Source organism: Microtus oregoni, unplaced genomic scaffold (genome assembly GCF_018167655.1).
Source record: "Microtus oregoni isolate MIOR12 unplaced genomic scaffold, Mior012 000016F_ref0000370, whole genome shotgun sequence".
Taxonomy (NCBI): Eukaryota; Metazoa; Chordata; class Mammalia; order Rodentia; family Cricetidae; genus Microtus; species Microtus oregoni.
In genome coordinates this window covers 25,830,155-25,902,243 of record NW_024543075.1, presented here as the reverse complement: position 1 = coordinate 25,902,243, position 72,089 = coordinate 25,830,155, and the positions used below count along the sequence as shown (strand labels likewise).

At 44.1% G+C, this 72,089-nt stretch overlaps 1 protein-coding gene across 1 annotated transcript; it reads right to left on the bottom strand.

Annotated features, from left to right (window-relative positions):
- Positions 1-30,858: 30,858 nt before the first annotated feature.
- On the bottom strand, positions 30,859-70,808 carry Gpr139 (G protein-coupled receptor 139). Its single transcript, XM_041666894.1, has 2 exons — positions 70,576-70,808; positions 30,859-32,503 (listed from the first exon to the last, which is right to left on the bottom strand). The coding sequence occupies exons 1-2, from the start codon at positions 70,676-70,678 to the stop codon at positions 31,569-31,571; spliced, it is 1,038 nt and encodes a 345-aa protein (XP_041522828.1). The 5' UTR covers positions 70,679-70,808; the 3' UTR covers positions 30,859-31,568.
- Between the last annotated feature and the right edge of the window lie 1,281 nt (positions 70,809-72,089).

Genomic DNA, 72,089 nt, shown 5'->3' with positions numbered 1-72,089 from the left:
GCACCTTCATTTTATGGGCCTCAGAGCTGGGATGATTCAGACTGCATGGTTGCAAAGCTCTTAGGCTCTCCAACCAAGAAGGATGGCAGCATTACCTACTGGGGCACCACCCTTTCCTGCCAAGTCTGCAGTGCGATTTTGAAATTATCCCTTGCCCAGAATCTCTAGATCTTGTTGTCCTGTCCTTCCGACCTTCTGCCAACAACTTAGCACTTTGAACTTAATTCCTTTTTGTGTCAACTACACAGAAATGCCTCGGTCCATGTTGTATGAGCTTTTCCTGGGGAGGCACGAGCAAATATTTTACTGCAGATATGGAGCCAATGGCAGATCAAAGCCACCACTTAAACCAATGAGATCACCTGCCTTGTCTATGCCAGGAGCTTGGCTGGCTTGATCTTGTGTATGTCTTGTGCAGGTAAGTACAGCTGCTGTGAATTCCTGATTGTGATGACCCTGTCATGCCTAGAAGACAGCATTTTACAGCATTCATTCTCATCCTTAATGATTACATTCTTCTTTCCTCTTTCCTGATATTTCCCAAACCTTGGAGGTCGTTGGGTTAATACAGATGTCCCATGTAGGTCTGAACACCCAGTCTCCTGTTCTTAGTACTTTGACCAATTACGTATCTTTACACTGACTGATTTCTAAAGCAAAAAGAAGCCTCTCTGTCCAAGAGCAGCCCAGGTCTGTGGGTAGAAGCATAAATATTTAGAAGGCAATTTGGCAACATAACAGTTTAGTAATATAACAAGAACAGATTTTATACTAGGACCTCCCTAGTCATGGGCTTGTGACTAAGATTACAGTACCAGGTATGAAACTGTACGCTGTGGAGCAGGACTCAAGTCCAATCAGAAAGTGGTTAGTTACTATATACTAGCTGTTCCTCTATTGCACCAGAAGATAGATCTAGCTGCATATCTTTGTCTTAAGATGTGAAAAGAGATGGGAAGGAAAGGAAATGCCCATGCCTAGCATGAAGACTAGCAAAGGAGGGGTGATGCCTGTTGAATGACTGATTAGGGTCAACTAGTGTATTAATTAGTCTTAGCTTACTCTGACAAATACTTGAGCTGTTTTCAACTGAAGGGAGGAAGGACTTACTTTCAGAGGTTTCAATTAATCAGGTCAAGGAGAATGTGGTTAGAGCAGAGAAGCTCACCCCATTTCAGCCATAATGCAATGTAAAGGGAATATAGGGAAATGCCAGTGTGAGATGCAGCCCCAATGGCACCCAGTGACCTCCAACTAGACTCCACCTTTTGCTTTCCACAACTTCTTAGTAATGCCATCATTTGATGAATCTGTCAAGTGATTAATTTATTGAGTAGGTCAGAGCCCCCAGATCCAATCACTTCCCAAATGCTCGTCAGCTGACTAGCTAGGATCCAGTTCCCAAGCCTGTAGGGGGCGTTCCAAATTCAAACCGTAGCATCTGGGAACAATTAGTGTTAGTGAGGGATGCTGCCCATCAAATAAAGAAAAGAAACAGCTGACCAGAGCACGCTTGGATGTCAGGTTGGTTTTCTGTAGTCATGATCCTGTTTCTAAATTTATTTATTTTGCTACTTCTTGGGGTCTTGATTATTAGTCAAGATTTCCCCATGGAACTTCCCCAGTTGTGAGTACAGATGCCTCCTCAGCTTTCATAGTGCCAGGATATGGCTGGCTGCCAGGTTCCCTGGACTTTACTCTAGCGATTTCCTAACTTAATATTTTTTTCTTTAGGATTTTGCTCACATTCCATTTTGTTGCCTTTTTCTTTGCTTCCATAAAGCCTCCTGGTTCATAGCTTATCCAGGGAAAAAATTTGTTGTATCGTCCCTGCTCCATCTTAGATGATGTCTTATCCAAGAGCCTTATATTAAGTTTTCCCTTAATCCTTTTATTGTTCCCTAGACACAGTGCTCTTGCTATTGAACTCACCTCACCATAGTGAAGGTTATTTGGTCTCATGACAATGTATTGCACTTGGTTAAGTGAATTGTACTGGTCTGCCCAGAATGGAGGATTTCAGCACTAAGCCGTGGACAGCTCCAGGCAACCGGGGATGACTGGGCACCTCCTGGCTGTTAAAAACACAGACTAGCCGGGCGGTGGTGGCGCACGCCTTTAATCCCAGCACTCGGGAGGCAGAGGCAGGCGGATCTCTGTGAGTTCGAGACCAGCCTGGTCTACAAGAGCTAGTGCCAGGACAGGCTCCAAAGCCACAGAGAAACCCTGTCTCAAAAAAAAACCAAAAAAAAAAAAAAAAAAAAAAAAAAAAAAAAAAAAAAAAAACACAGACTAGAAGGCCGGGGAGAAGGCCCAAAGGGAAAAAAGGTCATGCCTCTAGGTATTTCTGTGCTGACTGAGGAAAAAAACCCCACCCTGAATGTGGTGCTATCATCCTAATGGTTGGAAAAGGGGGAAGGTAAAGCAAGCTTAACACTGGCTTTCATTTCTCCTGCTTCTTGAATGTAGACACAGCGTGACAAGCTTCCCTTCTTTCCTGCCTCCATGTCTATCCCACCACGATGAACTCCATCCCTTGAATCATGAGTACTGATGACTGAGCCCAGACGTTCTGATCTGATAATGTAAATGAACCTGTCTTGGGTTTTAGAGCCCACCTCACTGGTCCCCAAGTAGCCATGGACCTGCCCCAGGTCACCCTATATGTGATCTCAGAGCTTAATTTGCAGATCGGGCTCTTTTCTTTTAAAACAGAGAACTCTGTTCCAATCACAGTGCTGTGTATCTGCCTCCCAGGACATCTTGGGAATTTTAGTCTCTTCTCTCCCTATTCTCAGCCTCAAGAATCCTTGAGATGGGAATTAATTGCAGAATTCCTGTTTGCCCCAGCCCCGTGTAGGATGCTTGCTCCATTTCTGGGGTGAGACCTGCTGTTGGAAGGGACACTCAGAGTCTGCCTGAGCCACAAGCCAGAGAGGCTCCTGGAGCTTCACAGCAGCAGGACTTCTGCCACCTGCAATGGTGACAGCCTCACTGTCACGTAGCACTGGACCACAGGTGTCTGGCACCAGTCCCCTTTCAGAAAGAAAATGCAATTAGGGCTGTGCACTCCTCAGGGTTCATCTCCATTGCTGCCTGGGGCATAGAATCAAAAGACAAGCACGTGCATGTGTCTGTATGTGTATGTGTGCATATCTTGGCTTAACCCCTGCAGGCTCCCAGGCTTCACAGGCAACAGCTAGGAAGAAGGAAATAAATAGCTGAGCCTGAATGATGGTTTCCTCTCTCACCATTTGCTATAGCTGAAGACTTGCTCTGAGTTAGTCCTGTGGGGAGTACTTCATGTGTTCAATGCCATCTAAAACCCAGAAGCCTGTGCAGATAGTGTCACCTTCCATCCACACAACAGATGAGGGCATAGCTTGGAGAGACCAAGTCCACCCAGTTGGTGAACACCTAAGACCCTGGTGGGTCAGGTTTCAGCTACTGCCACGTTTCCCTGCCTTCCCAGTCGTCTTGATATTGATTTTCTACTTTTAGAGTTGACAACTTCTCCTTTTAATTGACATTCATGAGTCGATCCATTCTAGCAAACAATGTATTTGACATTTCACTTTTTTTTTTTTTTGGTGTGGTGCGTGCTAGGCAAGCACTGAGCCATTTCCCTGTCCAACATCTTATTTTTTTGTGTGGTAACACTGCTTCGTAGCTCCTTCTGTCAGCATAGTGTTAGTCAGAGTATGCACATTTAGGCTGCAGTGACAGATGAGGCTGAAGTACCTCTTCCTATGAGTTATACTGTCTTCCATATGAAGAGCATCTGCTGAGAGTCCTTTATGTGTCCCGTATTCTCTTATTAGTTGGAGAAATAGTTGTGAAAATAGACTCAATCTCTACTTATGTTGGAATGAAAGGGCTTTTGCCTTCCTTTCTTCTGTTCCTCTTCCTTTCTCTCCTCCCCCCACTCAAGCCTCCCCTTCACTAGGTACAAAACAGACATTCACTAAGGCTCACCAGGTGCCAGAACTGGGGAATTTGGGGGTGATAAGACCACCATCACTCGTGCCCAAGAGTGGAGTAGTAACCCTGTTTTACTTCTGAAACTGGCAAGGAGGGCTCAGCCCTGAGGTTCTGAGAAGGCTTGGTCCTTTGAAGTTCCTAGTATCTGGTTCTCCTCCTATTGTCCCCTCCTCCCTTTCAGCTTATCACAGCTACTCATGGCACTAATGACAGATGGAGTGGCCTGATTCTCCAAGGAGCTTTAGGGATAGAGTGGGTGCGTGGCTCCCTGAGCACTGTCTACTGACTGACTTACTCAGGCGTGTCTGAGGGGCCAGAGATGACGGGCAAACTCCAGGTCCACCTTGTTGATGGGTGACTGGGTGCTGACAAGGTGTATCTGGGAAACGAGAGAAAGAAAGGCCCACAGATAAGGTTTGGTACTCATATATGCAATGCAAATCAATAAGATTTTCCTGCTGAGAATGAGTCTTTTTTGTTGTTGTTGTTTTAACAGAAACATTGAAGGGTTAGGAGTGGCTGGACCTGGTGTTAGATTCCTGCACAGTGTCCAGCTGTTTCTGGACACTGGAAAACTTTCTTTGCTGTAGCCACCCCTGTGTATCATATCTGACACACTACTATTTTTTGACTGTATATGTGTGGTTCCTAAAGTCTTGTTCTCTGTTTTTTCTTCAAGGATGACTGGCTTCATCATTCACCATAAAACAGGAGTGGTGGTGAGAGGCCATACTCTCACAATTTGGGAAGCTGAGGCAGAAGGATCTTCACAAGTTTGAGGCCAGTTTTCACTACAAATGGGTTTCAGGTCAACCTGGGCTACATATCAAGACTCTGCCTCAATGACTGACTAACTAACTAACTAACTAACTAACTAACTAACAGAATTTAATTTAATGGGAAAATAAAATATTTTAAAAATCACACATGAATGCTATGAATGAAAAGTCAATGATCAATGGCTATCAATGGAATATAAACATAAAAATAAGTCAGAGGAGATGAGCTCACAACATACATTCTCCCCAGTGCCTTTGTCTTTGGAGGGCCACAATCTGATTGGCAATGTGGAGAAATGGCCCATTATGGAAGTGTTGCAGTGGGCTAGCCCCTGACTGAGATTTTCCATGGGGAATGATGAGAAAGGTAGACAGCAGGTAGAATTGGGAAGAATTGTCACTTGGAGCATTGGTATTATATGATCCATGTTTGGGCACTGTAGAAAACCTGTCTCCATCCTTAGTGACAGTCATCCTTGTTGGGAAACTCTGGGGATTTTACTATTGCCTCCTGTTCAGAATTCTTTTCTGCCATTCTGGGGATTAAACCAGGATTGTGTGTGCATCAGGTAAGCCGTCTGCTCCTGAGCTGTGCATGCCCTTGCCCCAGCTGCCACCACTGAAGATTGTAGAATGCTCAGATGAACTGGCTTTATTTTTTAAAAAGCCTCAACACCACCTGAGAGGACCACATGGTATTTCATTGTTGAATGTCATGACGAGGCTTTGATGTACCCATACCTTGGCTGTCTTTATCTCTGCCCAGCTCTCTTGTGCATTGTCCACAATGGCATTTTCAAATCTTCCTTCTTGGGCCTCCTGATATTCACTGTGTTCTCAGAATATTGTCACAGAACTGAGCCTCATTTCCAACCCACCCTCTCCTCATCCCCCCTTTTTTCGTGCATTAGGAGTGGTGTTTGCTGGAGAAATCCATTCTTAGCGTCTTTTCTCCATAATTTATATCCAACTTTTCCAGCATTTTCAACTTCTCTCCTCCATGGACTTCTCAACTACAGCATAACCAAGCAGAATAACAGCTCTGTGAAAACCCCTACACCCACCTACATTTATTAAGACACATAAAGGTTCTTTCTCATAAACATGCAATTTATTGGGCAATAAATAAGACACTAAGGAATTATTTGGAAAAGTACTTTCTACGTTGTGTTTCTGAGGATAACTACCTATATTCTGATAAACATTTCAGTTGTTTAGAGTAAAGGTCAGAAAATTGTATCCATGACCCAAACCTGGCTACTGTTCATTGGTGTAAATAAATATTCATTGGAATATAAGTGTTCTTATTCATTTATGTGTGGTCTATGGCTCTGTTTGTGCTGCAGTGGTAGATTTGTGTAGTTGTGATAAAGACCACAAGGCTTGTAAAGTCAGAAATATTTGCCATGTAGCCCTCTGCAGTGAAGGGAGGAGCCACAGCTTTGAAAGTCTAGGTTCTAGATTGTATAGCAAATTTAGCTCATCCAGTTCTCAGGTTTTGCCTGTGCCAAAGGAGAGTACTAATCTGAGTACTGAGAACTTTGTGTATTTCTGGAAGATCAGGACAATGTGATGAAGATGGATTTTCATAATCATTCATCAACAGAGTTACCACAGCACAACCAAGTTGAATATCGTCTATGTGAAAGCTACACGTCATCCCAACTACAGGCCCAGAACAAGCCATGAAGCCTTCAGCACACAGCTCTCCCACATGCCCTTCAATGAGACTCATCTATCTATCCATGCATTTTCCTAGAATCACGAACCCTCACGTCACAATTTGGCCATCACAGACTGAGAATGCTATAGTTAGGGAGCATGAGACCAAACAATAGTTCAAGCTGTACATCAAGAGGGACTGGGAGATAGTAAAGGTCTTGTAGGGCCAGCATGGGGACCTGAATTTGACTCCCAGAGCCCATGTGCAAAAACTGGCCCTGTGGGAGACACTTGTAAGTTCAGGGCTGAGGCAGACATAGGTGGATCCCTGGAGCTCACTGGCCGGATAGTTTAACCTACTTAGTGAGCTGCCTGGCAGTGAGAGACCCTGTCTCAACAACCAAGGTAGATGGCTCTTCAGGAACAACATCTGAGGTCGACCTAGGTCTTCTATATGCTCACGCACGCATGCGCACTCACAGCTGCACTACATATGTGAGAACACACACACACACACACACACACACACACACACACACACACGAACATTGCTGTTTGGGAGTTTTGGTTGTGTCTCCAGTGCTGGTTGGAAGCGTCTTGTGAGAAAAAGGACCTGGAAGGAGTTTTTCTTCCTAAACCTCACAGGGCAAGGTTGTCCATTAATTACTCATGATGAACAGAGTCAACTGGATACCACCCTCAATGGTGAGTTACCCGAGTATCATCTGAGGAGCCAAAGCTAACATATCAGAAAAGCAGACTGCCAGGATCCTGGAGACAAATGGGTTGAAAAATTTGTTTCATGGAAACCTTGAAAATAACTTTATTAAACCGTTATCCCCACCTTCAATCCCAGGCAACCCCTGGTCTACTTTCTATCTCTACAAACTTGCCTTTACTCGTGTATTTACGGCATTTGGCATAAATAGATCCTCACGCTAGTGAGGTTCACTGCCTCTGTTGTATTCTATTGGTTAGCATGGAGAATTACAAATGCTACCTATTCTCAAAAATATATGGACATTAAAATGTCAGTCTCATAATAAAAGAGAATACAACCACAATCACTTAAGCCTGGGAAAGATATGAGGGAAGGGGATGGAGACAGGATGATTAGTTGTTACAAAGATGCTGTTGGCTAGGAGGTATAACTTCTGTCATCCGATAGCTCTGAGGTATAACCTTCATCTACAACCATTAATTGACTATTCAAAATATTGAATATAAAGGATCCCCAATCAAATAAATGATGAACTCCTGAACAGCTGGGGATGCCAATCCCCCATGTCTGATCATTACTCATTGTATTCATGTGCTGGAGTACCAAACTGTGTCCCTAAGTATATACTATTGCTGAGTGTTAAAAAAACAGTATTAAACATAGAGCTAGGTCTGATGATGCAGGTTTGTAATCCCATGACCTGCTTAGACTGCACCAAGTTCAAGGAAAGCTTGGACAACTTGGTGAGAACTTGTCTCAAAAAAAAAATTAAAAAGAGGGCAGGGACTGTTGCTTAGTGGTAGAGAACTAGTCCAGCATATGGCAGACTCTGAGTTCAACCACCAGCACTAAAAAGAGGATAATCACTCTCTAACCAGATCTAGATTCTATCTGTCCTCAAAGGGAGGGGATTATATAAACATGATTCATTAAGTTATTTTAGGATATAGCTGCTGCATTATTATAAGAAGTAGGAAGTGCACAGAAAGTCATAAGAATAACAATGGACACACTAACCTTATGATAGTTTTGCATTTTGCCTTGTTTGTACAAGCGATGAAACCTATCAGAAGGAGTTGCAGCCTTCGCATGTCTGTCCCTGTGCTATCTTCTCCTGCTTGTCTCAAAAGCCAGTGCTATCAAAGGCTTAGTCGTTAGTGTCTCCATTGATGCTGCAGGCACGGAAACTTCAGATAAATGGAATTATTTCACATATACTGTCAACTTCCAGCATTTCCTTTCCTTGACATCTATTTTAATTTGCTATTCTGTTGTTGTAATAAAATACTCCAACCCAGAACACCCTAGGGGAGGAAAGAGTTTATTTGGCTTTTACCTCAAGGTAACAAGTTCATCAAGGAGGGAAGTCAGGGCAGGAACTCAAGGCAGGAACCTGGAGCAGAAAGCATAGAGGAACAGTGTTTACTGACTGAACACACTTTCTGGCTCCTTTATTATATAACCGAGGCTCTCCTGCCTAGGGCTGGAGCTGTCCACAGTACGCCAGAACCTCCCATATCAGTTATCAATCAAGACAATTTCTGACAGACATGGCCAAGGACATCTGATCTGGGACATCCCTCAGTTATGATTTCCTTAGGTGACTCTTAAGCTGTGTCAGCTTGACAGCTGAAACTGACTAGGGCCAGGTCCACCTTGGTGATATATGTGGTGTGAGTTCATTTGCAGTGTGACATACTATTGCATCTGTTTGCCATCCTTTTGTAGTTAGACAAACAGGTTGCTCCCATTTTCTTTTGTTTCAGCAGCAGTGTAGTGAACACTGAACCCATCTCTTTGAACACATGTGTAAAATTCCCCCCAAAGTATATACCTGGATAAAGAATCATATGGTTACAAAGCAATGCACTACCAACTTTTAAATATTCCTACCCACCCCCATTCATGACTTTTATTTTACCCTGACAGAATCCCTGGAGAAGTATTCAAAGGGAAGGAGGATTAATGTCATCTCACTGTTTCAAGAATTTCCATCCATCATGCCAAGAAGGTATGGGACAACTCAGTCCACTGTTTCAGGGTCACGTGGTAGAGGCTACCCCATCATGGTGGCCCAGGATGCCAACAGCAAGATACAAGCAAGGGTCTGGGTATAACGCTGAAAGTCTGTCGTAATATGTCCCTGCCACATGGGATCCAGCTAAAGTTTTCAGGACCTCACTAAGAGCCAAACCACAGTCACAAGTTTCATATATTCCCCACCCAGTGTATGCTCAGGGTGCCCAACCTAAAAAGAAAAGCATTTTCCCTTCTCTCCTTGGATACCCACATGGCTTTAGTCCCTTGACTTTAGCTTATTCTTGGTGGATTTTGTTAGTAATAGCCAAAGAAATGTCCTCTGAAATTATCAGTCTTGAGACACCTGGCAAAGAGAACTTTGGGTAAGAGATCAGAGATAGAAAGGATGTTACTGGTAAATGGGAAATATGCAAAAATGTTCTTAAAATATATGACACTCCCCGGAGTCCTGAACAGAGACGTAGGCGAACACACAAAGGGAAGACGTCAAACATTTTTGACAGTATAACCAATGGGACATCTTAATTGTAGCTTCTACTGATTCCACAGGAAGATGAGGCAGGAGCATATGTGATCATCATATACTTTAGTTACTTCTGTATTGTGGATTGTTAAGGCATGAGTTAGCTCTTTCTTTAATTTTTTTTTCCAATTTTATGAACCAGAAAGAAAACATCTTCTTCCAAAGAACTGTTGCTCACCCCTGGCCCCAGCAGAAGCTTGGGCCTCATGACATCTCCTTCTCTTTCCAAACCTCTCCAATTCCCTCTGTGTTTACAGGCACAGCTCATTGGATGCCAAGCCCAGTGAGTGATGTGCTGGAAAATCCCTGGACAACCACAGGTATGGTAGGCGTTGTCTTAGTTAAGGTCAGCTGCTGCAGTCATTGTCCTTCCAGCTGGATCCCTCCTCACATCTTTTGCTTGTAAGAGACAGACTCCTAAGCTGTCACTGTAACAGAATCCTTGCCACCAATGAAAATAACATTAATATTCTTATTAGAACTTAGGTGCACACCTGTCCTTCCAACGTCTATACCTGCATCCATCCACACATACATGTGTCTGTCTCCCCACATGTTCATCCATGCACACATATATGCGTCTATCTACCCACATGTTCATCCATGCACACATATATGCGTCTATCTACCCCCATGTTCATCCATGCACACATATATGCGTCTATCTACCCCCATGTTCATCCATGCACACATATATGCATCTATCTACCCACATGTTCATCCATCCACGCATACATGTGTCTGTCTCCCCACATGTTCATCCATGCACACATATATGTGTCTGTCTCCCCACATGTTCATCCATGCACACATATATGTGTCTGTCTCACCACATGTTCATCCATGCACACATATATGCGTCTATCTACCCCCATGTTCATCCATGCACACATATATGCGTCTATCTACCCCCATGTTCATCCATGCACACATATATGCGTCTATCTACCCCATGTTCATCCATCCACACATACATGTGTCTGTCTCACCACATGTTCATCCATGCACACATACATGCGTCTATCTACCCACATGTTCATCCATGCACACAGGCATCCATTATTTGTCTGCTTATCCAAAACTGTTTAATGACCATGACTACTGAGTATTAGGGTAATGGTCTGCAGAAAATGGTTTTAAAAAGCTTTTCAGTGACATACATTTATTCCAGGATCCAATAGCTCTGTTTTCAGACCCTTTCATAATTTATCTAGAAGAAACTACCTCCATGTTTTATAAATTATAAGCTTTCTGTTCATAACAAAGTGGATGCGTGGTCATAGCAAACTATGTTTACAATTTTGTGAAAACTAAGACCATATTTCATTCTTGTGTTAGCATTTGGGGTCACCTTTTAAGACACCCCCACCAATGTGCAACACAGACACAAGAACACACCCTTGCACTTCCCTTTAAAACAAGGTAGGATAACATAATCCTTTCTATTTGATCCACCTAAAAATATCAGACAGATTTCTGCCACGAACACATACAAGTTTATCTGATCATTTCTAAACAGCTGCGTAATGCTTTCGTTGATGAAGAAACATGCTGTCTTCTTTAAGGCATTTTTTACTGATGGGCCCCGAGGCTGACCTTCAAGCATCACTGTTACTAAATAAGGCTTCAAAGCTTTTGTTCAAATATCTTTGCATGGTTTACCAACAATTTGACAGAAAATTATTAGTTCTTATAAGAGAAAGTACTGAGTCAGATGGAGGGCTGTGCATCTGAAATTGTAATAGTTATTGTTAGCCTCTTCTCAAAAAGGGCTACAAGTATTTGAATGGGCACAGTGCCTGTGGACACCCTGGTATGTGGATGCCTGGAAAGACAGGATACCAATGCTCTTTTATTGTGTATCTTCTGGAATAGTGCTAAATTTTTTATACATTGATTATCATCATTTTTCTGTACCCGTATCTCAAACATCTGTCATCTCTTTATAATGAAATATTGATAACCCCCTTTTCCAGCTATTTGGAAACACACAGTATATTATTATTGACTACATCACCCTGCTGCACAGTGTGCTGCCAGTTACAGTTATCTAGCTGTAGTTTTGTACCCACTTGTCACCTTTTGTCTGTCTCCTCCCTTCTCCAGTCCCTGTTAACCACCATCCTCTCTTGTGTGAGACTGACTTTTCATATTCTATTTCTCTGCAAGACTGCACAGCATCCTCATTCCTGCACAGCATCCTCCTTCCTGTACAGCATCCTCCTTCCTGCACAGCATTCTCCTTCCTGTGGATGGCTTATTTCACCCAACCCAATGCCCTTCAAGTTCATTCTTGTCACAAATGGTAGAATTCCATTTTTATGCTTACCAGTATTTCATTTCACACACACACACACACACACACACACACACACACACACACACACAGAGGCACAGTTCACATTTGCTTCATCCATTGATGTCCACTTACTTGGCTTTGTGTCTTGGCATTTGTCAACAAGGTCGTAGTGAACATGGGAGTAAAGATGTCTTTGGGATAATTTTTTTCATTGCCTTTAGGAATTGTACTCTTCGCATAGGTACTTTTTATTTTATGAATGATATTTTACAAATATCTTTTAGATATTTAAGGAGTTTTATCTTTCTGATTCATAATCACTTTTGTATACTGAGGATGTTAACTCTTATCACTTAATATATAAGTACATGGTCTTCTGCACAAATAGATTGATGCTTTCCATCATGAGTTTAATTTTTCACATAATTATATCTGTCTGTCTTTTCACTCCTTTTCCTCCTTCTAGTTTTTGGTGTTATATTAAGAAAAGATAACCACACACAGGATTATAAAAAATAACCTCTCCATTTTGGGGGCATTTCTTTTTACATCACCTTATTATGAGCCTATAATCTGTTTTAGGTTTATACTAAACTTGCATGTGCATGGATCTCTCTCGAGTCAATCCTCTTACATCTTAGATGAGAGCAGAGATTCCGAGATCATATTCAAGAAGCTTATGGCAATATCTTGCATATCACCATAGAACCTTCATCTGGTGATGGATGGAGATAGAGACAGAGACCCACACTGGAGCACTGGTCTAAGCTCCCAAGGTCCCAATAAGGAGCAGAAGGAGGGAGAAGATGAGCAAGGAAGTCGGGACCACGAGGGGCGCACCCACCCACTGAGACAAGGGGGCTGATCTAGTGGGAGCTCACCAAGGCCAGCTGGACTGTGACTGAAAAAGCATGGGATAAAACCGGACTCTCTGAACATGGCGAACAATGAGGGCTGATGAGAAGCCAAGGACAATGGCACGGGGTTTTGACCCTACTTCATGTTCTGGCTTTGTGGGAGCCTAGCCAGTTTGGTTGTTCACCTTCCTAGACATGGGCGGAGGGGGGCGGACCTTGGACTTTCCACAGGGCAGGGAACCCTGACTGCTCTATGGACTGGAGAGGGAGGGGGAGAGGAGTTTGGGGGAGGGGGAGAAGCGTGGGAGGAGGGGGAGAAGGTGGGAGGAGGGGGAGGGAAATGGGAGGCTGGGAGGAGGCGGATACTTTTTTTTCCTTTTCTCAATAAAAAAAAAAAGAAAAAAAAGAAGCTTATGGCAAGGCTACAGTTACCTCTTGTGGCTGTGCTCACCTCTTTCTCATCAATGCTCCTTCCAGCCCAGTGATTTTCCTAGTTCATGTCACAAACCTCCTTCTAATCTCTAGACATGTTTATCTCTAAAATCTCTAAACCTAATGCATCAGTTTTTATACAAAAACAAACAAACAACACTAACCTTAGGTCTTCTCCCAAATTTTTCCTCTTCTTCCTCCTTGAGTTTGTGAGACAGAGTGCCATTATAGAATCTAGATTGGTCTCTCTAACCCTCAGTCCTACTGTCTGAACCCCTCAAATGCTGGGATTACACATATCACCTTACCTGTCTATAAAACCGGGTACAAGGTTAGTCCAACATCAGATAGAATTTCACTTTGTAAACTCAATGACACTCATATGAGGGAGGGTGGAGGTACGGTGTGCAAAGGCCAGAGCTTTTTGGAAGACTGAAGTAAGTGAAATAAGATGTCATGCTGGTAACAAAGAAAGGCTGAATGTTGTCAACAATGACTAGCAACAATTTTGCAAGAAATTCATGAAGTAAATTGTTCATCAATAACTCTCAAAGTAATTGGAGTTTTTATGTGTTGTGAATACAATACATCTTTATGAACTTAGCAAGCTTACTGTTGAGTCATTCATTTAAAAACACTGTTGGCTTCCTACCTCATCATTGTTTCCTAAGTTAGGTAATTATCTGAACAGTCTCTGAAAAGCAAAAGGTGTTTAACATCTACAATAAAGGTAAAATGTTAAATCCATTAGTGTGAGAAACATTGCTATTTTAACCAAGGGAATTATTAGTAGCTCAATCAACAATGTCAACTGTATTGGGATGTTAGGAGAAAGCAAAAGTTTCCCATTTATTGTCCTTAATGGAGACATTTCTTTTTTTTTTTAATTTATTTATTTATTAAGGATTTCTGCCTCGTCCCCACAACCGCTTCCCATTTCCCTCCCCCTCCCCCGATCGAGTCCCCCCCCCCCCTCATCTGCTCGAAGAGCAATCAGGGTTCCCTGACCTGTGGGAAGCCCACGGACTGCCCACCTCTATCCAGGTCTCGTAAGGTGAGCATTCAAACTGCCTAGGCTCCCACAAAGCCAGTACGTGCAGTAGGATCAAAAACCCACTGCAATTGTTCTTGAATTCTCAGTATTCCTCATTGTCCGCTATGTTCAGCTAGTCCGGATTTATCCCATGCTTTTTCAGACCTAGGACAGCTGGCCTTGGTGAGATCCCAATAGAACATCCCCATTGTCTTAGTGTGGGGGTCATTTCTGTCACCGAGATGAATTCTCCATGAATTAAGGGGAACTTAAAATCTTTCACCGGCAGAGCTTAAGTTTGAAAACTAGCAAAGGAGATGAAATTGAGACTAACAAAAATCGCCACAAAGTCCATTAAGTCATTCTGTGGAATGGTATATAGCAAATAGCATACACATCCCCTGACATTACAGAAAGTGTACAGCCATAGAGTAGCTGAAGTAGTAGGTGCGTGTTTCTAGGTCAAGTCACGTGAAAAATCTATGCCTTTTGGCATTAGTACTCTCTCATGGATTGTGATGCTCTCACTGAGAGATGCATGGGAATCAGGATGAATCCATCCATTGTAGTGGCAATCTGTCTCTCTCTCTCTCTCTCTCTCTCTCTCTCTCTCTCTCTCTCTCTCTCTCTCTCTGTGTGTGTGTGTGTGTGTTAGGTTTACTGAAATTCTACTGACCCAAATGTCATAAGAACATGACCTTTAGAATATATAAGAAACATAAGCAGACTAGTGAGTGTTTTTAGTAAAACACAGTTATTACTGAAAGAATAATGAATGATGGATCCAACAAATGTGCATTGTGTAAAAGAGCCAATACACAGCAATTACTGATTTTTCATGACTTCTTTTGAGTCTATTACTTGTTCAGGTATATCTCTGAGAATTTTGGTATTTGAAAGAGTGGGGTGCTAGCAAATTAATTAGCTAATAACCCCTCCCAAAAAGCAAAAAACAAAACAAGCCTAAACAAACATACAAAAGCACTCTGGAAAATTTAATTTAATTAAAAGTATCTAAATGAATCTGAAATTATCTCCCCCTGATTACATCCTGTCTGCCTTCTTATTTCACTCCAGAGAGTCAGAATAAATAGCAATGAAATTGTCAGGTTGGGAAAAGCGTCAGTGCTTGGGGTTTATGTGGGAATATACAAATTCTTTGAGGAATGACTGTTTATTTTCAGAAAAAGACATTGAAGGAAATGATGAAGTAGCAGGGACTGCTATTATCCAAGGGGAGGGGAAAATAGACTAGGTGTTGCGTTGAGAGCACCTTGCTAAGCAGGATTTAAATGCTCATCCCACTTTTGTCTTCCCACCGAGTAACACTGGGGTGTTGCTTTAGCCAGGAGTGAGAAGGAGAGATCCTCTCTGAAAGTTTTGAGAGAAAAGTGACATTTACCCTAAACCCATCTGTAAAACTTGTAACTGCAGTTTGCAACAGCTCTAAAAAGATACAAATACTTGGGTAACCTCCATTTTGACCTCACTGCCATCTTGGGTAAGAGTACCCATGTGTACTAGTATTCTTTGACTTATTGAAATATTCCTTTTAATCTTCTTAAACTTACTAGCATTGGTAAGCTATAACTAATTGGGTAAAGTATATGCCTAAATTTAACTTAAATGTCTAGTTTAAATATAACTAACAGGTAATGGTACCCAATTCTCAAGTGCCTTTACAGATCTAAGAGTATGGCATTTAACAGAAGAGCTTCTAACACAGAGACGTGCCAGCTCCTGCAGCTTCCTATAGTTCCTCCAAGAAGATGCATGGTTTCAAAAGACCTTCCACTTTAAGGCTTGCCTTTAGACATGGCAAAGTCACCCACAGAGCAAAAAATGTCCTTCCACCTCATCATCTTCATGGACGTTACACCGGGGATCAATCTTCTCATCCTGCCAAGAGAGGTAGACTAAATCTGTCCCTCCACAGAAAAATCTTTGGGCCTCTTGTACTTAGCAACTAATGACAAGTACTGCTTCTAAGCACTGCAAGGATTACAGAGAGACTTGGGATTTCCTGTATAGCTAAAAATTCTGTTTCATTTCTCCTCATTTATCCTTCCTAGATCTGTCTAATGGCATTTGATGACTTAAGGTACAGGTAGCTCATTACTTCATTTGCTAAGATTCCTGCTAAAAATACAGACAGGTGTACCTCTTTCACAGGCTTCATCGTCATTAACAGGTTTTAGGTGTATTTTCAGAGATCCAGAATACCCAATTCCCTTTAATTGTCTTCTAAAATGTTCCTGTTCCAGTTGTCTTACAGATACCTACAGGTTCTTAAAAGGTTCTGCTGTTTTATCAAGAAATCTGGTCTGGTAAAAACTAACAGTCTCCAAAATCTATTTTAACCCTACCCATTTGCGAGCATATTTTACAGGTCACTGCTGCTGTCTAGGCCAAGACCAACTTACTAAGGACCCTCCAGACAACGCCAACACCTTCACCAGTTCCTGGAACTTTACAATTGGTACCACATCTCCTGGCTCAAGGACACCTACCAACTAAAATCTGGTTTTAAAATGGCATATCTGTTCTCATGCCTCATGTATTTACCTGAGCCTCACCTGTACAATCAGGGCACTTCTCTGTCCCATTCTTTCTGGCAGTCAATGACTTCCCATGGGTAGCCCCATTCATAGAGCCAATAATAGAGATATATTTTTTTCTCCTAGCCACCTGCCTTCTCATCTCCCTCAAGGAACAGCTGCCTGAGGACTCCAGCATGGTAGTAAACTGGATGCCTCTCTAGCCACACCTCTTGCTGAACATGAGCCCACTAACTCCCTGCTCTCCCTTCTCCCATGTCACCGTATGCCCGCAGAAAGTAGCCAGATTTGAGTTGACACCCCTTTATCCAAGGAGTCTAAAATGCTTGGTTGAGGGGCTTCACCTCAGCTTACTGGCACCCCTTCACCCAAAGAGTCTAACATGTTTGGCTGGGGCCTTCACCCCAGCTCCCTGGCATCTATATATACCAGGATTCTAAAAATGTTTAGTTAAAAGCATCACCTCAGCCCCTAATATCCTTATCCAAAAAAGCCTGGAATGTTTGGCTGGGGCTTCACCCCAGCTCCTGGCATAAGCTACCTCCTCTGGGAGTTGCCTCAGTCCAAATTCCACCTCCAAGAAAGCCTGCCAAATGGTGACCCCTCCCCAGGAAGGATCAAGAAGTTCACCAAACGGTCACCCCTCTCCAGGGAAGGCCCACCAGAGAGTGAACACATGGTCTCCCAATTTTCTGTGGTATTCCCAGTTCTCTATCCCCTCTCTATGTTTTCCCAGGGGGTACCCGGGAGTGTTGGCATTCTTTAAACCTAAGCATCTTCTAATTTGGTATGATTTGGTCTGATTAGGATTATTGTGTTGGCAGAGAGATTTGTCGGTCAAGGAAAAATACTTAACACCATCCATCCCAACGATGCTATTAAGACAAGGGAGATGAAAGAGTGTTTCTTCTTCGACCCACAGAGCATCCAGTGGTTCCCAAGAGAGGCTGGTCAATTTTGAAGTGCAAGAACCAAGAGAGGCAGAGATGTCTTAGCCATCCTGGGAATATTTAAAGCCTCAGTCAGATAATCTCTTCACTCCTGAGTAGATAAAAGCCTTGCAGCTGAGTGTGGCTACACACAGAGCCTATTTGTGAGGAATAAGTGATGCCCCATGAGTTGGAACCCCATGCTGGAATCATTTTAACTTTCAGGTCTCACTTCTGAGCCCTGCTGGCCTTGGCTGGAGGTACACTCACTGAACATTTCCTCCCCATTGAGACTGGATAGGATATTAGAACAAAACAAGACTCCTTTGGTCTGAGATCGTGGCAGACAAACAAGAGTGAGCTTTCAGGAGGCTGTACCCACTTAGTTATCTGAGAGGAGAGAATCTCAATTTAGAAAACACCTCCATCTTCTGTAGCCAGGCATGGCCTTCAGGGAGGGACTTGGACACCAGCCCAGTCACAAAACCTTTGACCTACAATTTGTCCTTCCTACAAGATGTACTGAGGTAAAGGTGGCTAACCAATGACTGCTCCAATTTGAGACCCACTGCCACGAGTGGGAGCCCACGCCTGACAATGCCTTGAGGGTCAAGAAGCAGGGGCTAGACAGTCCAGAGACAGAACCAGACATGACTAACAAAAAAGTCAGTGTGATTTCTAATGATATGATGAACAGCAAATGGAAGTGTAAGCCAAATAAGGCCCCCATCCCCAAATAAAAAGCAGAGTGACCTCTCTAGGTAGGCTTATCTCCTTAGTGGATTCCAGGGAGACCAGCCTGCCTGAATGTCAATTGTAAACTCTACCTATACCATCTTCTCAGGAATGCTCATGTCAGGCTAACCAAATCAGGACAAAGAAGACTGGATCCCCTGCTGTCTCTCAGGTCTATTTCCACTTTCCTTGTCTGATGACCACATTTCCTTGTGACTGCTGATTCTATGATGACCTCACTGTTTGGGGAAGACCATGCCCTTTTCTCTCACAGCTGTGGCCTGTCCCTTGACATAGAAGAGCATTGTACCCCAGATAATCAGTTACACTAAGAGGCACATACACATAGCATCTGGGAGCCATTTCCTGGTAGCCTCCTGGAAATCAGATATTTATAAGACTAACTTGTAATAATGTAAAGCCCTCATCTCCTGCTGGGGGATATTTGTGTTCCATCTCAGAGCCTTAGAGACGCACTTGACATAGTGTGACATGGACAGGCAACCTGTATCAACACTCACTTACCAATAGGACTACTTACATTTATGTCGTCACTGGAACTCAGTGATAACAAGCCCAATGAGAGAGGCCAGCAGCCTTCATCTAATGGTGACTACTTCACACTGATGCTTAAGCTTCTACTCTAGGGATGAGCAGTGGATGAGAGCTGCTTGAAAGAGCTAGTTTGGAACTGCATCTACATCATGACATTGGATAGAGCCTGCAGTGATGGATGGCTTGCCTTCTTCCTTCCAAACCCTTGATGCTCTGTCTTTTTAAAGACTGTCACCAGATGATAGCAGTGAATGATATACTTTCTCTGCTTTGGAAGAGATGGAGATCCAGGACACAGTATCGCTAAATCCTTTATCTTGGAAGTGGCCTCATTAACTCCAAGTGGACCCAGGTGCTGAGACAAGGCTCTGCACATTCAGTATTCTATTAGAGGGAAATAAATATGATGCATTTTAAACATGTCCGTTAGTAGTTTCTAGCGATTTCCAACATCTTAAATATAATCCAGCTATTCCCATTTGGAGTCAGTAGTGTTGTTATTCCCATCTTATAGATAACAGAGCAGGAACTAAGGGGCTAGAAAGGCTCATTTGACATTCCTTAATTACATGGTGGAGGAGCCAGGATTCAAACCTGAATCTTCATGGCTCTTTCACAGGTGTCTTATGCTTGCATGAGTTTCAGGGTTCCATGTGTTTGGCTTGGGCCCTGAATTTGTTCACTCCTAAAAGTCATATTTGGTGTTAGTCAAAGTCATTTCAAATTGATTTGTTTCAGAGCTTTTAGGAACTTCTGTGAGAGCTTGGAGAGGTGAGGAAACCAAGGTCAAGGAATCTCTGTTCCCAAAGAGAACATTTTTTTAGAAATGTCCTTACAGACAAACAATGCTTTGAGGAGAGAGCACTGGGATATTTTCTTCTTTAAGCATCTTTGCAGTATAGGCACCTGACTGCTTCTCTGGGTTGTGAAATTTCTGGACCCATATTTTGTTAGAGTCTCTAGGCCAGGAGGCACGAGTATGAGGTGACCAGGTTCTCCTGCAATTGGTTCTATATTAGCACATTGCAGGAACTACTTGTCATACTCACAGAGTTATTTAGAAGTCAATTTATCTCCATCCTGCTCTTTCTCTACAACCTCAGTGGAGAAGAAAGGCCACCTATCACTCCACATTCAATTTCAACACTGAAGTCCAGGACCAATCTCGGCAAAAATACCACTTTCCAGGGTTGGGGTGTGGGAATCAGAAAAATAAGTAAAAAGGGTGAAGACATGAATAAAATAATAAAACAGAAAAATAGGATAGCATCAGAAGGCAGTTACAGTGAATACTGAAATCGCCCTTACAACTACATTTATACTCCAATACAAAAGAGGGAAGAAGGCAACAAAAGACTTCTTTAACATGATACAAAGGAGAACTGAACAATTAATTGCTTTAACACTTTGAGAAATCAAGCCATTAACAATCTGTTGTTTAGGCAGTGAAGCCACCCTAGCCACACATCCTGAAGGCAGCCACTCCCCAGGTAAACTCCTACTACAAAAGAAGGAGCAAAAGTACGCTTGCACATCCTGATGATTTGTCAGGGTGAAGTAGATCTACCTGTTTGAGCCATCTTAATGTCAAAAGAACCAAGTAGCCACACCCTGAGTCAGGGTGTGTAGCCCTGATTATTGTCATCAAATTTGAGCAACCTTCAAACTCTCTGACCCACAGACAATGTGGAAATAGGCCCACATTTTTGGGCCTCCACACATGAAATGTGACTCCCTGTGCCACTCCTGATTGATCTGTACAATTTAGAGAAGGGATGCCATGTATGGGGGGGTCAACCCTCTTCACTCTCTGTTTCTCAGGATAGCTTGTCCACCAGAGGGAAGAGTTCATACCACATTCTATCTTCCCTTCAGGAAACTAACTGTGACATGCTTCAAGTCAGGCTTCACAAAGATAGTCTGAAGTCTCATCTCCGAATGTCTTCAGTTGGCGTCAGTCTGGGAGGCAGAAAGTCTGCTTGCAGTAATCAAAATAATTGTTTTCTATGAAAGCCCAGTCTGTCTGGGTGTTGTCTCCAATATCTGGGTTAGTTAGATGGTATTCCACTGACCTTAGGTTCAACCAATGTCCTCTAATCCATCTTTCCAGAAACAGAGCCTGCCCTCAGCCCCTATCAATCCATCCTAAACCTATTTCAAAGCTTGTTCTAGATCCAGAATGGGTGGCAGAGAGCTATCAGCTGTGTGATCTGCACTTGAGTTTCATCTGTGAGATGTACACGTATGGTGAAATCTCAGTCAAACACGGAGTATGAGTTCGTGAGGAAACACATGGCAGACTGTTGGGGAGAGTTGCTATAAGCTCTCATGGTTGGCAAAATGTCTCTAAGTAGGCAAGAGTGCCTCAGTCTTGGCTGGGTATCGGAAAACTTGGGCAAGATCTTGAAGACTCTGATGCCTTGGGTTCTTTTAGAAAGTTTGGATTGATCACATGTGGGCTTGGTATCTGGAAGTATGTTTTTAACAGCACCAGGTGAATCTAAAGTGCAGCTGAGGCTTGGGACTCATTAAATATAAACTATGTAAAATCTCCCTGTAATAGATTTCCTAAAGGGTGATTCTTGCTTCCTAGTAGGTGTAGAAGTAGGCAAAGAAGCATGGAGTTGGCTTTCTGACCCTGAACTGCATTGTTAAAGAGCTCCCATACAGCTTCTTATTAGCCATGGCTAGGTGAGGGGAAAGTTTCAACAGTTTCATCAGGCCTTTACCTCCCAACTTTTGTTTCTTAACTAAAGATATCAGATATCTGGTTTAGACAATGGTATATGCTGGGAATTGTCAGCAGCCTTTGTGCATCTGTTCTAATGATCTCTGTATATGCTGGATAATGAAAACTTTCCTTTTACACCATGGCTATAACATTTTGCCTGCAGAAATCATTCTGTTTACAGTAAAAACATTTGAAGAGTTTTAAAGAACACTGATCTCTGTAGCTTGTTCTGGAATTGGGATCTACAAAGCTTCTCAAGGATGAGGGACCATTGGTTTAAAATGTGCTAGTGCAAGGCCATGCAAGGCCACTCAAGGCCACTGCAGCTTTAGTGCATGGAGGAATCACATGGGGTGCTATTAAAATCCAGATGTTTTATCACTTGGTGTTGGGTCTGTGGTTATAGTCCGTCCGTTCTTTCTTTCTTTCTTTCTTTCTTTCTTTCTTTCTTTCTTTGTTTCTTTCTTTCTTTCCTTCTTTCATTATTTCTTTCTTTTTTTTTTTTTGGTTTCTCAAGACTGGGTTTCTCTGTAGCTTTGGAGTCTGTCCTACTAGCTTTTGTAGACCAGGCTGGCCTCGAACTCACAGAAATCTGCCTGCCTCTGCCTCCAAAGCACTGGGATTAAAGGTGTGTGCCACCAGCGCCTGGCTAGTTCTACACTTCTTAAAAGGTTACAGGTAATGCAGATGTTGCTGACAGGTACAAAGTCTCAGTGGAAACGAATTATATATATATATATATATATATATATATATATATATATATATATATAAAATTACATCTTAAATCTTCTTACAAAATTAAATCATGATTGGATCTGGGTAGACAGCTCAGTTTAAACAGCTGGATAGAACTTCAAACTCCAGGAGCCATGTAAAAAGCTGGGTACAGGGGCATGCATTTGTGAACCCAATGCAGGGAGCTGGGGCCAGCAGTATCACTGAGACTCACTGACCAGTCAGCCTAGTAAAGTCAGTCAAGACCCAATGTGAGATTCCCTTTCTCAAAAAATGACAGGAGCAATTGACCTCAGATCTTGATATACTCAGGTACACACACACACACACACACACACACACACACACAGAGAGAGAGAGAGAGAGAGAGAGAGAGAGAGAGAGAGAGAGAGAGAGGTGATGATGATGATGATAATGCTATGGGGAGAGGGAGGACAACTTTCTATTTTCATATCTAGAATTTCCCAGACACTTGCTCTGTCATGGGCATTTTCAGAACCTCGGACAGGGACACATCTGCTAGTCTTAAAGGAGAAAGGCCAACTGGTAGAACTCTGTGTGGAAGCCTTTGTAAAATGATGACATCAAAAATATTATTTCTGAGAATGATTCAGGGAAAATGTAAAAGTCTATACTTGATTTTGTTTTCCTCATTTCTTATTGTTATCTTATTTGCAGTGCTGAAATTTGGTTCTACCAGATTACATCAAACACACAAATTGGGTCGTGAAGAGAAAGCACAGGGTATTATGCCTGGATGATTTTTGGCTCCTCATTAATGGAATCTGAGGATGACTGTAGTCTAAATATCAAGTTTGGATGAGGAAAAGGCTAATGGGACCAAACTGCTAATTTAGGCCCAGGAACACCGGATGTCAATGACAACATGTCAAGGTGGTCTGCTGAAGGGGCTCTTGGAAGTAGGCAGGCCTGGATTTAAATACCAACTCATGAGTTACTCATTGTTATTTTGGGTAAATTTAATTTAATTTCCATGAGAATCTCTTTTTTTTTTCCACTTGGAAAATAGAGATGAGTTTGTTTCCCTTCAAGATTCATGAGGACAGAGGTGAGATGATCACATCCATCCCTTGCTTTAGATACCCAGTGGTTTCCCTTCAGGATCTTGACCAGGGCACAAAGCTCTGCATGCTTTGACTCCTGCCACCTTGCCCTGCCTTATTTCATAACATCCCTTTGCTATGTCATGATGCATCAGCAGTTCCAGTCTTCTGGCCTCCCACTAGTGCTCAAGGTCATTTCCATTTCAAGGCCTTTCCCTTTGCTGGTCCCTATGCCCTGGCTGCTTTCTCTTTTGTCTGGGCTCCAGATCTTTGGCCACCTACTCAAACAGAGCTTTCTTGAATGAGTTATCATCGCACATTGTTGCTTACTTCTGTTTTTCTCAGCACTCATCGCTGTCTGCTTTAATCTAACTTGCTTTCTCCAGTTCCATCTCTCTCCATGGAGGATGCCGGCCATTAGAGGCTTATATGTCTTGTTCACTAACAAATTACTGACTAGAATAGATTTTGGCACATGATACATCTTAATAAGTATCAGTCAAATGAATAAATGACTAAAGGAATGCCCAGGGCCCAGTGGCTTAACAATGAATGACTGCATTCTATCCTTAGACATATTTAAGTTGATAGTCTGGTCACTGGAAATTATGAGGACTTATATGAGAAATTTATGATCATGAAAGTTTAAAGCAAGCTTTGAAAGGCATATGATATGTTTTTTTGTAAAATGTGTAGAAAGATTACTGGAATTGTGTTTACTAACATGAAGGTTTTATGCTCTTGAGTAAGGGGAGATTTCTTAGGTTATTTTTTTTAATCTTTGGATGATATAATCTCAGAGAGCCTCACTGCCCCTTGAAAAACTCAATGACAGTAAAAAATAAAACTCCAGACTTTGTTGTTTATTCTGCAGTTGTTTCCAGTCTCACTCTCTTCTTGATCTATTCATTACTTGCTGCATGCGGGGTCTGGTCACTGTAAATGAACCAGTTGCCCTCCCTCCCTCATCAACTTCTGTTTGAGTGTTAGGAGTGGAAAACATCTATAGAAACATCAGAAGGAAAGGAAGGATTCTGGGGGACCATTACTCTAACTTTGTCTCTGGCATCCGACGTCTGACAACAGTATGGAAGAGCCCCTTTCTGGAAAGCCCCTCTTCCAAGATGCCAGCTCACAAGCAGCTGCAATTTCATTCTTTTGTTTAATGTCAGAGCAGAGGGGGAGGGGTTTTCCATGTGTCCCAACAGTGCTTTCTGGTTCTTGCTCAGGCCATTGTTAAGAGTCTCCTGAGTAAAGCCTTTATGTTGACACCTGAGTGTGACTTGGCTCTCTGTGCTGCAGAGAAGCAGACTCTGAGAGCAGCCACTGAAGCTCATTTGTGGCATCGATAGACATCCTCACGCAGGTTTCTTCTTTGGATTTCATACAAACACTTCCTGCTGCAGTTTTAGCCCAGTTCCTCTGGTTACATCTCACTTGGAAAGAAATACTGTGTCACTGTTATTCTGTAGCTAACAGAGCTCATGTGCAGGGTAGCACCCTGTGCAGAGAGTTCAGGGCAAGGTCTCCCCCTCCCTGTTGCCTTATTTGCTCTCTTTAAATCAGGAAACTCTTTTCCTTCCTTTCAGGGCATCATGGTAACACATTCTCTCACCAAACCCAGGGTTTTCAGTGTCTATTCATACCCCATAGACGCAAGCCTCTCATTCCTCCTGTTGTGTCTGGCAAGTATTTGGATTAATTGCACACCCTCCAAAGAGGCTGAGCCATCATTTAGCAGAATGTATTAATAAAAGGCTCATTATCTAACGGTTCAGCCTCCATCGGCTCTCTCTCATCCTGCCTCTCTGAGGTGCTGAGAAAATTAATGAGGATACTGCGGCATGGCTAACAGATTCTGTGACCCCTGTGACAATTTTGTTCCTGCTGTTCTGCACCTCTCCTCAGCTTTTATGTCACCTTCAGCCTCTAAGTTGATGCAAAGATGGATTGTGACAATAGTTGGTGGGCGGCTGTCAGAACTGATGGTGGGTTGTGTGGGAAAATGCATCGAGAGTTTGAGAGCTGATACAATCAACTTAAAGAAAAGTTCTACTTTACAGAGAAATGTCAAGCTGTGTATTTTAATTATGATGCAGTTATAATATATCTTGTGCTTGGGTGACCTGGGCTCGATGAGCTTTAGAACCAGACAATACTCTCCTCTCTACAAAAGGGGCATGAAAATAATGTGACTTTTTGGAGGATGACTCAGATGGTCCAGTGAGATACAGTCAAAAGGGTAACATACTGAGTGACCTGGGCTTCATCCTGAATGTATCCATTCACCTCTTTGGGTTAAGCATCCTTACCTGTAAAGTGTTTTACTAGGGAAGCTGTAAAAATTCTGGTACTGATAAGCACCCTGTGAGGTACTTACTGGAAAGGTGATCAGCACCCGTTGTGAAGAGGAAATCGAGACTCAGGGAGATTGAGAACATTGCCCAAGGTCACATAGCCCACAGTGCTCCACTCCAAACTATATGTGTCTCACCACAAGACCATCTCCATGCCTTGCAGACAAATGGAAAATATTAAAATTTGTAGCCCTTTCCTGATAAGGACAATCCTTCAGGTTATAGTTTTGAAGGAGCTTCTGAAGGGCACACATCTGGACTGTAGTACCGCTGGGACAAGAATCCACGACTGCCTGACATAGAAGTCTGAGCACTTTGCCAGGTGCTAATTCTATTTTGTATTTAATTGTTTCTATTGAGCTATGCATTTTTCTCTGTTCCCCTCCCTTTCTCCCCTCTCTTCTTCTACTCTCTCCTGTGGCCCCCACACTCCCAATTTACTCAGGAAATCTTGTCTTTTTCTGCTTCCTATTTAGATCCATGTATTTCTTCCTTAGGGTCCTCTTTGTTGTCTAGGTTCTCTGGGGTTGTGAATTGTAGGATGGTTTTTCTTTGCTTTATGTCTAAAAGCCACTTATGAGTGAGTACACATTATATTTGTCTTTTTGGGTCTGGGTTACTTCACTCAATTTGTTTTTTTCTAGTTCCATCTATTTGCCTGCAAATTTCAAGATGTTATTATTATTTTTTTTTTACCGCTGTGTAGTACTCCATTGTGTAAAAGTACTACATTTTCTTTATCCATTCTTCAGTTGAGGGGCATATAGGTTGTTTCCAGATTCTGGCTATTATGAATAATGCTGCTACGAACATAGTTGAGCACATGCTTCTGTAAAGCAAAAGACATGGTCAACAAGAGAAAACAGCAGCCTACAGAATGGGAAAAGATCTTCACCAACCCCACATCAGACAGAGGTCTGATCTCCAAAATAAACAAAGAACTCAAGAAAGTGGTCATCAAAAGAACAAATAATCCAAGAAAAAAAATGGGGTACAGACCTAAACAGAAAACTCTCAACAGACGAATCTCAAATGACTGAAAGACACTTAAGGAAATGTTCAACATCCTTAGCTATCAGAGAAATGCAAATCAAAACAACTCTGAGATTCCATGTAAGAATGGCCAGGATAAAAAAAAAAACAATGATGACAACTTCTGCTGGAGAAATTGAGTAAAAAGAACACTCCTGCATTGCTGGTGAAAGTGCATACTGGTACAGCCCCTTTGGATATTAGTATGGCGATTTCTCAGAAAATTAGGAAACAATCTACCTCAACCCAGCAATACTACTTTTGGGTATATACCCAAAGGATGCTCAATCGTGCCACAAGGACATGTGCCATGTGCTAATTCTATTTATGATTACAGCCCTTACTGCCACAAAGACTCACAGAGGATGCAATCACAATAGAACCCAGATTTACATCCAGTAATGAGTAATTTAGGATTACAGCAAACTGAACTTTGTGGTCTAACCTTTTGAAATCTACATGGCCAACAAAGAAGCAGGTGGGATTCTGGTGTTTTTTCTTTTTTGCTTCTTTTTTTTTTTTTGGTCATTTTTTTTTGGATGTGTGGGTTTTTTGTTTTTTTTTTGTTTTGTTTTTGTTTATTTGTGAGGCTAACCTTTAATGACTGAGTCATCTTTCCATCCCAGGATTCTATTTTTGTGCTAACATTTAATACACCATGTAAGTAAAATGCTAATTTAAAAATATTTCAAAGCTTTCATCAGTATTTTGATATTTAGGGAACATTATACTAATGAGATAACTCAGCTCCATATAGACAAACATCATATAAAATTAATTATGTGTAGAAACAATAACATCAACAAACCCCAAAACAAACAAATTGAGCCCATAGAAATAGAGAATGGAATGATGGTTACCAAAGGTTGGGAAAGTGGGAGCCGAGCAGCGGGAAGTTGTTGGTCAAAGGGAACAAAGATTAGTTTAGACAGAAGAATCTTCCATAGAAGGAGTTCTCTAACCAAAATAATGTATTACAAACTTCAAAATGGACACAAAAGTTTCAAATGTATCAACAGAAATATGTAAGTGAGGCAGAGTACTAATTTCCTGGTTTAATCATTGCACATTTAATACATATATCAAAACATCACATTGCACCCCATAAATGTATATCATTATGATTTATCAATTAAAAATAACATGAATAAATACCAGCATTCTGCAGTTGATCAAACATATATGCAAATAGCAAACACCAAGTGCGCACCATATTAGAATTTATTAGAATACAAACTAGTCCAAACACAATATATTATCTAGTTAAGAAAATAAGAGCATTTACTATTTTACGACGGTAGCCTCCCGTTCCATTTTTGAGCAGTAGTAGTCAACATTAGAGTCCTTAATGCACTTTCAAAGGGCTCCCCAAGTCGGACAAGTAGGCACCAGCTGTGCAAAAATAACCCTTTTCTATTGCAAGGTTTTTGGAACATGGGTGTTCATGCCTTCACATGGCTTATTCTTTATGGGTTGTCTGCTGTACCTCTTGTTTCCTTCCCCAAGCCTCCAGTTGCTAAGAAAAAGACTTGGCGTGTACGTGTATGGCACTGTCACCATGTTCAAGGACACAAATCATACAGCAATGGAGGTGATAGTGAACAGTCTTTGAAAGAAGCACCACAAAAACCCAGGCTAAGGGGCTTGCCCTTAGCAGCAGCTGTTTATGTGACAGGCTTCAATAGTCAAGGCTTCATTTCCAAACCTGGCCAGAATGAAAAGGCTTATAATTTTTTAAGTTAAAAAGAACTTCACCATTGTCCATTATTATTATTATCAATAATAAAATGAATTTCCCCTCTGTGATCATAAATAAACTCAAACTTTAGGTGATATATATATATATATCTTTTGGGTTAGGTTGATTGTATATATTTATATTTATTTATATCAGCCTAACCCAAAGGGTATCCATGTGCATTTTAAACAGAAGATGCAGCAACTCTCTGGAGTGCCTTCATGGATTAGCTTAAAAGAGAAATTGAAAATGTAGTCAGAAAAGAGAGATGCTGCCATCCTACCTGGTAGAACCTCTACTGTTAAGAAAAGTAGTAAATGAGTGTCTGGGGAAAGCATTCCCAGGTGAAACACAGCTTTTAAGCAATTAATTGTTTTCAGTACAATTAAAACCACAGAGCAGACAGTGTTGAGAGTCAGACTAACTCTCCACCTTGTGTACGTCCTCAAAAAGGAATCGCTTGACTTTTAAATATATTGCACTTCGAATTGCTTATGTATAGCTCAAACTAACATTTCCAGAGCTATGCACTTTAAAAATAAATAAACACACGTATATAATACATATTCAGCATAGGTAGCCTTTGGTCAGTGTTTACTTATGGGGGTGCTGTGGAATTGGGTCATACACACAGCTAATGAACATACATTCAGTTGTACATGCTCGGGGGGAAAAGGAAGAAATGCAATTCAAGAGATGTGGGGGATTTTGCTCACATGTCACTGACTGAGCAAATGCTCTGGGGGGCAAGCGAGAAGGAAGCTAGGACTCTGCTGCTCCCTCACGTGGATAACTTCTGCAAACTCTTCAGGGGTCGTGGCTTGTTGCATCCAGGTCCCGATGTTCTCAGACACACCCCGATGATGCAACACGTTCCCTAAACACCAGCTGACTATTGTCATCAACCACAGTATCAGTAACCTGTCCCAACACTGGAGAAAAATGTAGCTTCTTAGGTGTTCAAAGGTCCTCCTTCCCAAGGGACTATGCACAGGAACCACGGCCCCATAAGGTCATTCTCTTTTGCATTGACTTTCGAGTCTAACCATAGGGTCTGGTGAGACTCTCCCATAAGCCGTTTTAAAGGGATAAAAACTAACACCATCAGGAACAATACAATCCCGAACCACACTGAGTTAGTACTGAAGGGCCTTGGCCAAAGTTTAGCACTTGTGTTGGCCCAGGGACCTTTTCATCCCATTCCATTGCTGAGGAACCCCTTAAGATGACAGAGACATGCCTTCCAACTCAGGGAGAAAATGCAATAAAAATCAAACCTATGGAACCAAGTGGTCCAGGTAACTATGTTTAATTTGGTCACCAAAATGTCATGCAGTTTCAAAATCATTTTGGAAGATTTCTTCCAAACCAGGAATGGGTTTAAATACTGGGAATCTGGAAAAGGGACACAAATAAAATGCAAAACAATAGGGACTCTAGCATGAATATTCCCTTTAAAGGGCACCACAGGCCCAGTTTAATATACTCATGTCTATATGTGTGCACTCTATGTCTGCACATAGACAGGGTAATTCTCAGGGCAACCCCTATCCACTGCATCCTAGATTTGTTCTTTCAAATCTAGGCAAAGGGAGGATAATAAGTTTTTTTTAATCACCTATGAAATGCATCTGAGTTTGATAACAGGCACCACCTGACTGAGTCACTTACAACAAAGGACAGACCAATAGTTGGCACAGTCACCCCTCCATGAAAGTTGTGTCTGTATTTAGGGTCTTCTACGGCCATGCCAGCTTGGGCTGTGGTGGGATCTAGGCAGCCCTTCTCAACAGAAGAGCTACAGTTTCTGACCCCTGGACTAGTATCTCCAGTTAAGGAGTCACTTCATGGAAAGCATTTGGCGAGGGCTTGAGCAAGCAAGGATGCAGGGCTAAGAACTTGACACACAGAAGGTGTCGCCGGGAAGTGTGTGCAGCGCTCTAGCAAGAAGTGATGTTGGATGCAAATATCACATACAGCTCACACAGGGATGAGTTGAAACAGAGGCAAGAGTGGGCTTGATTTTTTTGTTTTTCTGGGCTCAAGAATTCCTCCTTCCCCCTACACACCAGGCAGGGTCTTTGTTTTAGAGGAGACATAAAAAAGATCTACACATTATGGCAAATAGAAAACCACACCTTAGACGCCAGGTCTAAGAGACATAGTCATGTTTGTTTGGAACCTCCCCATAGACATTCCAGGGACAGTTTGGATGATATTTTACACTTCTCTCTCCCCACGCTGTCATTCTGCAGCCAGAGTTGCTAGGGTCACTGGGAGAACACAACCCTTTCTAGGACAAAGGGTATCTTGGAAAAAAAATCCCAAATCAGTCAATCCTGTTGGCTGCTGGAAATAGTATAGGGAATCAATGGGTAACCTCAACTCTTGGAAGAAGAGTATGGTTCAGCTACACACTGTGGTGGCTTGGTGGACCACAATTCGAGTGGTTGGTTCCTAGTAGCTGTAGATGGTACCAGCACTAACTACTCTACTGTGGTCTTTATTGGTCACGGTATTATGGCATTTATAACATTTATAACTGCCAATGGCATCTTTAAGCCAGCAGGCACCGTGACTACCTTTGTGAATTTGTGAAAATATAAGTGCACAAAGAAAAACAAGATGTATTCTCTCCTTTCTTCTCTTTCCTCTTCTCATCCTGCCAGTCTGAGAGCTGCTCAGTCTGTGGAGAGAGGAAATCAGGTTAGCACTCTTAAGGAGAGCTGTTCAAGCCAGAGCATGGGACAACCTCTCATCTGGAAACAGATTACACAAAAGGCACAAGTGCCAGCCCTATAGGGTCACGGGGACACTTTTATAGGCTTTCCATGTTTGTCGTACTGGTACACCAGCATCTTGATGCAGTGTGAGTTTGCTGGAGAGATCCAGGGACTACTTGTTATGGAAAAGTTATGGTTGGTGTAGAACTGCACAGGCTGCTTCTGGCACTTGAACAAGGCCTTGAGTGTAGCCGCTGCCATGGTGCGGAACCGCTTGCTGATAAAGCAGTAGAGGAAGAAGTTGATGGCTGTGTTCAGAAGGGCCAGCATGTTGGCAACATCCAGCATGATGTGAACCAGCCAAGGGTTCTGGATGGGCGATCCATAGAGGTGGTAGAGAATCATGATGATGCGGGGGGCCCAGAGGGTGGCAAAGATGGAAGTGATGGTGAACAAGATGGCAGTGGTCTTCCCTGTGGAATAGCCACGGAGGCGGAAGTTGCTCTTCCTCCTGAGCTTGTAGACAATGATTGAGTTCAAGATGAAGAAGATGGAGCAGGGCACCAGGTACACAGTGAAGCAGTGGATCCAGACAAGAACATGATGCATGGAGGTGCTGGTGTAGTCTTCAGTCCAGATGTTAGGCCACCAGTAGTAGGGGATGCTGGTCAGGAAGCAGGTGATGTAAACACTCACAATGACTTTTCGGGTCCTGGCTGGGTAGGAAACGGTGTGGTATTTGAGTGGGTGACAGACAGCGATATATCTGTCAACAGTTAAGGGGACTGTAATCCAAATGGAGGTGTGGATGGAGGAGAACTCCAGCACTTCTATAATCTTGTCAGGGATCTGGGGCATCTGCACGCTCAGAATGAAGTCTTCTAACAGGAAATCCACGAAGACGATGAAAAAGAGTACCAAGATGTCGGCAGCAGCAAGTGCCAGCAGATAGTTGTAGGAGGACTTCTGTCTTCTGGCCACTAGTTGAGAGAGGATGATGACTGTCAAGATATTCGCTGTGGAGATAAGAGAATCAAGGTCAAACCTAAGGCAGAGTTGACTGTTGGCTACTGGCGAGGGCCTGGGCTTGAGGTTTCTAGGGTGCTCCAATACATGCCAAAGGATCAAATGGGTGCTTCTGTGGGACACTCAGCATCACAAATCATACCTCAGATGGACATCTGGATACAATTTGAATATATACTCATGTACCTCCTGCAGCTGTGAGAGGTGATGTGGTTATCACCCAACTATAGGTGTGAAACTGGATCCCTGAGTGCTCAGGACACTCGGTGTTGCATCCCTGAATTCTCATTGTTTGTCTGACTGACTTGTGGAAATTTGGGTGTGATGGTTAATATTGATCACCAACTTGGCAGGATCTAGGATCGCCCAGGAGACAAGCCTACAGACGTATCTGTGAAGGAGAACTTGACTGAATTTATTGAGATGGGAAGGCCCACCCTAAAAGTGGTGGCACTGTTCCTTTGACTAGAATCCTGGACCAAATACAAAGGAAAAAGCTAGCTAAGCATAAGCGTTCATCTCTCTCTACTTTCCAACTGTGGACACAATGTGACCAGCAGTCTCTTGCTTCCGCTGCCATGACTTTCCCTCCATGACAGGTTGGACCCTCAAAGTGTGGGCCAAAAGCAAACCCTTCCTCCCTCCAGTTGTCTTTTTTTTTTTCAGGCAATTTATTACAGCAACAAGACAAGTGAGTGATTCAATGGGGCTAGGAAGCCTTTGCCTCCAAGGTGCCTGAGCTGCACACCTTCCTTGTTGTGGGGTTGGGAACAGAACCCAAGATTTTTGCATATTGACAAATGCCCTGCCACTTGGCTACATCTTCAGCAGCATGACTCTTAAGAACTTTCATTACACTTATATTCTAGGACCTTCTTTTCAGTGCTTTTAAGGGATGACCTGCATATCAATTTTAAACTGATTTTTGGAGCAAGTGATCAACATACATTGTGCGTACTTAAAAACAATAACAAAAAAGGAAATTTCTCTTCTTCTTCTGTTCTCTAATCATCCCATTTTTTTCCCTTAGGATCACCATAGCCAATACATAATTGATATACATATATGCCCAATTTATCACACATATAATATTTATACAATAGCAAAGTATTCTTGTTCCTAGGGTTAGATGGGTGTTTAAAACACACACACACACACACACACACACACACACACACACACACACACTCACAATCCCCAATCAGTTTTATAAATATGGATCTCCCAGAATAAGATGCATTTAGAAAGGCATTATGGAATAATTCAAAAGCAATAAGTTACCCTGTAGATGATATCTGAAAGTTGTTTAGATAAAACTGATTCTCATTCATTTTTACAATTCAAACTTTTTTGCATTCATATTCTACAATCCTGACACTGTCAATCTTGCTTTGCAAATGAGGGTCTCTGAGAGCTTATGTCCTTTGTCTGAGGTGTAAGAACAGAGCCAGAATCTGATCTTCTCCCTTTCCTCCCTCTCCTCCTCCCTTCCCCCTTTCTACCCCTCCCCTACCTGTTACCTTTCTTCCTCCCACTTCTTATACCTCAGGAGTCATTTCAAACATTACCTGAGACTGATATGGTGGTGTGTGCCTATAACCCAACCCTAGTACGAGGGAGGCTAAAGCAAGGGTACTGACAAGAGCTCAGGGCTATCCAGGACTGCACGGCAATACCCTGCACCCAAACATGAGGCAAACCATATAACAGTTCATATATAGAACCTTTTTTTTATTGTTGTTGTTTTTTGAGGCAGGGTTTCTTTGTGTAACAGCCCCAGCTCTGTAAACCAGGCTGGTTTTGAACTCACAGAAATCCTCCTGTCTTTACCTTCCATGTGCTGGGATTAAAGGCATGTGCCACCACTGCCTGGCCTAGAACCCTCTTACAACAAGTGCACACACAGAGCATGGTGAACTTGTTATAAAATTAAAGGAATTTGAACATTTTCATATATTTGGTTCATTCCTTTATAAGGGAGGAATGATGATGTAGGTAGAGGTGAAGCCTGTCTTGAAATAGCTCCAGTGCCATTGTTTTCTCTCCAGGGGAACTGGAGTCTGTGCCCAGGGTGATGTTCGTCTGCTGTTTCTCTTCCACACTAACATTATTCTAGCCTATCCCATTCTCTCTTTTTGGTAGTCAGCAGTATGTTTTTGAGACTTAGCCATGTTAATACTTGGACTTCTAGTTTATTCATGTGAACAACTATATAGAATTATATCAACTTAGTACAATGTGGTGGTTTAAAAGAAAATGGCCCCCAAAGGGAGTGGCACTATTAGGAGGTATGACTTGTAGGAGCAGGTATGGCCTTGTTGGAGGAAGTGTGTCACTGTGGGGGAAGGCTTTGAGGTGTCTTTTGCTCAAGTTTCACTCAGTGTGACACTCAGTCCACTTCCTGTTGCCTTCTAATGAAGATGCAGCCAGTATTATGCTCCCTGCCATGATGATAATGAAATGAACCTCTGAACTGTAAATTGCCACCTCAATTAAATGCTTTCTTTATAAGAGTTGCCGTGATCATGGTGCCTCTTCACAGCAATCGAAATCCTAATTAAGACATACAATTACATATTACATATAGTTTTGTATTTCTATCTCCCCACAGAACTTTTGAATTTATTCCAGGATTGTTCTATTATGAGCATGATAGTTCATGTCTCAGGATGACTCTCACTGAAAAGCACGTCCATGTGAGAGCTTTCTGGGTAGTGCATACAGAAGTACATTTATGTTTTAGAATGTGTAGTTGTGGTCATACTTCTGCTTGCAGCAATCAGACACCTGACAAGAAGTAACTTAACTGAAAATGGTTCATTTTAGTTCACAGTTTAAGGCACAGCAGTGAGAGCATGAGGTGGCAGATCACATCGTGTCCGCAGTCAGGAAGCAGAGAGGCAACAGATGTATGGCTGGCTATCAGGCATTAAGGCCTGCCCCCAAGGGACTCGCTCCCTTCAGTAAGGCTCTGTCTCCTACAGATGCCACAACTTTCCATGCCGCAGACTGACTGGGGATCAAATGTTGAAACACACGAGCCAGGAGTGTGCATCTTCTATATTAGATATTGAGAACTAATTGGAAAGTGGTTTTACTAATCCAAACTCCCAACGGCTGAATGTGCAAAGTCTAGCTCAGCTGTTCCACATCCTATCAGGAGCTTGGAGGGCCGACCAGCATCCTGGTCAAGTCTGTGCCATTCTAGCTCTTACCTGAAGCACTCAGAAATAACGGAGTGCTGGTTATATTAGCCAGGCTTCAAACCTCAGTCCTGCAAATTTTCATTTAATGATACTTATTCCAAAGGGGTGGGGACCCCCTGGGTACCCGATAGAGACCAATGGTGAGTGTGTACTCCGTGAAGACCCTACCTCAGAAAATACCGCCTTTAAGATAAACAGTTTGTATTTATAGATTGGGTATCCCAAAAGTTTGTGCACCCAGTGACATTTTTAAGAACCCATGAGTTGTGTGCAGGGAGGAGATGGTAAGTGAAACAGATGTTATCTATTTGCTTTAATCTATCTTAGCATTTACAAGGAGAGAAAAACATTCACCAAACTTTAGAAGAAGCTGCATAACTTCAGGTTATAGTGTGTGATAGGAAAGAGTGGCTGGGAGCAGAGACCAGAAAACACATTTCTAGGGGGTGGGGCTGTACAAGCTGAGATCAAGGGACAAACAAAGACGTAAATGTTGCTGTAGAATATTATCTTAAAAAATGTGTTACATTTGCTTATGCTATGGAACATTTGTTTAATGATGCAAAAATGTGTTGTATTCTTTTATGTTACATTTGTTCAACTCCATGAAGTTGTGTTACTTTGCCTGTCTAAGACATCAGATTGGTCAAATTAAGAGCCGAATGGCCAATATCAAGGCTGGAGAAAGGATAGGATGGGATGGCATGCAGAGAGAATAACTAGGAGAAATCAGGGAGGAAAGACCAAGGAGCAAGAAAAGGAGGAGGACATCAGGGACCAGCAACCCAGTTAGACAGCAAGACACGGAGAAAGAAATAAAGAAAGGTATACAGAAATAGAGAAGGATAAAAGCCCAGAGACAAATGGTAGATGGGATAATAAGTTAAAAAAAAAGCTGGCTAGAAATAAGCCAATCTGAGGTTAGGCATCTATAAGAAAGAATAAGCCTCCATGCGTGATTTATTAGGGAGATAGGTTGTGGGTACCCCAAAAGAGCTAAGAGCAAAAGAACCAAAGAGTGAAAAACAACCAATAACAGGCAAACGGGGAAAACATGTGGGAGGAGAAGACATTTCAATAAAGGAAACAACATGTGCAAAGGCCCAGCGGCGGGAATACATGAAGTCCTGGGTTTATCAAGGCAAAGGACGCTTATATTGATTTGTGCTTGCTCTGTAAGTATTTTGCATTTAGCAGCTCTCTTTTATTAAACAGCTTTCTTGTGTTCTCTTGAAAAGCATTTCAAAATGTTTTATTCATTCGGAAATCCTCTCACCAAGTATTTAGCATCTATATTTGCAGGCAATGACCCGTGTATGGGCTGAAGGTGGGCACAAATTGGTGCTGCAGATGTCAGGGTCTCTGCTCAGAGTGTGGAAATAGTCTGCAAATGGCTACATGCTGAAGAGACAAATGAGAACGCACACCGTGGGCTCAGGGAAACTGGCAAGCAGACGTCGAGTGGAAGGCAAAGTTTGGAAAGGACACCTGGGCCAAAGGGCTGCCTTGTGGTCCGTGCTTGCCCCGACTTAATCTCATACAATTCGAGTTCCCTAGGAATCAGACCATAGGTTCTGATGACATTGGGGGCACAATAGCCAAGTCTGCGGGGGGCTGGAGTGGGACTTCCCTGGGGTTCCATCCTTGCTCTGTTACTGGTTCATAGATTTGGGGGCAAGTTTACTCAATCACTTTGTGCTTTAGTTTCCTTCTTTATAAAATGAGACTAATGAGAACATTCACTTCATGAGGCTGATCGCAGATGGAAGAATAATTAAACTAGACTGTGTCACAAAAAGAACAGTACCCAACATTCGGCAAATGCTTGGTGACTGTGAGATGGGTTTTTTTTTTTTTTTTGTTCATTCACTAGTTTGCTCAAAGCTAGACGTTGCATGGAGTGCTGAAGACATGGGGATTAACAAAATGGACCGGTTTATTTCTATCATGGGGACAACAGAGTCTAAGAAGACTAAATAAGCTAATGGACAAATGAATGCACAGCAACGCACAAGAGAATCCCAGCTCATGACACCATGTAGAGTAAAGGCAAGGGATGGGAAGTGACATTGGAGCTCAGTCAAGTGAGAACAGAGAGTCCACCATGATGGAGAAGGGATTCTAGGCAGCGAGCATGGCATGTTCAAAGGTTTGGGAATGAAGCAGGTATGTTCAAAGAACAAAATGAGAATAGCCTGTCATTGTATTGATGAGGAAACTGAGGCTGGACATTTGGATTAGTTCTCCAAAGAAACCAAGCAAGTGAAGAAACCAGGAAGGCGTTCTAGCTCTTTGTGACTTTGCCCCACACTAAACTCTTCATTTTCTCCCTCTGTCCTTCCTTCTGGCCTCCTTCCATTGGTGTGTGGTTTGGTACATGTGGTAGATGCATGTAAGTGTTTGGGTGCATGCCCGTGTAAAGCGTGAGAGAGCTAGAGCAGCTTATTTTGAATCTTCTGCTGTCTGTTCTTCCCTATTGCCTTGAGGTAGGAACTGAACTACACGCTGTCCATTTCAGCTATGCTGACTGGATGGGGAGCTCTGGGGACCCATCTGTCTCCTCCCCAGAGTGCTATGGTTATAGGCACTGCAGCTATATGTGACCATTTATTTTTATGTGTGTGCTAGGGGTATGAACTCTCATGCTGCAGAGTAAAAGCTCTTACGCATTGAGCCATCTACTTGGCCCCTACTTTGCTGAGTTTTGGCCATAGGCCAGTCATTCAAATTTACAAAATTTATCTTGTAAATTCAAATTTACAAAAGTTATCTTGTCACTTCTCACAATGTCTCTTTACTCATTGAGCAGTGCCCACATTTTCTCTATTCTTGTGGCCTCCATAAGTATCAGGAGGCAGGGATAGATAAATTCCAGCGTCTCCCTAGGAAATGTTCTGTAGAATGACTTTGCCCCTGCCTCTTCCTCCCCAGATGAACCCAGTCTCAAGCAAGGTGCTAAAAATTCTCCAAACTGAAATACTGCAAAAATATTCGAGCCTCACCTTAATGAATGCTTTAAGTCAAGCAAGCCATCAAAGTCAACAAAATTGCCAGGTATTCATACTTGACATTTCCTAAAGTTTCTAGTAATTGCCTCTCTTGAGAAACTAATCCTTGACACTGAGTTTCTCGTTTCTTTTGTGTGAGCAGAGAGAGCAGCCCAATCCCAGGCTAATATCAGAGACACTTAGGAGACCTTGAGGTGAACTTGGGGGAACTGACGGGAACTGCGTATTGATTTTCTAGAAAGGCAATGGGAAGGTAGGGACATCAACTCTTATGACTTGATGTTGCTTTAACTTCCCGAATGAAACAAGTCCATCATTTCTACTGTCACGCATTTTCCCACAGAGGGAAAGTGGAGCCGGTGTGCCTTTGCCAGGGGTGAACAAGAGAGACCCCGATCACCACTGCCTGAAACTGCGCTTCACAGATTTTCTCTAAGACCAACTGGCTTGGGGTTCTGTTTGATCTTGGTGCCATTGGATGGCTCTAGGTCTCAGGGAACCGAAGGTCCCTGCTTTGGGATTGAAGAGCATCTCTGATACTCCTTGGAGGATTCTTTCCCTCCATGTGCAGCTTACAGTCCTCTGACCTGAGAAGATTTGGAGAGTGGAAGGGAGAACAGGGCCATGCTGGTTGTCAGGCCATCCCACCTACTGGTCTACTGGCTGTGGAGAAAGGACCAAGGTCTTCCAGAGATGTTTTTGGTGTCTGCAATGACCACCATGCCCCTGTAGGTTCCTTGGAAGACAGCGGGATGGGGAGACAGAACACTGGAGTTCTGAGTTTATTTCTTGTAGTTTGCTGGTTTTTCCAATTTATATCTTTAACAATTAATTTTTCAGTGACTTAATTATCCTAGCGTATAATAACAACTAACACTTATTCTTTCAACATTTACTATGCACTGGGCATTTCATAATATCTCTATTAATCTTAACAAACCTGTGAGGGCAATAGTATTATTTGAGAGCTTTGAGACTCAGAGAGGTTAAGTCCCTTGTTGATGACACACAGCTAAAGGGTGGGGAGCCAGATGTCACTAGACATTTGGTATCCGAGCTTATATGTCTAATTAATACATTATAGACAGGTAGGGTGGAGAAGATGGCTGAGTTGGTAAAAGAACTAGCTGTACAAGCGTAGAGTTCAGGTTCCCAGCACCCTTGTAAAAAGCCAGCTGTGCCTGCATGTGTCTTTAATTACAGCATGATGGGTGATGGGGGAGACAGGAGGACTGCTGGAGCTAGCTGGCCATAAGCTAGCTAAAGGAAGGCAAGTCTCAAGTGAGTATGGAACAGCACAAGGGGAGGTCCTGAAGGACAGCCACTATCTTCTTCAGTCTCCACGAGTTCCTATGCCTGTGTACTTTTACACAGTGTGCACATATAACGCAGACATGCACACTGAAAAAGAAACTAGATAAAGTCTATCATCACCTCACCATCGCAATAATATGGCAGCTAGTCTCTCCAATGGCCCCCAATAAACCAAATCCCCTGGTGTCTATGTCCATATAGACGCCTTGGCTTGAGCTTGTCCTGTGATATTGACCTCAGATGATGTTCGGAAGACTTTGCGTGGCTGTTGACACTATGTCATAAAGGAGCTTTTGAACACCTGTTTGGGGACCATGGGTCCTTCTGGAAGCCCAGTTTTTATTTTATCCATGTCACTTGGAGAAGCCATGTGCAAGGACTCTTAACATCAGTGGTCACCTATGGAACAAGCCTCCATCTTTGGTGCTCAGGTCTATAGAGCTCCAGGCAATTGCATCTAGACCTGTTCCATGGAGCTTTATCTGCCCACAGCCCGTGACAGGTAGCCATAAATCTCAGCTTTGAGCTTCCATGCCATGGAGGTTTTTAATTCTGCAATAGATAGGCAGAGCAGGTGTTTGCTAGTGTCTCCAGGATGTTTACACATAAGATAATAACATAATTAGTAATAACGATTAGTGCCACAAGATGGGAGGATACAGCAACACCACTGCTCAACTTGAACATTTTCAGTTAGAGATAGGTCCTAGAGTTCATTTTTCTCCAGGTCTATAAGACATATGACTCATCCTTCTGTTGTTGGATGCTGTTTATTACCATTATTGCTTGGGGCGAGGGAGGATCAGCATGGTGCTTCCTTAAATATTTCGTGTGTTTATGCAAGGTGAATCCCACTAAACATAGATGTTGGTTTAAAGAATAATACCCCATCCTCTTGTCTCCTTTTCCTTCCCTCCTACAGGCAGCTAAGAGACTTTGTAAGGAGAAGATATCAAGCCGCAGCTATATAAAGACTAGGTTAGATACCGAGAAGAACTTTTTGGAAGCCACAGTGATTATGTGAAGGCCGGGGCACTGTAGACACTGCTGTCCCATCCACGTAGCTCTCAAAAATTAGGGGGAAAATTTATAGAGAGAATTGCTCTTCTGGGCTAATTAAATTCCTGGCCTAACCTTTCACAAATCCCGTTGCTCTCCATCCTAAATTACATTCTTGTGAATTTCCAGAGACGCAGCACCCCCCTCTTTCTGCCACCACTTAAACACACCCCCAGTTGTCTATCTCTTGTGTGAGGAGTGTCAGCTTTTGTTCCAGGCTGGCCTCTGACATTTGGGCCTGCTCTGGTGGTGTGATTGCCTGCTCCTCAGGATTCCCAAGATTGGGTTCTTAGGAAGAGCAATCATGCAGCTTCCTGGGTGGGAAGCTGATATTGACCTTGCTCAGAGCTGGTGAGGTGAGCAGTTGGAAGTCAATGCTGGGTATTCTACCCTTCTCCTCACTGATACTGATATTCTCTATCTTTTTGTGGGGGTGTATGGGGTATTGGGGAGAAAAGAAAATGTAAGATGCTTGTGAGACTTTGTTTTCAGGGTCTGGGGAAGGTGTTTGGAGGTTTCCAGTATTCTGCTCTGGACTCCGATAGGGGTCTTTACAAGAGAAGTAGAACAAGAACTCCCAAGAGTAGTTGTCCCATCTTTTATCTCTAGTCCCAAATGTGGCCAGTGGCCATCTTTGTTTCTCATGATTCCACTTCTTCCCAGTCAAGAACTCTGGGAAGCAGAGCTTTTTTCTGTGTTGGTTATGAGGAACATACAATTAACTGGGGATCAGGAAAGAAACAGTTGGGAATGAAACCTCCCCCCAAGGGCTAGACAACTTTGGGGAACAGCTTTCCATTCTCCAGGAAAGACTCTGAGAGGTAAAGTGACCTTGTTCTCTCTCTGCAGGCAGTACCTCACCCAAAATACCAGGACCCATAAGAATCTTAGAGGATCAGGGAGTAGACTGCCTACAATTAAACCCCAACAGAAAGGTTTCTGTAATGCTGAGTGTCCTAACCCTGGAGCTTTAGTCTCAACTGTGAAATGGGTATCCTAGCTGTGAGACCCCTCTTAGCTTGTTGTGAGGTTGCATGAAACAATGTATGCATGACATTTGGCATATTTCCTGACACAGAGTAAACACTGAAGCAAGTAGCTATTGGTGCCTGCTAAAACCCAGCCAGTTGGTATCAGTTAACAGTCACAGAGCACATACAAGAGTCCAGACGTGTGCTGGATGCAGAGATAAGTAGGTGAGTTAAAGTGCTCAAGGGAGGAAGAAGGGAAGAGTTGGAGCATCCCTTGGGAACCTTCCTTAGGGAAGATTCTGTTTCCCTGGACCATTGCTTCTAATCTCAGCCACCAATTGTAGCTGATGCAACCTCTGTCCTCTTTTGCTTATGCTCTTGGTAGAGAACATTGATGATTATCTATAGAATTAAGCCCTTAAGAGCTATCACTGGGTAGCGACTCACTTAACTATTGTGTCCTATGATACAATATTTTTTCTTTAAAAAAAATGTTCCTGGAGGGAAGTAATAGCTAAGGAAGCTGTCAGAAGTTGATGCTGTTAGAGGAGGGAGATGCAGCTCCTGAAAGACACCTTGACCCCTACACATACAGGCAGCACTAAGTGGATTTGGCAGGTTTAAAAAGAGAGGGAACATATGAGGTTGGGAGGGTAAAGCGATTGTATGGAGATGGGGGAACTGGAGGGGAGAGGAATAGGCAATGGATTTGATCAAAACACATATGCAAGTATGAAATTATCCATAAAATGCAAAAACAGTTCTTATCTTAGAAGCTCTTAATTTTATTTTTATAGTTTCTTCTATTTATTATGTTCTTTTCTATTATTTTCTTTGTGGATATGATACACTTACATACCAGTAACATTTTAACTCTTAGATGGATTATTTCCCCAACCCATGTTTCTACTTCCTTTGCTTCTATTTTTATACATGGGAAGTTTCATCTGAAATCTTTTGGTAGTGGCTACCTGGCCACCATGCTGAAAGTATTCTTTCAGCTACAGCTAAGCTCAGTGGGAGGGACAAAGATGTATTTGTGATGTCTGCCAAGGCAGAAGAGATGCTATAGATTTGGCGGGTGGATCTTGAGTGTGGGATCCATACTGTAACCTCCCTGGCTTGCCCCTAGAAATGAAGCGGTGGTTTCTTGTGTAGAGTAGACTGACAAGTCTCCCTCTGTGGATGAATAGGCAGCAAGAGCAAAGATGGCTGCTGTCCCGGGAAAGGTTGACTCAGGGCATTGGAGCAGTGAGTCAGCATCCATGCTGCAGACAGGAGTCCGTCCTGCCAATCAATTGACCTTCTCTTGACAGCAGAATTGGTTTTGACTTTTTGACTAGGGCCAACTTCCTTGGGTAACCATGGAAACTTTAGATTTAGATCACAAAGCCATGTTCAAGGCAGCCAACAGACCCAAAAGATTCCAAATGATTCTTCTGTGTGTGCTAATGTCTATTGAGGACCTACTGTGTGTTGATGGCTTTGTATAGATAAGATGGTTTTATGAAATTTATTGATGAATGTTCTTACCTAGGAAGTTATAAACATAGTTAATTTTTTTGTAAATTTATTAAAACTTTATTATAAAGAAATTGCAGAAAAAACTCAACACTGCAGTGAAATTAAACAGTCTAGGGGTCTCATAGGAACATTATTTTTTCACTTAGAGCAGTGGTAAATGTTTGCTTATGAAGTAAGTCCAGCTTATTTGAGAAGAGACTTGATACATGGGAAACTGTAGGAAAATGACAATACAGGTAGAATTCAGGCCCTGGTCTCCGTGGACAAAGGAGAAGCCTGATATTCAGAGAGAAGATGCCACCTGGTCAAGACAGCACAGCTGGAAAAATGAAGAAGCATCTTGCAAGCACTTGCTGGTGCCATCCTGGGTCAAGTTCTGAACGGAGTGATGGATGCAGCTGTGCCTTCTCATCTCTGGGAGTCTGTCAAAAAGACAGATGGGGCAGGGCCTTACAGGCACCAGTCTTGGGCAGGCAGGTGGCTATGCAGTAATCACCAAGTGGAGAGTTACCAGAATGGCTAGGACATTCACAATGAGAGACAATGTGCACACGTTTGGACTTTGGCGTATCTGGTTGATCTCCTAAATCCTCAGTTGTTAAAACTCAACATTTTTGTCAATTATTTGAGATTTGATGAAAAAGATTTAAAACATAAAATATATGCATCTCTTTGCCTTCATCTTCTCTTTTAACTATTCTCTCTATCCTCCCATCCAACTTTGAGATTTTTTTTTTTTAATTTCTACCATCAAGTCTAGTTAGTGTTGCCTAGTTAGTTGTGGAAGTAGGGCCTGACTTTATGTAATCAATCTGCCAGAGATTATATTATTAGAGAAAACTGACTTTCCCTCACCCAGCTGTTTTGAAATGCCAACAGCTCCTTAGTTACTAGAGGTATCTCTATGCTGGGACTTCGTCTGGCTTGAGCTTGCTGAGGTCTTGCCTGTGCTGTCACAATCTCTGTGAGTGCCTGCCCTACTGCATCCAGAAAACAGTTTCCTCCAAGTTTTCCACCACCTTTGACTCTTACAAATCTCTCTGTCCTCTCTTCTGTTGAGATTCCTGAGCCCTGTGTGCTTGTGTGTGTGTGCATGCATGTGTGTGTGTGTCTGTCTGTCTATGTGTGTGTGTGTGTGTGTGTGTGTGTGTGTGTATGTCTGTGTCTCTGTATGTGATGCTTCATTTAGAGCTGAGTACTCTTTGGAGTACTTTTGATCTCTTAATCTCTGAGCATTAGAGCAGCTGAGGGTCTGAGTTAGTTGCTGTCTACTGCAAGGGGAAGATTCTCTAATGAGGGTTGAGAGGTGCTCTGATCTGTGGTATCATAGTTCACATGGAGGGAGGATATGGGTTTCATTGGCCCATGCAGAAAAATAGTCAACACCATGGGCCAAAGAGACCACGAGACAGGAGATGTGAAGATCTCTGTCTTCTTCTCAGTAGCTAACAGTTACAGAATGCCAGGTACTGAACTTCTTCACATGCAATGACTGTAATATGACACATTCTCTAATATTATACTATCCTATCATATTAGTTTGTTTTTTCTCATCATGGTGACCAAACACCTTTAACAAAGAAGTTAAAGGAAGGATGCTTTGTTTTGGCTCATGGTTTCAAAGTGTTCAGTCCATCATGAACCCTGGCAAGCATGGCAAGCCAGAAAACAGAGCAAGACAAGAAACAGTCCCAAGAAGCCACTTCGAATGATCTCCTCCATGTAGCTGGAGGCCACCTCTTGAAGTTTCCAGAGACTCCCTGGATAGTATCATTATTTGGGGAAGAAGTGTTTAGGTTATGAACAGACAGGGGATATTGCACATTCAAACTGGAACACCAATAGGAAGGGGCTCTGTCACAATATGTTTCACTCAGTGCCTTTCAACTTTACGAAGGGGCAAAGATGATTATGCATTCAGCGGGAGCCATACTTTAAGGTCTGAATTTGGATAATTTTATGGTCTAGTGATTTGAAATACAATCTTGTCTTTTAATGCTGAGGCCTGACAACACCCACAGCTCTCAGGCAGGCCTGGTACTGTGAAGAAACACAGCCAAGGAAGTCAGTGCTGTGCTAGGTTGATAAGAGAAGTCTCTGGATTGGCTGTATTAACCCATTACCAGCTTCCCATAGCTTCAGCTTACTGTGGGTGTCTCAGGTCTATCAGAATGTAACACCATTGTAAGCAGAGGATCATTTGCATTTAGCACTCAATACATACTAATAGAGTGGGTAAGATTTTCATCCGCTTCAAGATAAAAACTGCAAAGGTCTGGAAATCTAATGCCCCAGCCAGCTTTCTCGTCCTCCGACACGAATCCTACAAGAGTTGGGCAAAGCTGAGACATTTAAAATAGTGGGTCCCAAGGGCTGGAGAGTTTGCCTAGCACGTTTATCCCAGCATCCAGAAAGCCTCTCTTTATTGAGTACTTATTGTATGCATCTCACCTGCTGAAGGTTTAATATGTATTGAATTTAGCCCTCATAACATGAGATGGATACCATAACTATCTCTGTTTTAAAGATGAGAATATGGAGGCTCAGAAGGGTTAGGTAACTTTCAAAAGTCAATCAACAAGAGTGTGCTGAACCCTGAATTCAAACACAATATATGAGACCCAAAAGTCCCTTGTTCATATGCTTTTTAATCAACTTAGGAAAATGGGCCATTATGTATATATAATTAGTCCACTTTGTCTTTATTTCCCTTTTAGGTTGGAAGTATACATCAGCAAACGTGTGTGTGCCATGAGAGAGTTGAGGGAAGAATGCCTTTCAGAGGAGCCATATGGCCTTTGGGGACCCCTGGGAATAGAAGGAGGAGGAGAGGATAAAGGGGTTTCTGGATCTAATGACTTTCACGAACTCCACTGCACATGACTGAGATGACCCCATTGTCTCTCTCGGTACCTAGTGATGTTCCCCACTGGCCACTCTCCATGGCACTCGTCCCATGAGTTCGCTTTCTGCCTACCCTGCCCATCTGCTCCAGCTGGTGTCTGCCTTGGGCAGAGGGTGGTCATTTATTCTTTTGCTATTTTGCAGACCCAGGGCGATGGTCACTGGGTGCCAGGGGACTAACAGGAAGTCAAAGGCTTCCGGGCTGTTCATCTGGAGTTCACTGGGGTGTCAGAGGCTAATTGTGGCTCTGCTTGGGGTGTCGCTGTTTGATTAAACATCTTGAGCTAAGCACTATTCATCCAATGGTTGCCAGGGGTACGTATTTTTAGCAGTGGGCAAATAGCTTATCAATTGTGCATATAAAATGCAGCCAAGAGAAAGCCATCAATTTCTGTGACCCTGCCTTGTTCTTCTATGAAGACAAGGACAAAAGAAGCAGTAAACAATGTTGGTATTCACATACCCACTTAACAATCCTTTCCTGATCTGCCTACCATGCAACAGGCACTGTAGCCGAGACGAGGATGCAATGGAGGACAGACACACAGTACTCCCTGTCAGCAGGGATCTCATATCCTACGCTGGTCTGTAGGGCTGTGTTCTGCTACCCACCAGCTCTGTGGCCCCGGATAAGTCACATGTCTCTGGACTTGCTTCTCTCATTTGAGGGGGCATATGTTGAACATGTGTCTTGTGCTGTTCATGTACTGAGGACAGAAAGGACACTGAGCATGCAGCAAGTGTGGCTCGAGAGATACAGTCATTTTTCTGGCTCATGGTCAGGGTCCAGGGAAGCCTTAGAGGCCATGGAGGCAGATGGAGGCAGAGTCAAAAGTCCCAGAACAGCCTGAGCAAAGGCATGAATGTGTGACCATGAGAAGCACGCGCAGTAAAGAGGAGCATGAGGAACACAGGAAAACTAAAGTTCTCCAGTCGCTGACTCAGGCTGTCTTTCTAGCCTTAAGGCTATGGCTCTCAGGGGCCGCTTCCTGAAGACAGCTCACTGCCCAACAACCAAGGCTGTGTGTAGACTGCAGCCATCCGTCCGACTTCAAACCCCAGCTGTTTTCGAGGTTTGCATCCAGCATCCTCAATAGCAGAGACATTAGGGGGAAAATGATCCGGTGTGAACATGCTGCTTTAGACTCCTGTTTCAGACATTGCAAGAGCTGACCCCGAGGGCCATGGATGGACCCCATCTTCATGGCAGAGAAAGACACTCAAGGGCTACTGGCATTATCCCAGAAAGGCACATGTGACAAGTAGAAATGGGGAGCCTCGACCACTTTCTGTCTGTGTGATTCGGGGCCATGGCTCCAACTTCTCTGTGCTTTAGTTTGCCCACGGGTGAGACAAAGAACGATGCGGTACTCGGAAGCTTTTGTGACGATCTCATGGATCACACAACACCGGGACAGTGCCTACAGCAGTGCCCGGCACCACAATGTGTGTACATGGCTATTAGACAGGTAAACAGGTTCAAATCAGACTTAGCAGGGCCAATTTGCTGATAATTATTAACGTGATACCAATTTTTGGTGCTCGGTCAGTGCTCTCTGCAGACACCCAGACGATCTGGTGTGTTGGGAACGCACTGGAAAGTTTCCAAGGGTTCCAGTGGGAAGCGAATTGAGTGACTCAATCAAATGGGCCGGTGACTGGTTGGAAATTAAGTCGATTTGTGTTTGATAGGGATCTTCTTGAGGCCATAATTTTCTAATCCAAAGGATCCAGTTTAACCTAGCACTCTTCCTCTATGCAAAGAAAAAGAACATCTTCCTGCCGGACTACTGAGAAGGATGAGGGAGTTTAGCACATGCGCAGACGCTGTACCGTGCCCGGAGTGCAAGACCTTCAGTTATGGGCTTCCTTTCCCTGCGAGTGTGAGTATCCTTTCTGGTACAGCAAACATTCTGAAAGTGGGAACATGGAGATCATTGATTCTGAAACCAACAAGTTAGATCGTGTTTGCTGAGCCTTACTTTTGGGATCCCGGCTAAGTTTCTTCAACAAGCTGCACCTCAACGTCCTTCATCTGTAAAACGGGGATGGCAACACCTACCTTTCAGGGTTTTTTTTTTTTTTTTTGTGTGTGTGTGTGTGTGTCAATTAGATGATTTGACACCGTTGAAGTGCTTAGAAGTGGTTCTGGTTATTCCATTGGGTGAGGGAGAGCTCGTGTTTTTCCTACGACACTCTGGCAAGCCTCTTTGCTGTGCCTTCAACACAGAGGCTGGCTCTGCTTTGCTTCCAGGCCTTCACTGTGAGCTACTGTGTCTTAGCAGGCCTGAGGCTCCGAGTCGGGTGGAAAGTCAGACAGATACTCAGAAATGTGCGCCACGGCAGCAGAAGACAGTGTGTGGCGGAACTGCTTCCAAAGGGAGAAGATATCGGACCCCAGGACGATGAAAAGATCCTGGAGGAGGAGCCGTAACTGCAGCAGTAAGGAGGAGGGGCCAACTAAATGGACTGCCTTTTTTTCAGATTGGCTATTTCATGCCCAGGTTAGGATTTGAGCTTCATTTGAAAATCAGATGGGAAGGACCACGGAGATGGCTCAGCTGGTAAAGTTCTAGCTGGCCCTCAGTCCTCCTGACCTGAGTTCCACTCACAGAACCCATATAAAGAGCTGGTTGGGGTGGTGAGTGCCTGTGATACCAGCACTCCTGTGGCAAGATGGGAGGCAAAGAGAGGAGAATTGCCTGGACACCTGTGGACCACAAGCCTAACGTAAGCAGTGCAAGCAACAGAAACAACGAAAGAGACCCTGCCATGAGGTGGAAGGCAAGGATGTTGGGATACCAAAAAGTTGTTCTCCGGCCTCCAAGCGACACACAGGAACTCATATATGCACAAAATTAATACATTACAAAGAGAAGAAAACCAGAAGGGCAGGTCATGCTGACAGCACACTTCCATGTAGCGTTACCTTCCAGCTCAAGCTGTCCTCATCAGGCTTCTTATATATGACATCTTTTCCCCTTTCTTGGGGGAGGGGGTGGGAGAAGAGAGGAAGGGAGAGACAGAAACAGAGATAGAGACAGAGAGACAGTGGCTGGGAAAGAAGCGGAAACAGTTCTTCACTTCAGTGGTCTTGCAGCCACTGGAGGGGCTTTATCTTAAGGCAATGGGGAGCCATAAAAACGTTTTGAGTATTAACGTGTTTACTAAGTATAAAGCTTATTTGTATCAAACCCCAGGTATTTCTGAAGGGTAATGAGGTGTGTGTGTGTGTGTGTGTGTGTGTGTGTGTGTGTAGCAGAGGTTCTGTTACGCATATCAATGAAGCCGGTGAATACAGTCAGCCCTGGAGCTTCCTCATCCTTGTGATGCGAAAAGAAAGGCAGGCTATTGAGAAACTGAGAAATAACCTCTTCCCACGCAGTGTGCGCTTCCTTGCCCCCTTCTCGGCTTTGCAGAGGAGGGATCCGAGGGATCTGGATGTCCGGGAACATTAGAAATTGTCCCAGCATTCACAGCCCAGGTGCACGTCCTCCAAGGCTGCCCTCCAGAATGTTCTGTTCCACACTGGGACCTGTGTTCAGATGCAGGGTCGAAGTGGTGTCTGTGCTGGGAGATGTGGACAGGCAGGGAACAGGCCATACCCAGAGGACAATGCCTAATTACCTGGGGACCTTGGAAAGCAATTTTCTATGGTTGAAGAAATTGGATTTTTATTTTGCTGTGTGTATGTGTGCGCACATGCATGCTTCCAGCCCAAGTACACAGCCGAATGACATGTAGGTCAAAAAGGCATAATTATATGGAAATGGCTTTAGTTTGGGAGCTTCCGAAAACCCTCCTCCGGACCCTGGGAGTGATGGAGAGGAGGGAGTTTTGGGTCTTCCCAAACTGAGATGAACCGGCGGGAGACGGTTTCCTTGGGATGTTGGAGCAATTTGTTCCTTTCTGGTTTCAGGACACAGCATGTATGCCATAAAGGGAAGACGCTGTGCCCTTCCTGCTCAGCAATGATGGTGTGCACGATGGCTTCAGTCCTAAACTATGCTTGCAGTATGACTGCTATGGTTTAGATAAGGCTGGTTGTCCTGAGGGTTTGGCCTCCCCAGAGTGGTACTAAAAGCTTATGGAACCTGTAAGAGGTGGGGCTTGGTGGTTGGTAGTTAAGTCATGATGGCTCTTTCTGTCTTTTATGTTTACTTTTTTCTGTATGTGCGCATGTGTGAGGCAGAATGCCATGGCAGAGATGTGGCGATGCGAGGTTTGTGTGGGATAGGAGAGTCGGTTCTCTCCCACCACCATGTGGGGATTCTGGGGGTGGGGTTTGAACTCAGGTCTTCAGACTTGGAGGCAAGTGCCTTATCTGCTGAGACATCTCACTAGCTGATGCCTCTTCTTCTGGGGAAACTGATTCCTGTCTCGCAGGAGTTAGCTCCTATGACAAGCCCAGTCCCTCTGGCCTCCTTTCTTCTCCCAGCACGTGGCTTCACTCTTCTGAGGGCACCTCCTTCTGTGTCAGTGTTTGCGTTATGTCCTGACACAGCCAGGATGCCCTTGCCAGATGTTGGCGTGGTGCTATTCGAATGTTGCAGCTACCAGAGTCATGCACTGCCTAAAACCTCTTTTCTTTGTACATTACTCGGCCTCAGACATTTTGTTCTAGCAACACAAACCAGTTTAAGAGGGTGACCTTGGAAAAGTTAATGAAATTTCTGTCTTCTGAGGAAAACTGATTCTGTTTGTAGAGTTGGACATGGATGGTGGGCATGGCTGGGACTTTGCCTCTGCTCAAGCATTCTTCTGAATTTACTCACTTCTTTTGTCTACTCTACGGGGAAGCGAAGCTCTCCAAACAAGGCACCCTGTCTCCAGCCTTTGGCCTTTCTGTGCACGCCTCTTTTCCTGTAGTCCTTCTCACAACCCTCTCATCTGAATGACTCTTGTCTGTCCTTCATGAATCATCTGGTCACCCACCAGCAGTGCCAGTCTGATGTTTCCCAGACTTGCTATAACCTTGCCGATGACAAAGCAAACTGTCTTCTTTAACTCTGAGCAAAAATGCCACATTCAAGACAGGACAATAAGTGTCTATGGGGAAAACAATCTCTGTCCTCCCAGAAATAAGAGAAACAGTAAACAGTCACCGCAGGAGCAGTAAAAAGGAGGACAGTGTCAATAAATGATTCTATACCCTTTCCTGTCACAAAAGAAGTGGTCACAATCATCCCTATGGCTCCCATCTGGCAGTCTCTTATTACAAGCTAGAAATGGTGGTAATGGTGGTACCCAATGATTGCCGCTCTGCCCCTCACATTGAAGGTGGGGTTCACTAGACCAGTCCTGTAATGGAGAGGATATGGACTTAGATTTAGTGACTGCCCCAAAGTCACTGCTTACTAAATATCAGGGTCTGGATTTGAACCCACGTCTTTCTCAGCTACAATATGTCACTTACCATGATTCTTTAAGAAGGGACCATTGCTTCCATCAATAGTCACATAGTCTGCAAGTCAGAAATTTTGCTCTCTGTTCTGCTGGGTTGCTTCTTATCACAGGTACCATCCATCAGCTTCCTACAATTTCAGGGGACCCCACTCTTTCCTTGCTTACGGATTCCCCAGGATGAATGAGACACTCTGGTCAAACCATGAAAGGTTGGTGAAGTCACAAGTACAAAGTCACGGAAGTGTGAACACGTGCTGTGTTTGCAAAACTGTAAGACGACAGGCTTGGCTGCTGTGTGGACCACAGGGGAATGAGGGATGAGAATTCAAGAGCTCAGTGTGATAATCTCTATGAAATTGCTTTGCAAACTTCCAAGGTTGTTTTGGGGGACTGCCGGAGATAACGCCCGTGAAGCAGCCTTACACACTGAAAGAGCGTTAGGCAAATGCTAATTATCAGGAGATATTTTGGAGGTAGCCTGATTGGTATGGGGAACGAGATAGCAGAAAATTAAAATAGCCGCTAATTTCTCTTGAATACACATTCTCAAAAGCATTCATACATGAAAAACTCTAATTCCAATGCTCTCATCTCTCCCCATTCTCAGATAAATAGATTATAATAGATTTTAGGAGCTTATAAAAATTCAGCCTGTTTCCTGGTTATTATTGATTTCACAACCAGGTTTAGCAACCTGGAGTAATATTTTGTTGCCTGCCCGTAAGAGCACATTGAGTTAATTCTTTACCGAAATACTCATATATGGATGGCTGCGTCTCCTTTCTTGGCTGTCATGGCACTGGGGCTGTCATGAGGATAGCCCTGTGTCCTTCTGTCTTGTTTATGGTGGAGTGCTCAGGCTGTGCCATGATACCTAATGCACAGCAGAACGCGGGCAGAACTTGGAGTAGCATGTGAGTCCAGATACCCACATTCTGCAGAAGTTGCTGTAGGGACACCTTTACTCGGTTTTGGGTCTGCTGTCCTCAATGCCATTCTGTCTCTTTGGTCAGAAACTTAATCTATTTCCCCATTCTAATAATGTACTGTAGGTCAAACCAATTTCCTGAATACATAGTAATGTCTCTAATAAAGAATCCAAACTTGCATGCCAACTGGAGTCATATGTAGGATCAAAAATAAGAGGTGGAAGCTACTATAATTATGATAATTATTATTAATTGTAGAAAAGATAGTTATGCTTTTCAAAACCCAGAAGGATCAACTGAAAAGTTACAAGAGGAATAGGAAAAGAAGAGGAACAAGGGCTGAGTACCTCAGCTGTGACCGAGCAGGAAACAGAAGAGGAGGATTCCCTGCACACGCCCTAAACCACTTACCGGAGAACACCTACATTCTGAGTGGGGCAGGGACAGGGCTTTCTTCCTGTCTTGGTTTTATTTTGTCTCCTGGGTCCTCAAGTAGCTTGGCTGGTAGCCAAAGTCTCACAGTGTCACTCACATCTCCACTGTTATCTCCTGGCTCCTACCAAGGTGAAAAGTGTGCTTGTAATCCTATCAAGCCAATGGGGACATTAAAAACCACTCTCCCTGTCACCCAGCTCAGAGAAAACATTTCTTCCTGGCTGGTGGAGATTCTTCTGCATGGCCACAGATGGAGTCTCAACTTCCAATACCCATGTCTGAAGAGAGGGGCTACGGCGTTAATGCAATGCCCTTTTGGGTGATGTTGGAACCAAGATCTGTGCTTCTGGAAGCAACACTAACATGTACCTCCTGGCCTCCTGCTGCAAATAAGAACAAAGACTAAGATGCCGGGTGAGTGGCTTGGAAGCATGGCTTTGCCACAATACCACTGTGACCAGCAACCATCCGCATCTAATTTTGTGCTTCTCCTTTATTAATAATTTCTGCATCAGGGCTGGAGAGATGGCTCAGGAGTTAAAAGCACTTGTTGCTTTTGCAGAGGACCCAGGTTCTGTTTCCAGCACCCACATGATGACTCACAATCCTCTGTAACTCCAGTCCCAGGAGACCTGACACCTTCTTCTGGCCTCTGTAGATAATGCATACGCATGGTGTACTTATATACATGTATGTAAAACACTCATACACAGAAAAATAAAAATAAATAAATCTAATGAAAATCGTGTCTATTTCATGGATTGAGAAGGATTGCACTAGTCAGTTCATGTAAGGCACGTACAGTGGTGCCCGGTGTAGAGTAGGCACTCAGTTAACATTAGTTATTGTGATGATTAATCTTAACCGTCATGTGACAGGATGCAGAACCACCTAGAAACTGAGGCACACTTCTGCACAGTGTGATTCCAGAAAGCATAAATGAAGAGAAGACCCTCTCTGAATGTGGGTGGCACTATTCAATGGGTTGTAGACCTGGCTAAGGCCAAAGGGGGAAAGGAGAAAGCCGGAGAGCCCCAGCACTTCCCTTCTCTCTGCTCCCTGGCCACTGTGACGTGAGCAGCCCAACAGAAGAACCCTCTGAAATGACGAGCCAGGGCCAACTCTTGGCTCACACGTTTCTGTGAGCTCTTTTGTGGTACTGATGCAGAGTCTGGCTGAGCTAATGTGGAGAGCAATGGAAGAAGGAGGTGTCACTCTTTGGGGCTGTGAGATGGTCCTGAACTTTTTCTTTAGAGTGTATCACTCTACTGTATGGTAAGAAGCAATGCCATCCACAAAGGGTGTTGTAAAAGATTAAAAGGGACTAAATATTGACTCTTGCACACACCATAATAATACTTTGTCAGTTTACTTCTTTTGCCTACCGGACAGGACATGACTTACAAGTAAGAACCAAGATCATTCTTTGTCGCTTAGTCATGAATCTCATAAGAGAGCTACTTGGCCTATGTGTGATGACACATGAATTTGTGGTCAGTATGCACAGATCATAGTGGGTCTCTCCCTAGCACTGCCACTAACCCACAACTGTACTGGCAAGGCTCATCTTTGGTCCATGGACTATACCTTCCTCAACACCAGCTCTCACTGTCTCTGCAGCACCAGTAACTAGTAGAAAATTCTCAAGGGAATGGACGATAGAAAACCCCCACAAGATTCACTGGGCGGGCCCTGTCAGGGAAGGTACAGCCCTGGTTGCGAAGTCCTGGCATACAGTGCAGTTTTCAACTCTGCCTCCTAGAAGTAGCTTGGGGTAGCCACTTAACTCTGCCAAGCTTCCGTTACATAATGGATGAGTTTTTTGTAAGTTTTAATTCACTGCCTATCGGTCAGCACTATATTAACATTAGGGATTGTTATTGATGACTCTGTAAACATTAGGAATAGCATCTTGCATGGACTGGGTGGCCAATCAGCATTCACTACATGAACTGGATTTAGAATTCTGAGTCCTGGCTGACACTGAACCCTTTCATGGGTGACAAGGGAAACCTAGGAAAGGTCTAGATGAAGAATTTTTTTAAGGAGAATTGTTTGATCACAATATTCTAGTTTATGGGGAAAAAAGAAGAAAATCAATTTCCATTTTTGTAACTTAGTATGGGGTGGAGAGGGAATTCACCTATGTGTCCTTGGTTAAAAAATGATTTCAAGTAATTAAGCCATCTGCTTAGAGAGAGAGCAAAGGGGGCATTGGGAGAGTCCTCAGTCAAGAAGGAAGATATAGTTCCTTAGAGTGTCTGCAAAGACCAGGATGGGAGAGCAAACCAAGTCAGAGGTCAGTAGACACAGCATTTGTCTTGTCCCGTGCCCTGAATGCCAACATCTGCAGCAGGGCATGGGCAAGCACAAAGCATGAGCAGTGATGGGCAGACCTAGTATACCTCAGCTCTGCTGCCTGCTAGCTGGATGACCTTGGGAAGGTCACTTTCTTTTACAGCCTGCTTCCTTATCTGCGAAGTAGACGTGATGGAAGTGCCAGGCTCCCAGGTATAGCTATGAATATTAAGTGAGGCCGCGTGAAGCAAAATGCCTAGCAGATATAAAGTGCCCAGGAAATGGTGGTGCTGATGAGGAGGATAATTCTGATGGTGATGATGATGATAAGAAAGATATTTACAATGGCAATGACTCAAGTTTCTTAGAGGCTGGTATGAATATTACACTTAGAACATTTGGAAGGCAATCACCTATCTGTCTTTCCATCCATTCATCCATCTATTTAACTATCTATCTATACATCCATCTACCTGTCCACTCATACGCCCATCTATCCCACCCTCCTTCCCTCCCTCCCTTCCTCCCTCACTCCCTCCCTCCCTCCTTCTCTCCCTCCACTTACCCAGCCGATACCTTCTAACCCATCACTACGTGCCAAGGACTAACAGAGAGCATTTAAGTTTAAGAGATGCTTACTGTCAAGGCATCTGTTTTTGCATTCTCAGGGAAAGACAAACCCTTCTCTTTTGAGTTCCCCAGGAACTCGGACACCTTACTCCCCCAGCACTCTCACCCTATTGTAGAATATGACACCTATTGTTATGATTTTTGACTTGCCTTCTGGTCTTGCTATTACGTGAGGTTTTAAACACACATCATGTTCATTTTTGTCTCTCCTTCTTTTATTATCTTCCTTGACTCAAAGTTGTATCTCAGATAACTGAACCTGGCTCTTCACGAAGTAGCCTGAACAGCCCAGTTGGGAAGATAATAGGAAATCCCAACCTGGCTTAGGAAAGGGAGGCTTCTATTTGGTAGGTGTCTGTTGTTTATATTGTCTCCTGGACTGGCCTCAGCCAGGTGAGCATTCTCCCTCATTTTACAGATGATGACGTGGAAATTTATAGGTGACAGTTACACACAGGCAGGAAGTCCAGATGAAACCCAAACTCAGACATTCTAATTTCCATTTTTACAAGAAGTCCATTTACGATAGCTGAAGGAGTGTGAAAAGGTGTAAATGGATGAGTGTGTGTGTTCACGGGTTTGCATGTGATGTACATAGTCCATGTAGACAAACTGGAGGCAGGAATGAAAACAGACAACTTAAATTCCTTTAGAGGCAAAATGAGGGGAAAACAAAACATTAGATTTTTTAAAAAAACAAAAAAAATCTGTGTGCTGGGAAGTGAGGAGAAGAGGTGTGGATGACCTGCATAACATAAGCCTGGTCTCAAGGATGCTATTGGTTTTGGCCCTAAGTTTATTTCTTTTCTTTTCTTTTTCTTTCTTTTTTTGTGATGGTTTGGGAAGACTCACCAGGGGAAATACAGATATTTTTGGAGGCTATGTCCTGCTATGTGGTCCTGCTGACCTGGCCTTGAGCTCATGCTCCTCTCTATAGCCTCCTAAATACCGTCAAGCTTGCGTTTAGAACCATGGAGTGTTCGGCTTGGTCTCCAGCCTAACCTTAGGGGAAGCTGCTGCTGTGGAAAGAAGCTTAAGCAGACATTTCCCATGATCCGGAATGTATCTTCTGGTTGTTGATGGACAAGGGTGGGGGGTGGTGCTGGTTCAGACCACTTCAGGAAAGGAAGAGAGGGTGGCTGAGGAGAGTAGTAACCAGTGTCCATCTGACTAACATTTTTGCAGTATCTCTAGTTCTGGGAACAACAAAAAGCCTTGTCTCAAGGGACAATCAGGTCTATGCCGAGAAGACCCAAGAAGCCACCGGCCCCGCCCTTTCCTGAGCTACATCTGCTCATACAAGATGTTCTTGGAATTTCTACCTGAGTTGTGTGGTAGAAATTTCTCGCCAGATTTTGTATCATTGGAGCTGAATGCCGTCATGGTGACAACGCCTGGCTGGCCAGAATGCCATCCCATTCATTTGTCAAATGACAGCGCTGAAGGTGACCTTCTCCATTCTGCTCACCTCTGTCGGGCGACAGTTCAGTTCAGGCTCTTGTTTTCTCTCTGCTTATGATTCTGGCCACCCACGGCTTGATCCATAGTCACAGTCAAGATGTCAGCTTCCCCATGTGCTATGGGAACCTAGCCACAGCTCCCAAGAGACAGGCAGAAGTGACCTTGGGGTCTGAGGACATCGTGGACTTGCCCATCCCTCCTGGCTGTCTCTGTTTGCCCTGGAGTCTGCAACTGATGATGAACGGAGGAGCAGAGCTAGGATGCAAGCCGCTGGCTATGCTGTGTCCTCTGACCCTCACTCCTGCTGTGTGCCAGTGGCTGTACTGTGAATGCTGTGCACAGGTCTCTCTTCCCTCCCTGTGCTCTTGAGGTCCCCTTTACTGTGACGATCTGCACCCTCTTCTCTGTTTTTCTCCTACTATGGTCCAACACTTGCTTTCTTCAAAGAGCTTGGAATGGCAAGCTAGACCAAGTCACCTGCTCTAAAGACTGTGTCTTCTAGCAACACTCACAGTAGCATCCAGCTGTGCAAAGCACCTTCATAACTCAGCATGTACGCTCATCTCAACCACTTTTTCTTGCTTGGTGTGATCCAACCACACTGGGTTTGGGTGCTGCCTCATTAATGTCTCTAGGCTTCCAACCTGCCTCTTCCTTCTGCTTTCCATGCCATCTCCCGGTGTCCCTGCAGTCAGCTCCTTCTCAAACTTCACTCAAGTATCACCTGTCTGGGCAGCTCTTCTCTGGCACTATATTATGTATCTCCCTGCCACCTTTCCCTGTGACATTATTGCCCAAATGCACATCGGTACCTTAAGTGGTTTTGTTTATACATTTACTTACTGGCTTGCCATTTGCCTCTCAAGTAGCATGGAGAAGTACAGGGACCTCCCGGGTATTCTTTGCTATTCCTAACATACAGAACATGCCCAGTGTATGAAACATGTAATGAACATGGAGGAAAGACATGATATGGGAACATATACTATAAGGGACAGAGCTATGGACCTCGGGTTCATTTAGGGATTGCTCAGCCTTGTCCTGCTCACAGCCCTGCTCCTTCTGGAACTTCTAAATGCTATACCAATCTATACGTTTTAAGGAAGCCACTGTATTTCTTCACAGAAGCAGGGAGTGTGTGGTAAAAGCACTCGGAGGAACTGAACTGTGTAGGTGAGGCCTTGAGTGCCAAGGTGGGGAGGGAGCTGCAGCAAGGGTAGAGTTCTTTGCCTTTGGCAGTGGCGTGTGTGTGTGTGTGTGTGTGTGTGTGTGTGTGTATGTGTGTGTGTGTGTGTATTGTGTGTGTGTGTATGCATGCGCACATCTCTGTGAGTGCCAGTGTGTCTCACGTGCCTGGTGTGCGTCTATATGTGTCTCTGTGCGCATTGCATCTGTGTGTTTGTGCATCTGGCTAGAGTCCCTCGGTTGAAATGATGGGGCTGATAGCTTGCTTTGCACTTAGCTGAAATGATAAGAAATGTCTGTAGCGGAAAAGCAATTCCCCCAGCTCTGCTGACTGCCAAGCGCTCTGGCAAACAAGCGGGAGAGGAGTCACTGGTAGATGCATCGGTTCATACACTGGAAAATAGTTTGTCCCAGCTCAGAGCCGCTCACCTGGCCTTTGGAAGAGGCTGGCGTTCTGTGTCACTTTTCTTGTACCCACTTCCCTGTCATTTCAGATACTCTGGCCTTCTTTCTGTCCGGATTTATGTGTACCAATCCCTTCCTGGCCCAGCTTGTTTTCTTTATCTTTTCTCCTTTCCCTCCCTCCCTCCCCTGTCCTCTTTCCCTCCCCCTTTCTCCTGTGTCTTCTCTTTTTCCTTACTTCCCCCTTCTTCCTCCTTTCCCCTTCCCTGTCATTCTATCTTGAAGTGTCCCTTCTGGAGGGGAGGTTTTGTTGACTTTTTAGTCTGGGTCAAGTTCTCCAGTGATGAACTCTCACAATATCATGGCATTTGCACAGCTGCATTTGAGTGGGTTTCTGATATTGTGTGTGTGTGTGTGTGTGTGTGTGTGTGTGTGCACATGCGCGCATCTGCGCTTGCGATTGTTCATGCACACTAACTTGGTGGATTTGGTGGTATGTTAATGTCAAAAAGAAAGGAATAGCTCTTTTGGGGTTTGTCATGCAGCTGACACAGCGCCCAGCACCTGGCAATGCTGGGGACCTGGGTGGATAAGGGGCAGATAGAAATGTGACCCAGAGAAGCAAATCAAGTTTGACAATGCTTTCTGAGTTGTCATCACCCCCCAGTTTTTCCAGGGAAAAATGATAGCAGACATTGGAGGAGAAAAGTCCTTAACTTTTTGTCATGCATTTCAGCTTATTGTAACCTTCAAGCCAGGCTACTCTGCATCCAGAGATGTCCTCTTTCTTTAATCCCATGGAAGATCCACCCTTTATGTGACTTCCTTTGCATTTTCCCAAGGTGGCACAGGTCTTGGGGTGATATGGGTGTTGAAGGTTGGCAACCATTTCTTGCGCTACCATGACCAAAGCACACAGGATTTGAAGTTTTAGGGCCCAAATGTGTCAGGCTGGGGAACTGGCTAGATTTTTTAGTGTACAGTTTTCCATTCAGAGTATTGCAATTGGTGAGTGTCCCCAGAGTTTAAACATGGTTCTATGTGGGGGACTGAATGTCTATGTCCTCATATGTTTATAAGTTGACCTCTTCACCCCAGTGGGAAGTACTAAGGGTCAGGCACTGTAAGAGGTGAGCATGTCAGGAAGTGGATCAGTCTTAGAAAAAGGTCACAGTGAGCTCTTTGCCATTTCTTCCTGTGGAAACATCCCACAAGAAATGGGCAGTCTGCAACATGCACAGAGCCCTCCCCAGAGTCAGAGTATGCTGAGACAATGACCTTGGGTTTTTAGCCTTCAGAACAATGAGAAATAAGTTTCCGGTATCACAAGACTACGGTGTTTTGTTATAGTAACCCAACCTGCTGAAATACAAACTTTATGATTTTTGCTGCATTTAAAGTGTGTTTCACCTATTATATTGTTTAATTTGCATTTTGTTTGAAAATGACTTGTCTTTTTTCTTTAAATTTATGTTTTTTTTAACACACACACACACACACACAGAGAGAGAGAGAGAGAGAGAGAGAGAGAGAGAGAGAGAGAGAGAGAGAGAGTCTGACTCATTTTCTAGTTCAGGCTTGGAACTTTCTGTGTAGATCAGGCTGGCCTTAAACTTATAACAGTCTTCCCACCTTGGCTTCCTAAGTGCTGAGACAACAGGAGTAAGCCACTATGCCTACCTCATAGATCTACATTTTTATATAACAATGCTCCCCAATATAAATATAATATGAATCATATATACAGTTTAATTTTAGTAGCCACAATAAAAAATAAAGAGAAATGAAAGTTTAACACTATAGTTTAACTATACACGTCCAACACATGTAATCCTCATAAGTTATTAAGATATTTAACTCTTTTTCCTGTGCTGTCTTCAAAATTCAGTGTGAGGTTCTCAGTTGCAGTACATCTCTTTGTGTGTGCTGAATTTTTCGTGACCTCTATTTAGAGGTCATAAAACAGAGCTGAATGAATAAATTCATACCCAAGTTGTCCAACCAGACAGTTATTTTCTAATAACTGAACGATCAGATTTTAATTGCAAATTAATTGAAATGAAATGAAAAATTCAGCATCTCACTTGCATTCGTCCAAGTACTCAATAGCCTTACATGACTGACGTCATCGTGTCAAGTACTCAATAGCCTCACATGACTGACGTCACCGTGTCAAGTACTCAATAGCCTCACATGACTGACGTCACCGTGTCAAGTACTCAATAGCCTCACATGACTGACATCACCGTGTCAAGTACTCAATAGCCTTACATGACTGACGTCACCGTGTCAAGTACTCAATAGCCTTACATGACTGACATCACCGTGTGAAGTACTCAAAAGCCTTACATGACTGACGTCACCGTGTCAGACAGCACAGAACCCTGACTTCCAAGCCAGCCTCCTCACAATAAAGAAACGGTAGCCTTAGAAACAGACACAGGAAGCCGGGTAGTGGTGGCACACACTTTTAATTCCAGCACTTGGGAGGCAGAGGCAGTCAGATCTCTGAGTTCGAGGCCAGCCTGGTCTACAAGAACTAGTTCCAAAACAAGCTCCAAAGCTACAGAGAAAGCCTTGTCTAGAAAACAAAAACAAAAATAAAACAAAACAAAAACCAGACACAGGCCCAGGTATATCTCAGTGGTACAGCACTTGCTTGTCTTTAAGACCCTGGGTTTTATTCCTAGCACTGAGAGAAATATGTAATAGCAGAACAAGGGTCAGATGCTACTGCCAGGCAAGGGGCAAGGCCCAAAGCATACACTGAACGTCCTGAAGAAGGTGTGAAAGACACACACTCTGCCAAGCTGAGATGTTCCTTTGTTGACATCAGGAAGATTAAGATAAGAAACTGATGCTGCACATGAATACCATTAGGCACATGGGTACCTAGACACCAGCAGGACAAAATCCCAAGGCTGGGTGGTTGCTGAGCACCAGCTCCAGCCTATTCACCTGCCTTTACCCCCATCACTAGCCTGCATCTGGAGATCAACATCAGTCAACTGAGCAAAGGAAGCCAAGGTCAGGAGGGCTGAGTTCCGCTGAAGACTCTGTCCTTCCTGGCCCTGCAACTTCAGGAGAGGTCTTGATCCCTCATTTTGTAAATTAGGGGTATCTGGGCTCAGTACAGAAGATAAAACAAAACCCAAATCCAAACCATCCAGAAGCCATGGACTGACAGATATTGTGTCTTGTGCTAGCCCTGAATGATCTCACCTCATCCATGCCATAATCCCTGTAGTTTAGTACCTGTTCTATAAACTGAGCATGGAGGCCACTTGACAAAGTCCTGTTAACATGAAGCCATAAGACAAGAATTTAAAGCCAGGTTGGGGTGCTCACATCCCAGTTTCCCATGCAGGCAGATTCAAAGTATTATTCTATTTCCCCAAAATGCTCTATCTGTGTTCCAAGACCTTGTCAACATGCAATTTGTACTATTTTTTGGAGAAGTTTCTTTTAGCTTATGATAATTCCCTGGATCTGGGAGTTGGCACGCCTTCCTTTGGCCACTTATTTCCTTGGGTTTTCTGAATTATTCCCTTTTTCTCCCATCTAGATTCAATGCTTTGATTTCTACTGTGATCCACACTGGTGTTTCTTGGTCCTCTTGTGGCCTCCCCATGCTGAGGTTTACAGCAAGTCTGCCGACAGATCTGTTTGGTTTGGCTCAGGAAGTGTTGGCCACAGGATGTTTTTTAAATTGTTCTGAATTAGTTGCCAACATGGAAACATCAGCTATTCCACATAAATCTGGATCTCTAGGTTTTGGAACAATTTGGCAACACTGAGCTGTTTGCCAGAAAGTCAAGTGCAGAGGGCTTTCTGACACTCAGGCCCTGCCTTCCTTATGATCATCTCCACTAGAGTCCCACTTGTCACCTGTCATCTTGGTGCGTGGGCCGCCATTTTCTCATGATAAAGCTGGTTACCTGCACACATGGCTGCTCTGCCTTTTCCTAGCTGTGTGAACTTGGGTAGGTGACCCGAAGTTCTCACCAGAAAATGGGTGACGATATAAACATGCCCAAGACTCCTCATAGGAATTAAGTGAGCTCACACATTAGAAGCGCCTTAAAGAATGCCTGGCACAAGTAGGTGTTACGTGAGAGCCAGTGATGATGAATAGCAAAGAAAGGTTTGGGTACATTCATCTGTCACTGAGGGAAAATGAGAGAGAGATCAACAGTCATGTGTTTTTAGTAAAACACCAGGGAAGCACGATTCCTAGGAGATGTGAGACATTTCTTCAAACTGGACCACTCTGTTCACAGACATTATCTGACTGCTTCCTTGAGCAGGTATTTGAATTTATGACACCTGCATCCCACTTCTCACCCATCATTATGGTCTCTGATTGGATGGCATCCTCTCCCAGGCTTTGCCTATGCCTTTTAGCTGCACATGGTAGGACCCTTTCTTTTCATGACCCTGGATACTTTTTCCAGGCAACCAAATGTGGTGCTCACTCATGTTTGCTGGCTTCAGCTGAAGCCCACTGTGTGTCCTGCATGGGCACTTTTGCTGTAAGTCTCACAGAGACCCAGGCCAAGCCTTTTAGGAAGGCCCCTTCCCCAGGTTTATGAAGGGATTTATTGCTAACTCATGGGCTTGCTCTTCTAGGACTTGTTAGGGCACAATTTTATCACTATTGTGAATAGAGCCACATAGTTATGGTAAAGATGCATGTATGACGTGTGGCTACAGGACATAGACATAGCTTGAACACATGGACTTTTTGGATAATGAAACAATGTCAGTTGTTCTTGGTGGAGATCCTACCGTGTGTGAGCGACTGTGAGAAGCCATTGTGTGTTATATTTCTAACCAACACAGAAACAGTCTAGGACCCGGAAGGTTAATAACATCACCAAACTCTTACTCCATGTGAGAGCCATCATGCCAAGAATGGAAATAAACATCTTCACAATTTTAATTTATTTTCAAAATAGCCCTTTGGAACCAGCACTGTTAAAATCCCCCTCATGGCTGAGGATCAGAGGGGTAAGAAATTTGCCCAGAGTAACAGATTATTAAGCAGAGGAGCCAGGGTTTGAATTCAGGGTGTGTTATCAGATACTTGCTAAACTGATGGCCTTGCTATCTCACTGTTGGGATGAAAGAACCGAGGCTTAGAGAGGTGAAGTCTTATACTCGAGGTCACAATAGCAAACAACATGCAAATCCAATTTCCAGTTTGTACACAACTGTATTTTACACCCAACCTTGAAGAGCAGAACTGAAGTGATGGTTATAGGAACTGTAGGAGGGGAAGAAGAAAGCAATTGCCCTGGACTCCATCTCAAGGCTGGGATAGGCGGCTTGCAGCAGAGCCATACCCTGAGTATGCGATTCCACAATTTTTATTGCTATCTTCCACCTAAGGGTCATGTCTCCATCTAGAGCTCATGCAGAAACAGCCTTTCTTGTGACTTTGATGACCCCGGAAGAAGTGACCTCTCTAAGGTCATACAGTGAGTTACTGCCAGAGGAGGCTGGAATCCATAATCCCAAATCTAGTGTTCTTTGCCCGGCTCATATATGAAGGATCCTATGGTCCAGTGTGAATATGCCTGATCACAGTACAGACTGGATATAGGGTGCATTAGTCACAGCATGCAGGGCTGTTTAGAATCGGAGTGCTGTGTGCTTTGGCAGGAAGCAGCTCACATGAGTTTAGATCAAAGGGTAGAAAGGAATGCTACGCAGCCATATAAAGGAGCGACAAGTCCCATAATTCTCTGCAAATGGCTGACACCATGAAATGAAAGAGGAAAGTCAAATCACTGTATCGTGTGCTCATTTCAGGCAGGATAGAAACGGGGAGTTGAACTCAGTTTATATTTGCTTAAAGGACTAATATACCTTAAAAGAGGGTCACCAAGAAATGATTTCACAGTGGAGTGGCCACTTGTGGGATGAGGAATTAAAGACTGGCAAACAGGAGAAAGTGACAGACTGGAGGCCTGCCAACCTGTGCCAGTTCTTAATTTGAGGGTTTCAGGCTGCATGGACGTCATTACCTGTTTCAAGGGGACCCACAATCCTTCAGCTCCTGGAAGGTGCCACCTCCAGGAATGAGCATTTCCATTTTTTTTTTTTGGTTTTATAAAGGAACTTGGAATTCTACTAAAGTTATTCTAAAGTTTTTAATTTCAAATTGCTCATTGACGGTAGATAGAAATAACAGGAGTTTTTTAAAAAACATATTAATCACGTATTCTGCAAACATACTGAAGCCACTAGTTAGTTCTTAGGAGGTCCTTTGTGACGCTTTTTAAGTCTTCTCTGAAGGCTATCTAGCATCTATGAATAGAATGATTGGATTTATTCATTTCTTGATACCGTTGTTTCTTTCTTGCCTTAGTCCACTGGCCAGAACTTCCAGGACTATACTGAGTAAGAGCCAGGAGGGCATCTCTACCTGCCTGACTCCAGATCAGGGGGATTATGGGAGCACTCAGCCTCCAGCCCCTCAGGGTGATGGCAGTTCCTGGTTATTTGAAGATCTCATGTTCTATGTTAAATAAATTCTCTTTATCATTTGTTTGATGATATCTTACTATTAACTGTTGTTGGATGTTTTTTCCTCATCTAATAAGATGGATCCCTTGGATTTATTTTTTCAGTTTGTTAACGTAATTGCCAAATGCTCAATGAATTTGGCATTCCCGGATATATCCAAGTTCCCCTCTTAGATGCTGCCTGAATGAATTGGCCATTTCTGGATTTTGTGTCTATGGTCAAGAGGCTTATTAGTTTAAAGTTTTGTTTTCTGATATCCGTCTTACTTTGATGATAGGGTAAAGTTCGGGCCATTGAACAAATTGGGAAATCTTTCCACGTTTCAAATGACAATGTAACTCACAGAGTGTTCACTGCGTTCAAAGGGCTGTGCTTGGTGCTTCGTTCAGGCTTCACGTCAACCCTGCAGCGTAGGGACTGTCACCGTCACTGCTCCGTTTTTAAAGAGAGGGCAACTGAAGCACGGAGAAGCTAATGTCACTTGTCCATAGCTGCACAGGCTATGAGCATCAAAGCCATGGCATAGAATCCCAGAGGGTCAGGCCCCTCATTTCCACTCTTAGTCTGCTTACTCCACCTTCTTTGATCAAAACTGTTTGTGGTTTAAAGAGAACACTTCTGCAGGGTCCAGCACAGTCACCGGGCGACTTGTATATTTACCTTTGATAAATAACCATGGTAACTACGGTGTGTCGGGCTCCCTCCATCTCATCCCAGCCATCAGAGGCAGGTCTCTTCACCCTCGCTACTCAGCTATGAAAACCTTCCTTCCTGTAGGGTGGGAGCCATCACAAACTATCATCTCCTTCCTCACCCTGCTTTCCTTCATGCCTGGGACACTTTTCAGGAAGCAGAACAACTTTGTGGTGTGCCTTCCTTATCAGGGCAACTCACCTTTCACCTCCTTGTGTCTCGGCCCCAGGCATTCAAGTTCATAGCTTCCTCCCTCTTCTGCCATTTCTTTATACGGCCTTGTCTCCCCACTAAGACAATCAGCATTAGCTCTTCCAACTTAGCTCCTGTGTCTTGAGAAGTTAAAAACCCCTCTCTCACTTAAAAAGAAGTGGGGAGAGAAACCTGGGATTTTATGAAGGGCAGGGGCACCGATATTCTTTGCTAAGTCTTTAGCATTGAGGGACCATGGTTAGTTAAAATGGCTTTTCTTGTGGAAGGAAGGAAACACAAAGCAACAGAAAGAGCAGGTGCATTTAGTTCTGGTTTGGCTCTATGGGTGTGGGGCATATGCGGTGCTTCTCTGCATCTCAGTTTACTCAGTCTTAAAATGGGTTCAAGATGCACGTGTAGGTCATAGGAAGGTAGTAGAGATGAAGCGGCAGCATGTGGGTGAAAGGATCTGCTGTGGAGAAGGCACTGAGAAACATGTGCTTCTCTCGGACCACATATGTTCTGAATGTTTTGTGGTGTGAGGTTTTACTACACTGCCTAACCTGGCCTTCAGCTTCTCATCTTAAGAAATCCTCCTGCCCTAGCCTTCTGAATAGCTAAGACCATAGGTATGACTTGAGCTATTTTTATATAGATAGTATCTGAATTAAGAGATGCTTCTTGGGGAGGCAATTATGTATGACTTCTACCCATTTTACTGATGGGGCAAACTGTGGAACTGCTTGCCTACAGATTCCGAAGTAGCTAGCTCTGCCGGTTTCTTCATACTGGAATTCCTTGGACACATGCCAGGCCTGTTGCACTGGACCACACAGGCAATTACTTAAAGTGAGGGGATGGACCATATGGCTTTTTTCAAGCCCTTTTTGCCAACCTAGGGGTGTGTGTGGCCAGAGACACCTGCCACTTTCCTGTAATTGCTGGATCTTTCTTGGCAAGCACCCAGGCATTCCCTACTCGTCTCTCCATTTCCACTCACATCGCTGACAGCTCTTTCGGGGGAGGGGCTGGAAAACTTGGAGTGAGTTCACTGCTGGGAATAGTGATTCAATTAAAATCTCAGTTTTCAACAATACTAGCAAGGCCTGTTGCTATGGCACACCTCACGTGGCTGTGTCTCTCCATCAACAGAGGTGACGGGGGCTTGCTGATTGATGGTGACTATAAGCTGAGGAGGCCATCGTGGTGAACTCTCAAGGCTAAAGTGTCAGGCTGATTGCACCTCCTGGACCCTCTGCTGGCTCCCTAATCATGTTGAGCAGCCCCCTTCTCCTGGCAACCCCATGGGATGACAACTATAACCACGGTCACACAGTGTCAATCATTGCAGCTCGGCCACCGAGCTGCATGCTTAACCACCTCCTCACTTTCACCAAAGCTGCCATTTGATGCTTCTACCCTAGGGATAGCCACTCTCATAATGTCCATTTTTATAGAAATAAACTGAGGCACAGAGCCCCCCACACCACCTAACTCTGGGGGAGGCTGGGTTAATATTCAGTATGCACTCTCCTTTGCTGGGATATGTTTGCTCCCCTATGCAGCTTCAAAACAGTGATCCCCACCCTTCCTAATGCTGAGACCCTTTAACAAAGTTCTGCATATTGTGGTGACCATTCAATGGTAAAATTATTTTTGTTGCTACTTCATAACTGTAATTTTGCTACTATTATGAATCATGATATAATTATCTGTGCTTTCTGATAGTCTTAGGTGACCCCTATGAAAGGGTCATTTGATCCTCCAAAGGTAGAGAACCCACAGGTTGAGAACCATGGCTTTACAAGAATAACAAGGACCCTGCCTTCGAACCAGCCTTCCAGGTTGCTAACAAAAACACTTTTGGCTCGTGGGTTGGGTGAGACTGATCTTCTCTTCAGTCTTCTCTAGGAACTTGATCCTTCTGTTTCCATTGGCTGCCTCTAAAGGCATATGCTTCCACTGTGAGTTCCCCTGAAGACCCTTGGGAGCCCTTTGGCACATTCTTAGTGCTTTTTTTTTCAGTAGGTGGTCAAAATTGTTAGTTAAGTCTGTAAACACATGCACACCATCTAAGTTCAAATCTCAGCCCTTCTCTCTTAAATCCCTAAGTCCTGGGCTAAGCCTACGCCAAGCACAGTGCCCAGCATACAGTGGGTGCCATAGCTATGGCTGGGAAAGACCACAGCTGTTCAGGAGAGTTAGACTATGAAGGTTCAAGACACTTTGATTTGAGGTCACTGACAGTCTGAGCAGTCCCCGTTCTCCTAACCTCACGTCCTGTTTTGAGCTCTTGGAGGTCATCCTCATTGTCTTTGCAGCACTGCCCCTTAGAATTGTAGAAAAAAATGCCCGAGAGAGTGAGTGGCCAGCATGAGCAGCGGGGGAGGTGGAGAGGTCAGGAAGGGGGTTCATTGCACTATGATAGGGCTGCTGTCAAAGAGGGGCTCTGGTTCTTCACTTCAGCAAACATCACACATATCCAACCCCCTCAGAAATTCAACTCCCAATAGGGAGCTCTGGGAACAGACTCTGGGGGGCAGAAGGGGGAGATGCAACCTGAATGGAAATCAATTTCAGCTCCAGGTAATTACAGGAGTGCCCTATCTGGTAGGGTACAACAGAGGTGGAGCCCCTCTCCTCGGGAGGGATAAGTTAGGGGGAGAGTTTGCCTTCACCGGGGACTGCAGGCGCCCAGCTAGGGAAACTTGTGCTCGCCTGTGCTGGTTAACATGTGAGTGGATTCCCTAAATGTTTGAGGAAAGGAAGGCTCTCAGATTTTAGAAGACTAAAGCCCAACCTCTCAGCATCTTAAGATGCTCAAGTCCTCAGAGCAGAGATGACAAGTGGTGGAAGCTGAGATTCTCTCTTGGACAGGGTTTTTTCTCTTTCTGAGTCCTTCTGTCTCTAGCCCTTTCTTCTGCCTGCAGGTGACTCCAGGAATGTACATGACACTGTGTGGATGACAGGATTATCCAAAGACCCAAAACTGAGGCAACCCCCCCCCCTCTGTTTTTCCTGGATCCAGTTGTTCTCCCACATAGTCCAGGCAGACACCCATTCCTTCTCCCTCAAGCAGCTCATCTCTCTTCAGGAATTCACTACAAGTCTCAGCTTCACTTTCCAGAGGACATTAAGGACCAGCCAGCCACTCATCTGCCTCGCTGGGAGCTGCCCTAGAAGGGAGGACTAGGGTTGACCTGGAGGTAAAGCCAGAGGAGACAGACATAAACTCAAGGAGACTGTTGTGCCCTGAGGTGGTAGTCCTGGTAGCCAGTGCGCTTCGCTGAACAGTTGCCCTATCCATTCCATACCAAGGGGCGCCACTCCTTGACTCTTCCTGGACATAAAGGGATACCTTACTCCCTCAGGGCTGATAGCGGATAGCAAGGACGTATCCCATTGTTCCTTGAACTCGAGTGGTCAGTATCAAGGTCTCCGTAGCATTAGGCGGGGAGATACAGAAGGATAGGGTGGCAGAAGTGTTCTCAGTGAGGTGATAGTGTGGGGGAAAGGTAGGGGAGGAGCCCTTAAGCTTTCTGCCCAGAAGCTGCAGTTAAGTCTCACACAGCCCTTCTGGGACCCCTCAGGGACTCGACGAGAGAGAGAGAGAGAGAGAGAGAGAGAGAGAGAGAGAGAGAGAGAGAGAGAGAGAGAATGAATACGGGCGCGCTTTGGAGTGAATGCACACCCACAAGTCAAAATGCCCTGGCGCCACAGAAGCACTGTCCCCACCAAGTCATGCGACATCCTTTCATTCTGATCTAAAAACCACCACAGTTGCCACCAAGGTTTAAACTTTGTTATTTTTCAAAGCGGGCTCCAGGGCACTTCCCGAGAAAATGTCTGGGATCCCGTAGGTTGCCACAACTTGGGACTCCCGGCTTCCTTTCCTCTCCCTCAGGTCCCCTCACCTGGTAATCCAAGGCACAGCAAAAAGCTGTAGTAGACCACCGGCACGAAGCCCAAGCCGCAAGCCGAGCTGTTGGCGGCGAGGTGGGCGTGCGTGTGCTCCATGAGCGCGCCCCTAGCCGTGCTGGACTCGACACAGCTGCCAAGCTGGTGGGGACCAGGTAGCAGCTGGGGCGGGATCCCGGATCGCCTCAAGGCGGGACCCACTTGCACCCCTGGCCGTTGTCCTCAGCCGGCTCCGCACCTGCCTTCCTGGATCCGCAGCTCCGCTCTCTAGCAGGGCGCAGGGGACGCGGGAGGGGCTCTCGGATCCGGAGTGTGCACCTCCCTCCAAGGACCGCTCAGCTCCCGCCTCAAAACCCCGGCCCGGACGCCGCTGTCCGCAGCCAATCAGCAGCTGCCTGCATGGTGTCTCAGTGAGTGTGTGTGTGTGTGTGTGTGTGTGTGTGTGTGTGTGTGTCCACGAGCGCGCGCACGCGCTGGGGGTGGGAGCATCGGGTGGGACGTTCCAGCAGAGCCGGGTCGCAGCAGCGCTTTCTAGCTCCAGTTTCTTGAGGAAAAGACCAGGTTAACTTGGGAAACCCAGAGGAAGACTGGGATGGAGAATAGGCTACCCTGGGTTTCCAATCCTTGTGGGAGAGGCGTGGTGTGGAAACGACCTGCTTCTTCCTTAGCCCTCTTCTTTACCCCTTTAGCATGTCCTCAGTTTTCCTTTTGACTCTCCTCCCAGATGCCTATCCCCGATCCCTGCCAAAGCCTTTAGTCCATCTTCCTGTAGAGGAGTCTCCACCCCTGGGATGGGGGATGGGGTCGCGACTGTTGGAGCCTAGAGAATGTTTTTTTTTTTCTTCTTTTTCTTTTATTTTTCATTTATTTATTTAATTTTGCTTGCCTGGATCAGAGAGCTGAGCTTGTGGTTCTGAAGGAAGACTGTGAACATCTTTGCGTGTGCCACCAGGTAGATGGTGCTGTCCCTGAACTTGGTAGAGATGCAGGATGGCTAAGAGAAGCCATCCACACAGCCTTCAGCCTGGGAAAAAACGTCGCAGCCACTGAGACACACATTCACCCACACGCACACAAAGGCATACAATGCCTAGCCATGCGGGTGCACTTACTCACACACTCACGCACGCGGATGCTCTCATCTTCCACACCTAGCTCGACTGGTGAAAACGTGCAGACACCCTCATCAATATGCAGGAGGGCGCAGCAGGCTCAGGCGGAGCCTTGAACAAGTACACAAATGCATGTAGGGGGCTGGGAGGTCTGAAGTGTTTGAAGGTTGTGTGAAGGAGAGTATGGGAAGAGCAGGTGGGATCTCTGCAGCGGAGGAGTGCCCCCTTTGCAGGAGAGGCAGGCAGAGCGCTCAGAGAGCTTCACTTGTCAAGGGTACCCAAGAATCAGCTCGGAAGAGACATCTGCCCCAGGCTCAAGTCAAGCCTGGACGTTAAAGGCACAGCAGGAGCAGAGGCAAGGCTTTTCAGGAGCGAACTGAAGCTGATGCAAGCGAGGG

Bases quoted from the DNA above. Each gene is read 5' to 3' on its own strand.
- Gpr139 (XM_041666894.1), bottom strand. From the start codon at position 70,678: ATGGAGCACACGCACGCCCACCTCGCCGCCAACAGCTCGGCTTGCGGC. The intron at 32,504-70,575 runs GTGAGGGGACCT...TTATCTCCACAG, and splicing joins GCTGTGCCTTGGATTACCAG to CGAATATCTTGACAGTCATC.